The sequence below is a fragment of the Leptinotarsa decemlineata genome, unplaced genomic scaffold (assembly GCF_025532065.1).
Source record: "Leptinotarsa decemlineata unplaced genomic scaffold, Ldec_3_MD MMD2_P_RNA_scaffold_6, whole genome shotgun sequence".
Lineage (NCBI taxonomy): Eukaryota > Metazoa > Arthropoda > Insecta > Coleoptera > Chrysomelidae > Leptinotarsa > Leptinotarsa decemlineata.
The window spans coordinates 372,998-445,086 of NW_027412533.1; the positions used below are offsets into that span (position 1 = coordinate 372,998).

The 72,089-nt window shown below is 36.2% G+C and overlaps 1 protein-coding gene across 1 annotated transcript; it reads right to left on the bottom strand.

The window, feature by feature from the left end:
* Nucleotides 1–15,332: 15,332 nt before the first annotated feature.
* LOC141480191 (uncharacterized) lies at nt 15,333–41,040 on the bottom strand. Its single transcript, XM_074170080.1, has 4 exons — nt 40,682–41,040; nt 39,589–40,618; nt 15,526–15,738; nt 15,333–15,353 (listed from the first exon to the last, which is right to left on the bottom strand). Exons 2-4 carry the CDS (start codon nt 40,612–40,614, stop codon nt 15,333–15,335), a joined length of 1,260 nt encoding a protein of 419 aa, XP_074026181.1. The 5' UTR covers nt 40,615–40,618; nt 40,682–41,040.
* Nucleotides 41,041–72,089: the final 31,049 nt, after the last annotated feature.

A 72,089-nucleotide genomic window follows, 5' to 3' on the forward strand; every position in this document is an offset into this window, starting at 1 on the left:
TCACAACTAGAAACAAAGGATTGGAGGAAACAGCACTTATCAGCGCGTTGTAGGCAACACCTGGTTGCCGAAAAATGGATAAACGGCACATTCAGTGAAGACACGCCTGGAGAAGCTATTTTAAAGCGAAACACGTGTTGCGTTTCAGTAGAACTGTTCAGTGAAAATCTCACAATAAAGTATTTCTTGAACATGTTATAGATTTTCATCAAATATCGGCCGATTCCAACACATATCTTGAGATATAGATGGAAGCGTCTTACCGAGTGACTAACTGTACCATCAGAGTAATGATGACACTTCAAAATATTTTTGTTCAGAAAGAAACTGGGAAATAATTATTTTTTTCGGTGACGGAAAAAAAAATTTCACATTTTATCTCCAATGACAGGTAACGGAATGTCAGTTTTTAGGAAATTACTTTTTTCACGGATATATATATATATATATATATATATATATATATATATATATATATATATATATATATATATCACAAGGTATTCCAATATTTCGATGAAATTTATTATCATCTTCAGGGAAAAGTGTTAGTGAGGTTGGGCGTGTCGAAAAGAATGTTACATTTACAAGACATTTTAAAGACATGGCTTTTACCGGTAATCCATAATTTTTAAAACAAATAACGATTTTTAGTAAATTTCAATTCAATATTCTTCTTTGTATACATAAGTAAAGGTAGTAATTTAATTTTAGAATATTTTCTTTTACAAAAGTTTGACATTTTATTTCTGATGACAGGTAACAAATGTCACTTTTTATGAAATTACTTTTTTCCCCGTGAAAAAAGTGAGTATTTTTTTCACGGGGACTCATAAGTAAAGGTAGAAATTTAATTTTTCAATATTGAATCGTCGTTTTTCCCGTCACAGAAAAAAATTGTGTATTTTACACGGGAAAAATATTAGATTTTAGCTATCGGTTTTTTGTCTCCCTTCGCTTCACGTCGGGAGACAACACAACCTCGAGCTAAAATATAATACTTTTTCCCTTGTATAATAAATAACTATTCATGACAGGGTTTTCATGAGAAAAGCAATCATTGTACAAGAAAATCAAACTTGCGAAATGTCATTGACAAATTGGAGGTTATACAGGCAGCTATAGCTGCAACCAAAAACCAGAAACACGTGTCTTTGGTTCACCCTTTTCTGAATGTTATGTCTAATAAAATTATGTCTTGGATTCAGACTGGGACAATCACTATTCACCATATCTGTATGCTTTCCTTCATTTTAGTGGTATTCAGTAAACACAAAATCTAATAACCGAAACTACAAATGTGCTGGCTTTTGCCTATGGCTCCGGGCATTTGAACCTCTTTTGACAACTATGAGTTGTTCATCCCTGCACTTGATTGCAACATACCTACTGATTATGGGTCAAAAAGCTAAAAACGCGTCTAAGAAGAAGAAGAAGATCAAACTGATCTTCCTCTTGAAAATAATCACTTGGTGATCGAAACACGTGTCGTGGTGATGAAATGACGATTTGGTGTTGAGAAAGTTTTCCAGCAATATTCATTACTACATCAAAGGTTCCAAACAATGCATCACAAGTGACATAAGATCCTCTGAATGTAATAAAATCTTTGGGACAAATAATTCAGAAGAAAAAATCGGAATCCTATGAATGACATCTGACTCAATTCCATCACGAATGTTTGTAATACAAACTGAATAAAGAAAAGAGTTTTTTGGATAATTCAGTGTCCATATGTCAGTAGTTGTTCCGAAAATATTTTTCTTTCGTATAATTCAATGTTTATATAAAAGTGACTGTTTCAGGAGGCTTTTTTCTTCCAGTTTGTGTCTGAAAGTTACCTCTTTGCATGATCTACACATATTTGTATAGAGTTACCTACTTCTTTTGAAATTGATTGCTTTCTTCCTTTCTTTGAAAGATTTTCAAATTTTTTGTATCAAGGTGGAGTAGTATAAAGCTAAAAACTTCCTTTACCAAAAAAGTAAACATAATGAATCATCCAATAATCTCCGTTTTACATATCTATGCTCTGTATCGAATAGAAATTTTCACAAAAGTACCACAACCCTGGTCAAACGACAATATGGAGTACCTGCTGAAACTTCGAAATAAAACTTTGAGTAAGTATTCATTTTGAAAAGGGTTCACTGGAATAAGTCATCCATCAATCTGTCATTACAACGTATTAAGAATGAAAAAAAAAGTTTCAATGGAGTATGAGTTGCAAAACGCAAATGTAAAATAAAAATGTTGGGCTGGACAGGATACATCATAAAGATACCTTCGACTTCATGTTGAAAATGTTCCAAAATTAGATACAGCACTGAAAGAACTCTCAAACAGTGTTTCTGTCGACTGTCATTCCAGTTTGAAATCTTTGATATGTGGGTTGTTATGAAAAAGGGGTGACTGAAAAGAGCTTCATTTTCACGTAAGAATGTGTCTCTGAAAAGTGAAGCTATTATAACTGGTAGGTAATGACCATCTGAAATATTTCGTAGTAGATGGAGATAACCCGTTATTTCTGAAGTTGAAATTATATGGATCTGTACATGATGCTTTTTTTCTATCTTGTTCTATCATCTATTTTCAACCTATATCCATCGTGTCCATTGAGTAATGATCTGACAGTTTTGAGACTGGGACATTTTTCGATTTCAGAGCTTTAGTTCATTGCTAGATCGAGATTCAACACATTTGAATTCAGAATATTGTGAAATTTTCACCACTATTTTAAAAAAAGATGGTGTGGCAAGGGTTGCCAACGGTCGTATAAACAATGGTTTGTTGAAGGGAACTTTGATGAAGTTTTGTCACCTACCATTGCCAGTAAAATTGAAATTATTTTATGATTTACTGGGGGAGAATGTTCAGTTTTTGTTTGATTCAGTTCGGACGCAGTTTTGGAACAAGAGATTCTCAAGTTTCCTTTGTCATGTACTTTTTCAAAATTTTCGATACCGCTATCGCTAATCGCTAGTGCTCAACGTTCATACAGTTCACAACTGCTCAACGCTTTCGCTTTGCCAGTTGGATTTGCAGTACATTTTCAACTCGGTTTCGCTACTTATATTCATACAAACTACTATATCTATACCTATAACTTGAACTGAGACATAAATTTAGAGCTTTTCAAATATTTTCATTACAAATTTCGTTAAAATATAACCAGAAAATGATTTTTGTTTATCGCATGAACTGATTCCTCCAAATTCCATGAAAAAAGCGGACTAGACCACAAATCTTCACGAAACAGAAACCCCCATACTTCACTTCATAACCACATAAAACAAGAGGTGAAAGTTTTCATAAACGTTTTGTTGAAAACTCTGCATTCACAAATTGCTTCAATGTCGAAATATACCAGCCGTGGAATGGGATAGTAATGGGACAGCTGATATCAATTAATTCCTAATGAGGCTATCAAGAATACAAAGAGATATTTGCATCAGTGCCTACGGACCGATTATTTCTAACCCATTAACATTTTAGGTTAACTTTTCAAACATCGAAGACGCGTTCTAATTAGATTGGAAAATTTCAAAGCGATTTTGATATTGAAGTGAAACAAATCTATCTACCGGAATGTTGCAGAAAATTACTCGGTGATTTCGACGGAATATTCGAGGCGAAATAAATTTGGTGTTTGTCAGTATAATCTCAATAAACTATGATAATGATCTTACGATTGCAAAAATTATACTATCAGAACGTATGGAAATATTGAAGTGTGAAGTATTTCACAAGGAGTTATATGCCTTATGACATTCCCAATTTAGAAGTTTCGAATATGGACCTGTATCAATTCATCACATATTCAAATTGCTAGGTGATGACATCAAATGAATGTGAACATTTTCTGATTGTGCTGAATCATCTCCAAATATTTTGAAAATTCCAAAATCATATGTTTTGAAGCATTTGTCATCATGATTATATGAATTCCTTGGATTTTGGTCATTCAGTATGTAGGTGAATGTTAATTTCGAGTGTAGAAAATGTTTCTTAGTCTGTTCATCTAAACCCCACAGGCCACAGCGATATTTTCATCACATTTATCTTCTTAATAGTATTCAAAAGCGATGAGTTGAAGTAATTATTCTATAGCTATTGAAGAAAGCGTCAACTTTTGTTGTTGAGTGAGTAGACATACCTTTGAACCAATCATTGGTGACTAGATTCATATCTCATTAGCTTCGAGACCAATCAAAGATGAGCAAATTCATAACTTTACAATTGAATTCCAGTCGGCTTTATCACTTCTAAATATGTCCTCAAAGGTGAATCTGTATCATTGAAGTGAATCGTACATATGGAATATTCTGAAGTGGAGATCTTTTGTCATTAATGAATTGATTAGCTATTTCTTCCTTATTATTATTTGTTTCAATCATTCCCATATTATGTATATTCTCATCATTATGAGTTGACTTGAACTACATTTTTACAACCACCTCAATTTTTTTTATACATCCAGACTCACCATCACCCAACCACTTTATCTTGATTGGATTAATTCCTAGAATATTTTGATGTTTCCATTTGATGAAAGGAATAGCTCAGATTATAATAAAGGGCTCGATCATATGCATCTTTCTGTGAAACTCTCACAAATTTCCAAATACTCGTGAGAAATTTGAAATGAAAATCATGGGATGGCAGATAAAAATATCCCTAGCTTTTGAAGTATTTCCGTACGACATATATCAAAAATATGTGTTCGATTGTTTGACTCAAAGGAAATTCTGGGCAACAATACATTTCATAACAGAAACGTTGAAATAGAATTCCAAACAACCCACTAATGAAACAGCAAATCATGCTTTCAACTAACCTTTGAATTAATTCAATTAATTTTAATTGCGTCCATAAATATGGGTTTCACGAAAAAAGCCGCATACTATATTTATTCTTCGTTGTTTCTCAACATGAACATAATATGTGGGTCATTTTGCCACACGAGAAATAAGGAAATCACGCAAAGTTTAAAGATTTATTTTTCCATAAGGCGAATTAAATAAAGAAAAGGTTATTTTTACTGACCTCGTTAATCACGTTTCAACACCTGCTCGATATTGTTTTTGTTGACCCTAGGAAATTCATTGGAAAATAATATCTATATTTTTCACATCTGAAAAATACAAGAATTTGTTGGAGTAGAAAAGGCAAAGTAACGAGTCTTTTACAGAAATGTAGTAACGTTGCATTATATTTATAGGAATTTAATAACATCAGAAAATAGTTTTCATGTACTACTTTGGAACAGTCATCCATTTTTGGAAAACACTTCAGGTTTTTTCATCTAGGAATTGTTTGACAACTGTGATCCCGTGCGTCATTCTCCGTCTCTTCATGGCAGTGCCTGAGGTCTCTATTATACAGGCCTATTTTGTTCAGGTGTACTTTTGAAGGAGAGTGTCCAATGGGTGTCCAATGGTTGAGAATTAGTGGCTGGCACACTCGCCAGCTTTCTCGTTGCCCATGATACCTTCGAATCTTTGCACCCTGCTTAGTTTGTTGATAGAAGTAGTTTGTTTCATATTCAGTCACCACCCCATATATGCATATGTCGTCATGGGTTTGTTCTCTATGGTATAAAGCCAATACTTCATGGCTGGTTTCAGCCCCTTTGTCTTTCCTTAGGTGAGTCTGACTAGCAACAGTGCTATCTTCGTCTTCCTTTCTACTCTTTGTAGATGTTGGTTCCAAGTCATTATGCCTTCTAGGTATTTGATCGACCGCTGTACCCCATCAATTTGAAATTTGAAAGTTCCTAGGCCCTCTGGGAACCAAGAGAGGACCAAGTTCCTCTGTCTTGATCCTCTTGATGAATGGTAATAGCGTCAATGGTTTATTTATATTCTGTTTTTCGTCTGCCGATCTTATTATAAAATTCAGGGTCTGCTGCATGAGTCCTCTCACTCCATTATTGTATATGTTTTTCTTGAACTGGTATAACCAAATTATCTGCATAACCCAGTTTTTTGTATCCATTATGGTACAAAAAAACGTAGTGAGTCGTTCATCAGTGAAGACGAAACTTCTCTCTGAGGACAGCCCCTTGCCACATGTGCCACTACTGTTTCTCCCATATTGGTTGTGTATCTTTCTCTGACCATACAATCACTCCACCTGCAGTAGATCCCTCTTCTCCTCGATGCTTAGATGATTGATTTCAGGTACGTATTATTGAATTCGCCCTCAAAATCCAATAAAACAGCTTAAAGTACTGTCTCGTTCAAGTACGCATATCCTGTCCTGTATACTTATTCCAATGTGGTTCCGTACCGAATTTTATTTCGAGGAAAAAACATTTTGCTTATATTTTTAATCTTATTTCTTGTCACTTCAACCCTCAAATCATGAACGGTTATGAGCGTCAAGTGGTACTCTGTTGAACCGTTATCGATTTTTTCCACTCCTTCATATTCAATACAGCAGGTATCGAGGAAAAACATTATCAAGAAAATCTGGTGTATATTTTACTTTTCTGAACTTATTATCTCACAATACTTCAACTGTAATTTTCATATGCTTCGTGGACATATTGTGAGATCTTTTCGTCTGGTTCCAAAATAGGATCGAAAACAAGAATTTGTGCAATCAAGCTTGTCACTCACTTGTCCGGCACATCACAGCACGGCGCTGTCCGTCGGATGATGGTGACGGGTAGTAGCATCGCCCACTTGTATAGCTATAATCAGCATACTGAATGTGCTGTTTGTTCGATTTCAACGGATTTTCCAGGTTTTTTGCTACGGGAGATACCTTCCGGACAATTGTATTTAACTACCAACTTGGAGAAACATCAATTCGTAATATCGTGTATGGAACCTGTGAGGCTATATGGCAAAAATTGGGATCATTGGTAATGCCTACTCCTTTAGAAGAAACTTGGCTGAAAAATGAACAGGTTTTCCAAAGAATTTGAAATTTTTCAAACTGCGTTGTTGTCATTGATGGGAAGCACGTTGTTACTGAGAAACCTCCAAATAGTGGATTATTTTCAACTACAAGAAAACGTTTAGTATCGTTTTAATTGCATTTGTAGATGAATATTACTGGAGTTTTTTCCCAGCACCAAATCGTTATTTTCACACCTCGACACGTGTTTTGATCACGAAGTGATCATCTTCAAGAGGAAGATGTTTTATCAGTTACGAAAGGGTGGACAGATGGTTTGAGAATGTGTATGCCTAACAAGCCTGCAACTGAAGGATCGCGACTAATCATTGTGCATTGCGGAAGAAGTAGAGGATGGAATCCGAATTCTTTGAAATTATATGGAAAAAAACTTGAGGTCTGCAATGTTGACTATCATAAGAAATGGAAGCTAATATTTTCTAGGAATGGTTTGAAAACACATTGATCCCAAATTTGAATGCGATGACATGTGACTCATGTTTCTGATTACGATCGTCAAATTTATCATAGAACAATGCGTCACTGTGATTGGTATCATCATGTGAATGTGGATCCACCCCGGTTCTACCCCGCTTCCTTCCAGAAATCTACCTGAAAAAATAGCTTGTGGCAACACTGGTCACAGCACGTACCGGTATTTTCCGGACAGGATCGGAGAGCTGGAATCCTTTCCGGCGGGGGACGCTCTTGGCTGTGCCGTGCTGGACTAGTGGGCGGTTGTCCATTCATTTTCATTTTTTTCAATCCATATTTTGACGGGACGGGCCGTGCTGTGCTGTGCTGGACAAGTGGGCGACAAGCTTTAGTAATCTTATCTGCTCATATTCATAGAAAATATAGTGATTAACAACCTCACATCAATTGAAAGTTGATAAAATCAGAGCATTACAAACAAGTAACTCGGACGTAAGGCTCAAGCGGGCTCATTGGGGTATCATATTTTACTAAACAGATTTTCCACTTGATTAACAATAGACAGAATAATATCGTTGGTTTTCATGTATACATGTGTTTTCCAAATGTAATCACTGAACACTTGATACTGTCAACATTAAGGCTATTTTTCGAGGGTCCCGTAACGAATTCATCCAATTTTTAATAATCGTCATGTGTTAAACAGGATGAAAAGTGAATAAATGAAAAAATTAATGATTTTTCACAAAAATTCCAGTTGAAAGTTGATGGGGATCACTTCTCACGATATTGAAATATTTCTTACGCATAACGTTTTTGCTCGATATCTACTGAATCGAATTAAAAAAAGTTGAAGACGCTGAAAAAAAGAAATCGTGTCGTACTGCTCAATCTTTAAACCCAATCATGATTTCAGGGTTGGTCCAGAGACCAAAAAGGTGATTTAAAAATATATTTCAGTAACGAAAATACATGCAGACATAGCTTGAATTGATAAATTGGTGAACGAGATTGAAAAATCACTAATATTAATATAAATATAAGACTATATCTTATGGGTTAGGATTGAAATTAACCAATGTGTTTCTGAAATGAAAGTTTTATTTTGTTAGTTACTCATCAATGAAAACATTTTATTTATTCATACTTTTGTGAAAACCTCACCTGAAATGAAAGAAACGACATACAAAGTCTATTTCTCCTTTCCAATTTGTATAGTCACAAAATGAATGTCAATATGAAACTTCAAAGCCTTTTTCTCAACGTCACATTCCAATAAATCTAACATCTAACAAAAAACTACAGAATAAAAAGTTTGACATTTATATGCCAGCACGCGAAGCGCGCCAAATTCAAAATTGAAGAAATCTAATTTCTTTACATAAATATAAAAATAATGTAATAGACCTACAACCCGAAATTATTATTTTCAATTTGAAGTGAAACAAAAATTCCCATGATACCTTCCGTTTGGATATGAAACGCTTTCGGAAACATTTCAGTAGCTAACTGAAATTTAAATTGATCCGAGGACATTCATTATATAATTGAAAGCATTCTCGTCAAATCCGTTGTAATTTTTATTGAATTATCTGTCAACAGCCGGTTACACTGAATGTTGAAATTGCTGAGCGGGTTGTTGCAAACGTGTCCCGAATTCACGATATTAATTTGAACAAGCGTTTAACCCGACTACACAGTTAAAATAGTGCATTTACAAATGGCGTCGTGTGACTCATACAAATTATGTTCGAACAAGCAGTCTTTGAATCGGAAAGTTAACCGCAAATTGAATAATTATTTCGCATTTTGATAGCATTATAATATTATGATGCATGAATAATGATTTTGGTGTATTTTCAAATTCCACAAATATTCCTCTAAAGAAATTCCCAGTACTGCGATTAATTTTGAAAAATATTTTGATTAATTTTTCGGATTCAGAAATCAAGAAAGCAATTTTGCCTAATGGACCTTGAAACAAATACTTTTTTGATTATAAAAATAGAAATCGGCATTGTTCATTGAAATCTTCCGGATTATTTCACAATAACGAAGAATGGGAAACTCTAGCATTGAATTGAATCTGAAGAACACACTTTTCTCACACGAGAACAAAAACAAATCTCTTTTTCACGACACGCATTTCGTTTACCAAATTAGCATCATTAGTAGTTGATGAAATATCTTCAAAAAGTTCATCAGTTTAGTCATCTTCATAATTTCCTGAAGATGTCAACTTGATTAGAGGAAAGCAGTCAGACACAGTGTTTATGTTCTGGTATGGAAAAAGTTTCCTTTAGACAACTGGTAATTTTCAGTTTGATATACATGTTTTTGATCAAGTTTCATGAACGGTGTAGTTTATCATCACATTTGTATTCACTAGGCCGATAGTGATTACACGGTTATTTATGCGTATCCTCGAAACTTGAATTAAAGGTGTGTTCGCTAAATGGGCTCTGGAGCAGTAAGTATCTGACCCTAATTTTCATCATAAAATAATTTTCAGTGATGAGGCTCATTTCAGGGTGTGAACAAACAAAATTGTCGAATTTGGGGCGATACCAATCTACATGAGACCAAAGAGCGTTAAATACATCCCGAAAAAGTCACTGTTTCGTGTGGATTTTGGGCTGGCGGCTTCATCGGTCTATATTTCCTCAAGAACGACTTAGGACAGGCCATTACTCTCAACTGCGAGCACTATAGGTCGATGAATACCAACTTCTTCTAGCCTGAATTGGATAATCTGGACACCAATGATATGTGTTTCCAACAAGATGTCGCTATGGGCCACACAGTACATGCCACATTGAATATTCTGTCCGAGCAATTTGATGACATGATTATATCACGCGGAGGTGATGTGAACTGGCCAATAAGATCGTGCGATTTGCGATTGAATAATGTCTCCACGGAGTCACTTATAGACGCACTGGGAAAGAGAGGAGTACCAGCTGTCGTGTGTCGATGGATAAAAGCCAGCCTAGAAAGAAGGATGATATATACCACTCTAGGAGAGGCTACCATACAGGTAAGAGCAGAGAAGGGATGCCCACAAGGAGGCGTACTATCGCCATTGCTATGGGCAACCCAAGTAGACGATCTCCTCAGAAAGCTATCTGAAGAAGGCATATATTGCCTTGGATATGCTGACGATCTGGCGATAGTCACAAAAGGGAAATTTGCAGGTGTCATCTAGGAGCGCATGCAAAGAGTTTGGAAGATCGTCGATAGATGAGAACCTCTCAGTGTATGCCCAAAAAAAAACACTGTTGTCGTGTTCACAAGGAAAAGAGTGATGAGAGAACTGAAACCACCAATACTCAATGAAGTGGAGATCCCTTTCGCCACTGAAGTCAAATACTAAGGTGTAATTTTCGATCACAGGCTCACGTGGAACCTTCACATCCAAAATACAGCACACAAGGTAAGGATGGCCCTGGGAATCTGCAGAAGAATATGCGGTAAAAACTGGGGGCTCAACCCAAAAATTTCACTCTGGTTATACAAAAGACTCATGATAACATATGGTGTAGTGACTTGGTGGACAAGAAAGAGGCAGTCGAGTACGGCTAGGTTATTGGCGGCATACAAAGGCTGGCGTGCCTAAGTGTCGCAGAAGCAATGAGAACGACTCCAGTTGCAGCACTTGAGGTCCTACTCGGACACATCTACATACAAAGAGAAGCTCGACTGGTGAAACACAGGCTGATGCAGGGGCAAACCCCAATCAGCCAGTCACACGGTGCATAATACTTGAAACTGTACAATGAACTGAAGGCAGATCCAACACTAGGAATGCCCGTGGATAACACAGTTCCGCAATACAACTATCAAAAATAATTTCAAAATCATCATACCAAGTAGACAGGACTGGCAAAACGGCCCACCGCCACCGGTGGGAAGAGTGGGAGCCGGTAGCAGAGCAAAGACGATAATTGCACTCAGCCTGGATCACATCAATAGGTCTTTCAAACGAATAAAAAATGTCGATATTTCAGACACACTTTGTTTTATTTGAATTCAAATATAGAAAGTGCTTTATGGAAGACCCGTAGCTAGATTGGTGAATATGTTTGAGACTGTGTGGAAACAACAAATATAGTTGGCGGTTGGAATCTTTGCCGGTGTTCAAATTGGCAATCCCTACCAACATGGGTGCTATCAGTTGAATCCATGAAGTATTGTTTTCGGAAATCCTCAACAACTGCTTCGATTTCCATACATTTTTTAAATTATTTTGTTTTTTACATTATTCGAAATCAGAGACTTTTTTGATGAGAACATTATTATTTATAGTTTTTGATCAATAACTACCATATTCACATGAAGAATTCAAATTTGCCTGTTTTTTTTTCAAAAAAATCATTTGTTTATCAATTATTGAATAGTCTATTTCCCCAAGCAGCGAAAAGATGAATCATTTTCAAAATGCTATTCCATAGACGTGCATGAATGAGTCGGTTGAAAAATTTAACATTTATTTTATACATTCAATGCTGCTGTATTGTTTGATATAATAAATATCAAAATACTCAAAATTGTTTTCAGTTTCGAATTTTGAATGAAAGTTTTTGTAATTTTCATGAAAATCACCATACTTAGTGTGTGAACTGAAATGGCTACTTCAGTTTTCTCTCTTCTTCTCTTTCTGTTTTTTTTCTGTTAATGAAAACAATATTATTCCCAATGTATATGACACTCTTATACTCCAAAATTATTCGTGAACCGTTGATAATCTGGTGGAAATATGTTCGCAAATGAGTTTCAAAATCATCGACATATGAATTCAATAATGATAGAAAACATGAAGTTTTTAAATCAACAAAACTATCTTCAGAAAAAAAACTGTAGATGCAAACTATAAACTCATATACAAGATATTCGACAAAGATCGAAGTTACTTATATTCAGAGTATTTGCAAACGAAGGTGCATTATAGTCACCTAAAAATGCGCAGGAATTTTCAGTTATCAACTTCAATACCAGTTGGAAAAAATAACTGCTTCTTTTATTGTTCAGATTTGAATTGTCTTTTCAACAATCTAAGGAAAGACTATTGAACTCAGTTCATTATATTAGAAAAGTTTACTCGCAAATTTTAGCAACAGGAAAATAATTCTGTATCACCTCCTAGAAAACAAAGGTGGGCAGAAAAATAACAACTTCAAACCAATGGAAATGAAGCAACCTGCAGCTATTTTAGACAAATGTTCCTTTGGGAGCGTGTCTTTTCCTAATAAATAATGGATTGAATTTAAATTAATAATATCTACGATGTCTCTCAGACTCTTCAGTTCCATCATTATTATATACACTAAAAATCACTTTACCGTTACTGTTATATTCATTGTGTGAATATCTGATTGATGTAGTGCTGTTATATTGATTTATTGATATATGGGGATAATTTTACAAATGAAACCAAGCGAAACTGTATTTTTCATATATCAGGTGAATTGTTTGAACAATATAAATAATTATGTAACAGCTTCAAAAGTTTCATGATTAACAACAATATAAAAAACCAAAATTGAAAAAAAAAACATCAAAATTGGAGCTGTTTCTGAAGACTTCTGAGGATTGTTTTTTCACTTTCTTTGACACAACTATGTAGACAAAGAAAACGTGACCCAGTAAGATAAAATCAGAAACTGTGAGATACACAAATTCGAATAAATTAAAGAATGTATAACTCATTTTAGTGATTTGTTAGACTTCCATCCATTGATTATCACATCAATGAAATTGTCGTGAAAAAAGCTAAGTTATAAGGGGTTATTCTTTTTTCGGTGAATATGAAAAAGTAAACTAAGTGATGGTTTTTCGGAGACAGGATGTCGAATTGAAAACCTTTTCTTTTGAAACTCAAAAAGTGGAAAAGAAAAAGTGCTTTTTGTTTTTCCCATTATTTTCAAATATCTTCAGAAATAATTACAATTTTTTGAATTCCAGGAATTCTGTGGATGAGCAACTTTTCCATGAATTATCCGACTCTTGCAGTTTCCGATTTCCTGGCCTTTTTTGTCTTAGACATATAGTATATACAATCAGAAACTGTATGAAAATTTGTTCTGGACTCTATAGTTTTCAGACAGACAGATAGACAGACAGGACGGAGAATTGTTGCATATTGAATTTTCTCGGACACTTCACCGACGTTGATTCCTCTCTTCACAGTAAACTAAAATAGACACGAAAGAAATGTATCTGCAACAACTTTTTTCAGACATAAACTGTGAAATTCACCAGCTGGAATGGCGATTGATGTTTGCAAAGTAAATACACTAATCTATATCTCTCATAGGACGATTAATTCAGCCAGGTTTATTGCCAAAACAAACACCGGATTTCCTGTTGATTACTCTGGAATGTAAAGAGAGGCTGACGGCTCATTAGTCATAGAATGAAGAGGGATCAAGGTCATCATTCCGCGTTTTCAACCTCTGACCGGTTCTTTTCTATGCTCGATTCAATACTTCTCGAACACTTACAATTTGAGACATTATTATAAATTCATTGAAAATCAACCAGAAACCAAAACAAATTTGTTTTCTATTGCATTGTGTGGTTACAAAAATTAAAGATTTCCTTGAAACACTGGTATCAAATTAAATGAACTGTTCAATATGGTGGATGGAACCAGAATGTAAAGCAAAGCGTTCACAATTCAATATTTTTCTTGACCTGGTTTATGACTCACCCGTTGTGAACCGCAAAAATATTGTTAAATTCGACTTCCCCCAAAAGGACAAATTCGAGTTAGAACAGGCAATGATATTCTCCTTTACAAAGACGCTACCTTTGGCATTGATATTGATATTGATATTGATATATTGATATATTGAAGTACAATTTATATATTTACATGTAACATATCGTGTTTTTCAAAAGTCTCAGATCCAGTAACTTGACCTAGATATGTTTATCTGTTCTGCCATGTACTAGATCTATAGACTTTCTAAAAAAGTGTACATTTTATGATTATAACTAAGCAGTGAGTAGAGAAAAATATCAGTAGAAAAATTAACATGCTAGATTCAATAAATTTTTTTCTTTTTTAAAAAAATAACAAATAATTATATAATATAAGTTGCAAATGGTGAGGATTCCAAACCGTTTCAAGCAGGGTCAGTTACAGAGAAGAACAGATAGTTTTTAAAGGTAAGGTTCATCTTAAATTATTATTCATTATATTATAAAATTTGTTTGAAAATTGTAGAATATGTTTCTTTGTTTCTTTTTTGAATTGTTCTAGTTTTCGAATAGATTTCAATTCAATCGGAATGCAGTTGAAGAATTTAGGGCCGAAGAAAAAAGAAAGATGTTTGCGTTAAAGATTTTCTGAAAAGTTGTATACTGAGATTCAAATTACTAGTGGATCTGGTTATTCCAGTTTTTCTCTGGTTAGATGTTTCGTGTCTGATGTACATTCTTTTTAAACACTGGTGAGTAAAAAACAGTTTTATATTCAAGACCTGTGATTCTTGGTATAGCATGTCAGTGGCATAGCGTTTATTTTTTTTCAGAATAATTCTTAGAAGAATATTTTGTGTTTTTTGTAGAGAATCAAGTGTAGTATTGAAGGCCCCACCCCATGCTGTAATACAGTAGGTCATTACAGATTCAGCCAGGGAATTGTAAAGTAAAAGGAGATTTCTTCTGGTAAGTACGTCTTTCAAGATATAAAAATTATGCATCAAGACTCTTAAACGGTTATTAACATTTGTGATGTGATCTGACCAGCGCGTGCATTGATCTAAGACTACTCCTAAATATTTGATTTTTTCTACTTTTTTTTACTATGGAACATGTGCAATCGATCTTATGACAGTTTGTGATGTGTAATTGTATCAGAATATTTTTTGGTTGGGTAGTGACTGTTGGCGTAAATGTGAGAAATTTTGTTTTTTCAATATTCAGGGTGAGTTTGTTTAAGTTTAGCCAGTCGTGTATTTTTTGCAAGTCAGTCTCAGTAGTTTTTTTTACTTCCTCCCAAGTTTCTCCTGTGAAGATCAGAGCTGTATCATCTGCATAACAAAAATAGTGTCCTTTAAATCCATTAATTCTTGTAATATCATTCATGTACACAAGGAACACTATCGGTCCTAATACTGTCTCCTGTGATACACCGATTTTTACTTTTGAAACGTTACTTATTTCTTGTCCAATTTTTACCTGTTGTACTCTACTTGTTAGGTAATCAGTCATAAGGTCAGCCGACAGACCACGTACACCGTAATGGTGCAGCTTATTGAGTAAAATTTCGTGAGAAACTGTGTCGAAGGCCTTGGCAAGGTCGAGGAATACTGCAACACATTTCATCGATTTGTCCAAGGCCCCGACTGTCTCCTCCAGGAAATCCACTACAGCATTCTCAGTGTTTGAGTTCTGCACAAAACCATATTGCCTATCAGTGATGACATTATGTTTGTGAAAAAAATCCAACAGTCCTTTTTTACCACCTCTTCAAATATTTTTGCTAAGTTGTTTATAACAGATATTGGTCTATAATTACTATAATTACGATAGTAAACTCAAGAACTGCTCATTCAAGGGCTCCTATCAGGCTTTGACATCAACCCATGCACGGAAAATACCTATTGTCAGCTTCGTTTTTCATTGATATTCTCGGTATCTGCCGTGGAATCTGTCGATGTCATACAATGTATTCAACAAACACTTTATTGTGAGATTTTTACCAAGCAGTTTTACAAAAACGCAACACGTGTTTCGCCATACAATGTCTTCTTCGGGCGTGTCTTTACTAAGTTTATTATACATATTCAATACTCAATATACCTAATTTTACAATTTGGAGTACCTACATTTCAAGTACCCACCTGAGTTTTACCTGAGTTTGTAATGAATTAAATTACCTATGAAGTAACGGTTTCCATATTTGAAAAAGTATTTAGTAATAATAGTAATAGTAATAACTCCCCGTAATTAAAGTTATTCAATTCTAATTGATAATCCAGTAAATTATCCAAATTCTTGAATCTATTGATTTCTAAACATTCTAGAAGACTGAGTTGTTTCAAACTTTTCTCTTCTGAATGTAACACGTCTTATTGATGATTGCACTCATGTACTCCTGCTAAGAGATGGTTTACAAATGTGGAATCGGTCTTTCTATTCACAGAACTACTTCTATGCTCTTTAGTTCTTTGGGGAAATGTTCTCCCTGTTTGGCCAATAAATATACAGTTTTAGGCAAGAGCCACAAGTCAGCTCATATAGAAGGTGTTTCGTAGAGGAATATATACATGCTAATTTATATTCAGACTCATCCTTAAAGTACAGATTAGTCCAATATGTTTGAGCCTAGCACCTCTGATGGGACCTAACGTAGGTCAAAATAAAGCTGTCTGGTATCGGAAGATTTTTTTTGTTTTTGGTGTCTGATTCCAGACAGTTGTCTTGTAGTGAAAGCTGCAGAAAAACACAGGAGATGAATCCCTTTTGGCGGTTTGAATATAGGCTCCACTTTGTTATAGTATTCCATTGGAAGCATGGTTTATTTATGGTTTGAAATTTCCATATATCCACTGGTGTGGTTCGCACAAGGGCATATGTCCATGCAAACTGATAGTATATAGATGATTGAAGAGTTTTTTGTGAATATGTCATGAAATTTTGTGGCGATTATGTAACAACTCACATTTCGATTGAAAATACCTTTCATTTCTAGTTAGAACTAGCATAAGGGGATCATCCAATTCGGTTCAAGTTTTTTTACTGAGAATCTAGCAATAATGAATTTTCAAGATTCCAACCTACTTAAAATTGCAAGTTCAACTGAAACCATATACAGCAAAGCAATCTAGTGATTACTAACCATTAAAAAATCAGGTAGTATCTAATTCGAATTTTCATCGGGTAACTGATGATGACTAGAAGAGATGATGATGAGAAGAGGAAAGACGATATGCTATTTCTAATTGTCAATAATGATTGGATAAAATTTGGGAAAAAAAATGACCAAAATAAAGCAATTATTTTTGTGAAATATAAAAGGAAACACTCTTTTGAGCAGTCATAACTGACAGCTGATACGATACTAATGACTTCTCAAAATAAAATTAGTAATTTCACGAATCTATATCTTCAACATTATACTCATTATCGTCAAAATATTTTCAGAAAGATGAGATATCTCAAATGATCACAGTAAGAACGATGAACAAAAATGATGAATAATATACAAAACAAAAGAAATTCTGCTCATATCAGTATAATATTGAACTGGAATACCAGAAGCATTTTTCGAACCCGTTTCATGTTTTTTCTGTCATCGCATGGCTGCAGCTTGTTATTAGTAGATAAAAATGACTTCATCGAATACGAATGCGATCCTCAACTATTAAATTGGTTCATTACAAAAAAAAAACAATGCACTTGCAACATTTTCATAACGCATGTGGCACCAGTTCGTGCGACCACTTGGATTCATCTTGTCGCACGACATTTTTTATTTTGCGATCACCCCTGAGATATTGAGTCGAATTTCAAGGTGTGTAGATCAATTATATTGTGCATAAAAGGTATGACTTAACTAACGTTTTCATCTAATATCGTATATTCCTATTACCATTTTATATAAGGTCAATTTTTAACACTGGATCAGTTCGTCTTTTGGTGAAAACAATGAAACAATAGTTTCTCAATTCATTGCGTTCGGACAGACAGATAAACAGACGTGTGGATGAGAATTCCCCACTCTTTTCGCAAAGTTGGTGGAAGATACCTGATGACTGTTTTCAAGAGTATCTAATCAAAAGCTTGATATATCTTTATTTCACCATGAAACTGTATACCTAGGTCTTTCACTTTAGTTAGCAGTGAATTTTTCACCATTGATAGTATGAAGCCGATATTTTACTAGGATTTCAATTCAAGATAGATTTGATAGAAACGTTGCTTATTGTACTGAGGTTTACAATTCAGTTTGGCTAGCGACTCATAGATGCTGTTTGGTGATCAGGCTACTTGCGTAAGAGGGTTGACTATATGCTTGGAACAGAATGGGCCAAAAACGCTACCCTGTGGTACTACAGCTACAGTGGTATACCTCTCAACTATCTTTAACACATCTATTTGAGAGTTGCACATGTTTCATCTGCAATTGATAATGTTTCAGTTTAACAATCAGCATAGATACTAATACTGACATATCTCAACAAATATCACCATCTGTAGGTTACTCATTCATTGGCTGACACTGTACCTTATGAGAATGTATATTAATTCCATCAAGGAACATGACAGACTATCACTTATCGAGAATTGAATAAAGTAAGGTATATCAACTTACCGATTCAATTGATAGTGAGTGAAGCTTTGTCGGTTGTTGATACTGAATGAATATTTAATGGAGCCAACATTGTACTAGAAATTGCAGAAATTGGAAATATGGTGCACTCGAATCGAGGGTTCATGAAATTTTTATTACTCTCGAGAATTGGATTTCGAAGAGAATGAATAAACGAGAAAAGGGTAAGAAACAGACAACTGTGTCAATGTTTGATAAAGATAGTGGTTTTTTCGAATTGATATTCAATAAAATCAGAGCCATAGTTTTGACTCACTATTTCTTGAAAAAATACGAAATTTAGTGTTATTCAGTATGAAGTATTTCCACTTCATAAGCCATTGAAGATAAGCAAGGATGGAATAAAAATGAAAATGGGTGTGGCATATGAAATGTTCAAACTACTCTTATATTAGGTAAGGTTAGGTTAGGTCCCAGTGAGTGGATCTATTCGACCCTCCACCACAACCCGCAAGGTTTTATTGTGGCTCACACCTATTCACACTCGACCAAATAAACCCAGCTTCTTAACAAAGCCGATTAGTTTGTATGGTGAGTGGTCTTTCAGGTCAGATGGTAAGAGTACGGCTCTGCATGCCGAACTCTAAAAACCAGATTCGGTCCTCAGCGAGGCAGGCACAAAGTATGTGCTCTGCTGTTTCATCATTTTCCAAACAGAGGCGACACACACTGTCTTCCGACAGTCAAAGTCTCTGCATATGATTCAGATAACAGTGACCCGAAAGAAGGTCTGGTGGACATCGTTGTTCGTCCCTACTGTTGCCCAACAATTGTTTGGTATCAAGCTTCGAAAGACGAATAAATGCCTTGGAGTGAGCAATCCTGAAAAATTCTGCCAGAAGTACATAATTCTTCTTGCCATCCAGGTGTTCAATCTTTGTTTGGCAAGGCCTAAAGCGATGCCATAGACAGGTCCAATGAAGTGACTTGAAGCACCCTCCTTTGCAAGGGAGTCAGCAGCCTCATTGCCTTTCAGGACAGTATGACCAGGAATCCTCCTATCGAGGCGAGTCGTTTTTGTCAATTTGATACCAATTCAAACGTTGTTCGGTAGGAGCCAAGAGCTTCCAACGCGGCTTGACTATCCGAGAATATCTCTATTGACTTGTGTATGAGGTTGGATTCTTTCAATCTCTCCTCACACAATTCAATAGCGTTAATTTCCGCTTGTAATACAGTCGCAAAGGTTCCTAGGTAGGTTGATATCTCTACGACTGAAAACACCTGCAGCAGAACCGGAAGGTGTTTTTGATCCATCTGTGAACCAACAACTATCTGCCCTTGATTTTTCACGATGATTTTGTCAAACTACTGTTACGTACAATAATTTCAAAAATACGTGCTACAAATGCTATCTCGATTTTATTGAGAATGACATTTCTAGTATAGTCAATTTCTTTTGAGACCGTTATCAATTTGAGAAAGAATTACTCAACTCCTGAATATTACTGAAGTTTCTTTCAACACCAAACCGTTACTTCAACACCTTGACACGTGTTTTGATCACCAAGTGATCATCTTCAAGAGGAAGTTTGATCTTCCAAACCTTCATTTAAACACCTGTTCCGATCACGAAGTGATGGTCACTTGGTGATCGAAACACGTGTCGAGGTGTTAAAATAATGGTTAGTTGTGAACACAGTAAACTCCAGTTATATTAATTACCACAACGAAGGTTCCAAACAGTGCATCACAAGTACTCAACTCCTAGTTGTAAGGGAGTCATTAATATTTTCTCTACCAGTAAACAAGATATAGTTAATTTCTTTGCCACCTTATGAATTATTCAATAATGAATGAATAACTGTTGAATCAGTTTATGGGAAACAGCCCAGTGAGTTATTCTGAGGGTATTGGCTACCGGTGGGAAGGTACTCGGTTGGGTTGGAGTGGTTTGTTCCACTCATTCAGTCGCCCTTCGGGTGAAATAGTAGTTCACGTTGCGATAGATTCTCACTGGCTATCGACCCCAACACGTGCAGGGAATCACACGTTGAAAGGTGAAACCCCGTTAATCCTCAGCTGGTACAAATTTCCACTTTTGAGGATTGTCGTTCATAAGGAGGCAACAGCTGGTTAACGAAAACACAGATTTTTGAATTCTTTCATTTTTGGTGATTAAGCTGTCTATAATACTTTGAAGAAAACTGGGGATTCACTCAACTTCAATGGTCATCCAAATTTAGCTCTACTACAATGTTTTATAGATTATGAAATTCCGGTAAACAGTTATCATTAATGTCATGCAAGTATCGCATTATTTTTTATTTATTCTTTTTGAAATATGCGTATAGTGTGGTCACATTACTATCAGTGCAACATACAAAACTCTCATAAAAAAATCAGGTTCTATTTTTATGCTATGTGTAGAGTCGACTATCACTCTACAATGGATATCTTTTCTGGAGCCCATTCTGATTCGTTGTCAGTTTTGGGATGGATTGAATATTATGTTAGTCATTAAAAGATCAAATATATTGTCCAGGTTCTGTATTTGCTTTCAAAATTCACAACACTACAAAGTTTGTTTCCTACTGTAACATTGATTTAGAATGAAAATACTGCTGTTAGGATACTAGTCTCTTTGGGATCTGATAACATTTTGTGTTCACACCTTGTTTGTTTCTTCTAAACGATCTTATTTTTTCCATCCAGTTGAGTCATATCCTCAAGATAGTACACCAAAAACAACATCGATAGAAATTTTCATCCAGATTGTTGATAACGGTGAGTAGTGATATTCTGGTGAATTTTATCACCTGTGATATAAATTAATCTTTTTAGTTGAAACCAGTTTATTATACGTAATGTTTGTAGGTATCTCGGAAATGGAAAAACGAATTTTGTCGTTGTCAATGTATTGTTTGTTACGTAAATGATATAGCAAATGTGAAAATATAGCAAAAATGAGTGTAGACTCCTAAATAGTTATTGTTAATAATCTAAAATTATAGTACTACAGTCCTTTTGTGAAAAATGAGTTCATGAAAACGAAACCGAATGTTTTTCAACTGAATTTTCGCAGTTCAAATTTACATTTTTTCAATTTAGGAAATTTTGAATGAAATGATCAAGAACAAGAGCTTGAAAAGTGAAAAATGTTATGTAAAAAATAGAGTCACTAACATAATTATCGACATCCGAGAATTTTTTTAGATATATTTCTGATGTGTAGAATGGTGTAATCAGTGATTTTAATAAGTATGTGGTATTTCATCCACAAACTGCTGAATCATAACTTAATATTACAAACTCCAACAGCTATATTAAAATTTTGGAGATTCGTGTATTCAAATCTGTTTGTATCGTATGTTTCCCCATTTTCTCCATAAATCAAAATGCATCACAAAATTAAACCAAATAAACGTCGATACTATCGATGAGCCGGGTTTTTCAATATCGCCTTATTTGCTCATCCTATTCCTATATGTTTTCATTCGTTTTCTATTCCCAGCGAGACGTGTCAATATCATTACCAATAGCGTGCAATAAAATGAATTCAAACTGATTGATGACAATTTGATGCAATAGTAAAGAAGTGTAAAGAGAACGGATACGATGTTTTTGGTAGTTCCGTCAAAGAAAAACAGGCAATATTCGAAATATTTTTTTCATACAGTTTGAAATCAGTAAGTTTGCATAGCAGATATAGAATCATTGATATTATTATAACAATATGTATATAATATATGATACACAACGAATAATTACACATGCGTCATCAATAAAAAACGTACGCGAAAAAAAAAACTTTTGTAGACAAATTTCTTCATACAGTTTGAAATCAGTTACCTTTCAAACTGGGGACAGAATTATTCATATTTTTATAACAAAATGTATATAATATATACACAACGAGTCATTACACAAGCATCATCAATTAAAAACATACTTTCGTAATTTTTTCCTTCTTACAGTTCAAAATCAGTGATTTTTCAAAACGGAGACAGAATCATTCATATGGTTATAAAAATATGTAGATAATATATACAAAACGAGTCATTACACGAGCATCATCAATAAGAAACGTACGCGAAAAAACATACTTTGAAATCAGTAACCTGTCAAAGCAGGGACAGAACCATTCATTTTGTTTCAACAATATGTATAAAATATATACGCAACGAGTCAATATACATGCGTCATCAAAAAAAAAACGTACGCGAAAATAAACATACTTTTATGTAGCATCCTATTTTTATCTTGTTTGGATGATAGACAACCGAAGAGATCAATCAAATTTAGCAATTGCTGACGTATTACCATAGTTTGACAGTTCTTTCGTTTATATGGTTTGAAGTCTTCAATATTACAGCTGTGGTTTTTAACAATTCATAAAATTGAAGATCATCCAAGGACATGAGATGTAATTCAGATCGATTCCTATTCCATTGGAGTAACTCATTTCGCGATTTCTCATCGAATTTTAACGAAAGTTACACAGTTGACGCATTTTGTTCATGAAGAAGGCAGTCATTTCTGAAGACATATGAAGTTATAGAAGAGTTCTGAACTTTCGATAGCACTTCAAAGCATTCCAGAACATCCCGAATTATTCTGGATTGGTCTAGAATATTTGGAAACATATCATAGTGTGGTAGTCCACTTATCCGTCATTCAAAACTAGGTTTACGTTTTTTAGAATCTTCTATAATAGTGGACAAGGGGTTATTCTGAATGATAAAATCTCTACAGTGAAACAAAATAGTTGTGGAGTCCCACAGGGGTCTATTCTGGGACCAATCCATTATACAATATATACTGTCTTCTTTAGCAGGCTTATACTCCATGGGCACTTGCAAATGTATGCAGATGATACCCAGTTAATTTATTCCTTTCACCCCACTGATATTAGAAATGACTGCCGGAAAATTAATGAGAATCTCAATAGAATCCACAAAGTTTCCAAAGATCATTGTCTTTTGCTGAACCCTACTAAATGTAAAGCAATGGTTTTCGGTAGGAAAAACGATAGACTTTTCTTTCAGGAAAGTAAAATTACCATCAAAATTAATGATATTCCTATCGAATATTGCGATGTTGTGAAGAATTTAGGTCTCTGGATGGACTACTCACTGCGATTCGATAAACATATCTCAGAATGCATTAGGAAAAGCATCTGGAAGCTCAAAATACTATACGGGAATCATGCCTCGCTGAACAAAAATATCAAAAAAATGCTCTGCGAATCTCTCGTGCTTTCAACGTTCTCGCATTGCGATACTGTATATGGTCCTTGTCTCACTGCAGCTAATGCACAGAGGATACAGAGGATACAAAAATACTGCCTTCGATTCATTTATGGTGTTCGTAGGCGTCTGCCTATCACCCATAGATTAAAAGAAGTTGGATGGTCGAGTATGTTGCATTTTATATCATAAAATTATTCAGACCAAGGCACCATCTTACTTGTATAGGAAAATCGTATTTCGTACTGATGTTCATAATTTGAACATCCGTTCCAAGGGAACTATAACTCCACCCGTCCATAAAACTTCTATATTTGAGCGTAGCTTTTCTTATAATATTTCAAAAGTATATAATGTAATACCGAAGGAACTGAAAAATATGAAGATTATGACATTTCGAAAACATATTAGAGAAGCCTTAAAATCCCCTACTGGTTGAAACCCCTGTCTCTCTGTCTCTCTCCCACTGGATTGAAATGTATGATTTTTTTTATAATATCTTTTTTTTCTGTTATTTTGAACATGCATGGTTTTTGTTCTAGATAATACTTACGGTTAATGATTAGAATATGGAACTCTTGTAAATGGTTGAGACTTTTTAGTGCTCTAGTTATATATGTGTATATGGGTGTATATGTGTGTATATATATGTGAGTATTTTTTTGTTTTTGATTTTTTTTTAAAATATTTTAAAAATATTTCTTTTCCTACATTGTTTAGAATACCTACAGGTTAAGTGGAAGACCATCTGTGAGCATATCTATGCTCACGATGAACTTCGCCTTTTCAGCGCGCATCTCATATGTATATATATATATATATATATATATATATATATATATATATATATATATATATATATATATATATATATATATATATGATGTGTTGTTCTTCCGGGTGTTCATCCGTTGGGTACTATTCGATAGTCGACGTTTCGCCATCATCTCAGATGGCATTATCAAGACGAGTTACTGCTTCGCTTCGAGAGGTGTAACTCGAACTCGTATTTATATATGTATATATTTTTTTATATTTCTTTTTTTGTTCTCTCTTTTCACTGATATATCTGCTGCTGAATAAAGATTATTATTATTATTATTACATGAACCGTTATTTTCTCAAATCACTTCCTCTACTAGAAGAAACTGTATAACAATCATTTCGGTAGTTTTTGAGTTCATCGCGTTCAAAAATACATACAGTCAGACATAAACGTCAGGGGAAAACTGATGGATGTAGCCGTTACTACGTGGTAGGAAATCATAATGAAGAAAAGAGAATTGAAACTTACTGTGTTTTTCACCACCTTTATATTATAACTAACGTTACTGCAGTTTCGTCCTATAAGCACATTTTCAAACTTATACATCAAATGTTCAATGTAAAAGTTTCAAAATATCCTTTTCAGAGGAAACTGCAGTGACGTTAGTTACAAATAAAAGAAATAAATCAAAAGTTCAATGTATAACGTATTCTAAAAACACTTTATTGTGTGATTTTCACTAGATACTTTTACAAAAACGCAACACGTGTTTCGCCATACAATGACTTCCTTGGGCGTGTCTTAATCTTAAAATTAATTAAGACACGCGTGTCTTAATCTTAAAATTAATTAAGACACGCCCGAGGAAGCCATTGTATGGCGAAACACGTGTTGCGTTTTTGTAAAACTATCTAGTGAAAATCACACAATAAAGTGTTTTTAGAATAGGTACGTTAGTTTTGGATTTTCATCAAGTATCGGCCGATTCCATCATACATTATTTAATGTGTAAGTTTGAAAATGCCCTTATAGGACAAAACTGCAGTAACGTTAGTTACAAATGAAAGTGGTGAAAACAAAAATTTCTTTATTACAAACAATTGAGTTTTTCACATCAGTAGGGTGCTAATGCCGACTGAACGCCTCCCCCCACCCCTTTTGACCTTGAGACGTCACACGACCTTGAATGACGTCACCTAACCTTGAACGTCGTACACGTAGTATGAGCTTGAATGCGGTGTTTGACCTTGAGTGTGGGGTTTGACCTTGACGTTCGACACTTCGACTACCTTGAGCTTGCTCCATGGCATTGAATGTTGACCTTGAATGAAATCGTGACGTGTACAGAATATAACCTTGAACAGTGGGCGTTCGGCGTTGTCCACTCCCTTGTTGGTAATTCCTATATAAGTTCAGAATATCGTATGACGTCACCTAACCTTGAACGTCGTACACATAGTATGAGATTGAATGCGGTGTTTTACCTTGAGTGTGGGGTTTGACCTTGACGTTCGACACTTCGACTACCTTGAGCTTGCTCTGTGGCATTGCATGTTGACCTTGAATGAAATCGTGACGTGCACAGAATATAACCTTGAACAGTGGGGTTCGGCGTTGCCCCCTCCCTTGTTGGTAATTCCTATATAAGTTCAGAATATCATGCTTCCACATTCAGTTTAGACACTCTAAAATACCCAAATAGGTAAACAGAAGTACTTGTCGAATTCCAAAGTGAAGACAACGAGTATCAACCCATCCGAGAGGGCGTTTTCGTCAGTGAGGTGAATATATATTTTATTTTAATTAACCGTAATTTCACTATATTTATGAATATGGATAATTTGAAATTTGACATTGAAAAAATTAATTTTTCTATAATTCAACAAAGTGAAGCTTTAGAGCAGAAACCTATAAACGCTCTGGTTATTGATAAAGAATATAAAATTGAAAAAATGTCAATGTATTCCACACGATATGGTAAATCAATTCAAGTAGTTTTATTGGATGAGGAAAGTGATACTCCTTTTAAAGCATGGCTTCCAAAACGTGTCACAGAGCAATTACCAGAAGACTTCATTCGTGAAGTGAATTCATCCAAAGCCAAATTCACACTTACTTATATGGGTCAAAGTTCGCAGGATTATCCTGGTGCTAAAACCCGATCATTGATGAAATTCAATGTTTTAGATTGAACATTTTGAAATTATGATTTTTTTTTGTAAATAGTGAAAATATGGTAGATTAATATAAAATATGTATCAACTTGGTCACTTCATAGACATAGTCAGATTTCAAGTGAATATTTTTTTTTATATTATTTGCAAACTAATGAATGCCATTTATGAATTTCCAGAACTCACCATTCTATAAATATGTGGATGCAATATTCAGCCCAAGAGTGGCCGGAAGCAGTGGATTTGGATTCCGCCATAAGAAAAATGGCTTGGGAGATGGCTGATCTGAGTTTTGATGCTCTACATTCATCAAATTATGATTTGAGTGTATGTTACGATGCTGAAGAGGTGCGAAAACTTTTGGAGCTTAGTGAGAAGTATGAACTCGGTGTGGCATTGTGTCATAAATATTCATATGGGAGTAGAAATTTGGATGAGTTCTGTGAGTTAATAATTGAAGCAGACTTGAAACATTTTCTTCAAGACATATGCACCTACCTACCGCAAAATATCATAGAGAAATATCAATTGGAACCACAGAGTCCCAACCCGCAACTGGAAGAAGCGATAAATGATGGTGTTGTAAATATTTGAAATCTGTTGTATATGTTTGTGAATAAAATAATGTTTCAATCCATATTTGTTTGTATCTAATTGTTTGGTGAATAAAAGATATAACATAATTATTGAGTGTTTTATTATTCATCAATATCGAATATTTCATAGCATATTACATGTCAATCTTATTACAATCCAGTTTGAACAGAGCCATTAAGAGCATTATATGATAGAACAGCATCGTGGAGGATGAGTGCATATACTTTGGTGTTTGCTGGAAACTTCACCTTGCGTGTTTCGAATTCTATTTTGATGTCGACAGTGGATGACTTCATAGCTTCGGGTTGATGGGAGCAGTCGATAATGAATAGTGGGTTGTTGCGAAAGCTACCAATATCCATCATCGGTTCACTCATAGTTTTATAATAGTAGCTACGTTGGAAGTTTTCATATGCATAGTAAGCTGATGAGTCTAACTTCTTGTCGAAATCCAGATTCCAACGCTCATATGGGTATACTTCAGAGTTCAGAGATAGTCGAATATTATTAATATTCACATGTGTGAATTTCGTTACATCTTTTGACATATTTTCGGATTGGTCGGTGTTTTGAAAGCCGATGATGATATATCGTGGTCTTTCGAGGCTGCTGGTTGTCTTCACCGCCCATATATCCGAGGATGTATCACGAAGTGTGGGTAATTCATAAAGGTCCCACATACGATAAGCCACCTTCACTTTAGCATTATTACCATTTTTATTTATGCGATTCAATAGTTTCAGTTTCTGTCGATCTTCCGGCACAATGTGCCTGATTCTCCATTCTATTTTATTGATTTCCAAATCTGCATCGACTTCCCCAATGAATGAATTTTTGAATGAGCGAGCTATAATCAAAATGAGCTCCTGCTTCACATTCATTATCCCCTTATTGTAATCTTCAGCAAAACCCATGAGATACTTCAAGGGTAATTTACCACTAAATACATTGCTAACGGGATCGAATATATCTTGTTTATTCACATCGAGTCCCCATCCTATCGGTAGTAGCGAATTTGCATGCGTTTTTCCGAATGATATCATCGTTTTCATTGTGGTAGTTATGCCGGGTTTTCGAACAACAACCACTTGCTCACCACCCATTTCATAGCGAATTTCGTCGAAGAGAAAGGCGAGAGCATTATTGGATAGGTAGCACCGCTTTGTGGCATCAGATGGTGTGAACTTCCCCTCGATATAAATGTAACTATCTGCAATATCGAGTATGAGATCTTGATAATTGATTGGAATTCGTATTTCATCTGAATTTTTGTAATATGGTGAACCATACGGCTTATATGTATGCTCATGAAGGCTGATGAGGGAATGGTCGAACATGGGCTCCTCGAACACTTCCAATTTATCACTTGTGGTGATTGTCGCCATGTTATTACTATTTTTTATATCGCACCTTCAAGCCAATAGATTTGAGAAAGTTCAGGCTACTAGCACTTATTCTATATCTTGACCGTTTGGCAGATATACGTGGAATGAATCGACTGCTGGATTTTCGCTTCTTTAAATGCACATGATCATAGCCTCCACCAAATACATTATGCTGACTCAACTGCTGCCGCTGCGGCAATCGCTGACTATTGAAGCACAACCCCATTTTTAGAAACGATAATCGCAGAATTTATAGTTCCATCAATGAATATCACCTGCTCAGCGTTAGGAAGTAACAAATACTGAGTAACAATTTGATCAACTTCAGCTTTATATTGACTTTTTTCACAGATGATCATCGCTCACCATCGTTTTTGCTCGATCGTTTGAATGCTTATCGAGAGTTGTTTTTTCAAATCAGATTGCAGCGATTTGATATCCTTATCCATATGCTCATACTTTTTTACAAATTCTACTAATTTCAGTCCAAGCGTAATGAGATCTTCCCTCACTGATACGGAATATTTTTCTACTCCATCTAATTTCAAATTAATTTTGTCAATATCAGTATCTAATTCTCCTCTCATCTTTGAGATGTAAAAACCGACATATCCTCGATTAACACAATCCGTACTCTCTTCAGGCTCTGCTATATTTTTCAAACGTTTATTTTCCATATCAAAGTTTCCATCGGTTGTTAATTTGAAACCAACTCCAGGCTGCCCACGCAAAACAGTATTTGAAACTGCCTTACTTCTGCGACCAAACTTATCGATGCTTCCTTTACTCATTTTCTTTATGATACACTAATGACAGTCATCGATGTTCTGAATCAACGTATGAGGAACGATGATTGTTACTAATGACTGTTGTCGATGTTGTGAATAAATATATGAGAAATGATGATTATTATAGCTTTATCAATTCCAATTTGACTATTATTTTTTCACCATTGAAATTGATCAGATTACCATTATCATCCAATATGCGAAGAGTGATATTGTCGAGGTACTGACGACCACCAGGTCGGATTGGCATATAAATAATATTTTGTGGCTCCTTGGTGAGTTTGTAACCGGGCTCTACATCAATATCAAATTCAAAGATGCTATGGATTTCATCGCCATTCGAATATGCTCCAGCTGTGACATTACAATCCACACGAATAATCCTCACCTTATTGATATTCACGGGCAATGTTGATTCATGTATTTCACCACAATTGAAAACATTGTCATCGAACCCTAGAAGTTCAGCAATGCTGTTTTCATGTTTGAGATGAATGTAATATTTCGATCGCATTTCACATTTCAGAGTGTTGTTGTTTGCACGTAGGAGAAATACTTCGTCGATATTTTCTTCAATTCCATTTTCTAGTTGCACTTCTTTGGATTTCATGAATCTTTGAATCACCTTATTAATTTCATCAATTTCATATGCCCCAGGTGGAATTTTTATAATAGTGGGGGGTGAGATAATTGTCTTCGAATAGCCGATAACATTATTCTTAGCATCTACATTGAATATGGAATTGTAGGAGTAGAAACCATGTAATCCCAGACCATAATTACTATTGGTATCCAATTCGATGGGTGGGTAGAAGTTGGCACTCAACTCGCTAGAGAATCCCGACAATGAAAACGTGCGTGACATGACTGACGAATTTTCGATGATTCATGTCTTTTTATTGCTGACAGCAGAAATTGTGGACCAATCGTCGCTTTTTCGGTGGTCTATCCATATCATTATGTGTGACTACATTCACATCATTCACTTTACAATAACAACAAAAAATTTTTCTTGTAGGTGGACCATCATTCATATCGGAATTACTACTGCTACCGCTGGAATCATTGTAATGCTCTTGACAGTACTGATACTTCAAGACATCAATATCATTTTGTAGGTTTTGTGGTAACTTATCCCATACAGATGCAATTTCATGTGATGCACACCCAATCAACACCTCTTTCGGCATATCAGCGAGTTGTTCTTTACTCATTTTTTGTAAAGTGCGTACTCTGGAATATGCGATCAATGAATGACTCATCCTCTTGATACTCTCCCTATCCTGTACTGGTGTTAACTCCATGTCTTGTTCTGAAGAAACTTCAAACACAAATGGCCACACCATACTGTGTTGAATCGTTGTTCACGCTTATAGTTATATGTGATAGTATTGATAGGATTCGAACCCATATAAAAATAGTGAATCAGTTCTTTGGGAGGGGGTAAATCGCCAAAACTATCAAAATATTTTATCGAAGTTCCCCTTTTTCTATATGCTACCCAATGTGTCCCTTGACCATGTCGACTATCCAAATTTACTATGGCAGATTCATATCGGAGTGGTCCTGATTTTGGTAAATCGTCACGCATATATACCCCCCGAAAATATGGAATCGTCATTTTCTTAGCGTAATAGTTGAGGTCGATATTGGAGAGAGCTCTTTTAGGTAGCAAATTTATGAGTTTTTTGAATTTTGAGGTTTCAAATAGACTCCTAATCCTTTGCGGTAAGGCTTCAAGTAGATACCACTTCCTTGTTTACCTATAGCAATTGCCTCCATGTGTTTATTATGGCGATTTGTCTCACTCAACTGCTCCCTACTCGCTTTTGCTGCTTGAACTGCTTTCGTTATACCAGCAGTAGCACCGGCTAAACTACCTAGTGCTGATAAACCAGCAAAAATTGGAATGAGTGGTAGTATTCCACCAATTTTAGGAATCGGTATGATTCGCGGTGTGCGAATTTTCTTTTTCCCACCTGCAGCCCTCATATATTTGCGTGCTGCTTTGAGTGCAATTTCAGCTGCTCTTTTAGAATTTTTGACAACAAATTCACTTCCACCCGCTTTGTGTAGAACATCACGCACTTTCTGAACGATCCCAGAACCAAAAGCTATCACCTTAGAAGCTTTCAATATTTTTTTAACTTTTTTTTTCTTAATAGAACGCTTTTTCTTCGGAATGTGTGACTGCTTGGGAGATGAGTCACAACCCATACCAAATCGGCGTTTCCCTTTCATTATATTCGTAACTAGCCAAGCAGCTCCTTTTTCTCCAATAGTAGCGTCTTTTGCTTTGACACGATTCCAAGCACTTTCTGCAAGCTCCTTATCCGCTATGTGTCTAGCTGCAAGATTATCAGGGTTCTGTGAATATGCAATATCGTGTTTTTTGCATGCAAAATCCAGCTGATTGACACCCGAATCACCTCTCAACAATCTTTTCTGCAATTTGGTGCCCGGACCGCAATACTGATAGCCAGGTAAGTGTAATTCAAATGGTAGATTATTGATGAGGGAATTGATCAATCCTCTACCAGTTTTATTTGAATGCAATTCAGTAGATCTGCATCGACTCATAACCCCTATTTAAATAAAGGAATCGATGTGGAACCCTGCTTATATAGTCTCCAACTGTCATACAATGCGCATATTGAAGCAGAAGCAGCAATTTTCCATCGATAATTTCGATGAAAAAGTGGGTGGTGGATCGGGAAGCGGTGTCAAACAACGTCACGGATCTTTACTTCCACTTTCTATTCGCGGCCTGATTATTGGACCTTCTAACTGTGGCAAGACAAATGTTATGATTTCTTTGCTAACGCATCCTCTAGGATTACGATTCGCAAATGTTTATCTTTATTCAAAGTCTCTTTATCAACCTAAATACGAGTATTTACGTGAAGTATTATCTCCAATCGAAGGGTTGGGTTTTTACACTTTTGCCAATAATGCAGGTGAAATAGTAGAGCCTTCAGACGCCAAACCTGATTCGATATTCATTTTTGATGATGTTATGTGCGAGAAACAGGATGTTATACGATCATATTTCAGTATGGGTCGTCATAAAAATGTGGATTGTTTCTATTTAGCCCAAACATATTCACGAGTTCCGAAACAATTGATACGAGATAATGCAAATTTTATCGTAATGTTCAAACAAGATGATATGAATCTCAATCATATTTTTTCCGACCATGTATCACCAGATGTAACATATAAGCAATTTCAAGATATGTGTGCGAGATGTTGGGAAGATAAATATGGATTTTTAGTAATTGATAAGGATCGAGAAGTGGTAAATGGACGTTATCGAAAAGGATTCGACGCTTTCATATATCCTTGACGTTCTTGAAGAATTGAATCACTTGAGTGCTAGATAGTGGAGATAACACTTCATTATACAAATTCTTGGAGTGAATTATGGAGGGAAAAAATGATGATGAAATATGTTTAAAAAGAAAGTTAATTGAAGCAACGGATGCCGTTCGGAAGAAATTCAATTATATCAAAAGTAGTCGTCTAGGTGATCAATCAGCACTCGAGAGGATCTATGAGCCAATAATAACACCTTTGAAAGTAATATCTGCCAATACTGAAGGAGCATCTCAAATGAATCAAGTGATGCAGAAAACAAAGCCTGCTACACCATTAACAGCCAAAACTATAATTGAAAGTGAGTGGAAACCGAAATTTGAAGGGGCTTCCTCGAAGGATCTTCAAACCTCTCAATTGACAACTTTAGATTCACAATCACCTAATGTATTCGATGATGGTGATGAAGTACAAAAGCATATAAAAAAGTTACTATCAGGAAATCCCTCTTACGATACAGTCTTTGGAGTACACATGAACACTGAAACGGGAAATTTACAAATGGGAGTAGCTGATGTGGAATTTATCGATGAGAAAATTGTGTTTATGAAAAATGGTAAAACTATTGGCTCTTATCAGGGCACTCCAAAACTATATAACTTGATATTCATGAAAGTACCATCGAGAAATATCCCCTCTTCCGATATGACCACATATGGTGATATACTCAAATTAACAAAGGCTGCATATAAATACAATGAGAGAAAACAAGGTCTTCTATCGAATAATTGGAAGAAATATAGAGAAATAATCCTACCATTATTATCCAATGGAAACCCTAGTAGAGAAGGTGCTGGCATGATCAAAATACCCACCCAGAAAAAATATATCAGAAATAAGCATACAGATTATGTTTATTGGAATGAACTCGAAGAATTGATTGATCGCCTTCGACTACTTTGGAGTTCACGACTGGCTGGACATACCGGACATGATAATGAAATATTAGCCATAATTGAGGAATTACGTGAAGAAGGATTAGTCTATTGATCGCAATATCATGAATATGATGTGTGAAACTGGCTCAGTCGATCACAAACGATCTAACTATGCATACCACAATTGATAAATTTGGTCGTAGAAGAGGTGGTGTTAGTAAACCAATAGTTGGAAGATCTGGTGTTGGATTCATTCTCACACCAAATGGTGATTATGATATTCAGAATAAGCGGTTTCAAAATGTTGGTGAACCTGTAGACAGTAAAGATTCTGTTACTAAAGGATATGTTGACGATCACATTAGAAAAGTCAATGAGACAACTCTGAAGTATTTCCAAGAATTCATTGCATCAACGCTACGTAACATCGGAAAACATATTGATTCAAAACATAATGAGGTGCAAATAATCATTGACAAAAATGCACTCATCACTTCTGCATTAGCTGATCAATTGAGTAATGTGGAAAAGCGAACTGACGTAATAGCTAAGTTGGTTGATACTTTTACTGAGCGAGTCATTGAAGTTTAATAGTCAATCGTTACACTTGCACCTGAACAGTAGAAAAGTGATTCCTCAATTTTATCATCTTGAAGAAGTCTTAGAGCAGTAATATGAGTAATGCAAAATGGCAGGTTGTGAAAGAAATACACAAGCCGGCGCGTCGAAATTTCCCCCGTCGGAAGACAATAATAAAGGGTTTTTCTGACTTGTGGCAGATGGATTTGATGGAAATGCAACCATATTCTAAAGAAAATGAGGGATGTAGGTACATCCTTATAGTTATCAACTGTTATTCAAAGTTTGTATGGTCAAGGCCGTTGAAGAATAAAACTGGTGATTCAGTTACTGCAGCTATGGCAAGCGTGTTGAAAGATGCTAAATATACTCCAAAAAATTTACAATCTGATCATGGTACTGAGTTCTATAATTCGAAATTCTCATCGTTAATGAAGAAACACAGCATCAATCATTACTCAACATTCAGCACAAAAAAAGCTGCAATTGCAGAACGAGTAATCAGAACATTGAAGAGTTGGCTTTATAAGGAGTTTTCACTTCAAGGTCATTACAAGTGGTTGAACATTCTTCCTAGAATTACTCGTCAGTATAACAACAAAGTTCATCGTACGATTGGTATGAAACCTGCAGATGTGAAACAGTCTACTAAATTGTCAATGTATGCCGAATCTAAGAGTCCACATGTGAAACGTAAAAAAAATACGTTTAAAATTGGGGATAGTGTTCGAATCAGCAAATATAAAAATGCATTCGATAAAGGTTATACAGCAAATTTTACAGCTGAAATATTCAAAGTTGTGAAAGTTAATAATACAGAACCTATAACTTATGCATTAGAAGATGTGAATGGGCAACCAATCAAAGGCTGTTTTTATGGGCTGGAGTTGAATAAAACGAAAGATCCCAATACGTATTTGGTGGAGCGAGTTTTAAAAAGAAAAGGACATCGCCTCTATGTAAAGTGGCTGGGGTTCTCTGAAGATCACAACTCATGGATCGATGAAAATTCTTTAGTGTAATGACATTATCATGATTGTACTCAATATTAGATAAAAAATAAAAAAATAGTGTATTAAAATTGTTTTATTTATTAAAAACTAAATAGAATAATAACCTTAGAAATGATGCAAGTAATATGTAAACTATTGGTTTTATTTTTCATAAATTCAACATATTGAAATCACTTCAAGATGTGTATGTTAGCATAAGATTTCCATGAATCCTCCGTCTCTCTATCCGCTCTTCATGGGTTAGACACCAGCACTCTCGAAAGTGGACATCTCTGTTGGGGTGAAATTGGCCGACATTCTCACACAATTGCCAATCATTTCTACAAGCACTGCATAAATTGTTCCAACAATCCACACTATATTCACCACATTGTAGACATCGCTGGACTAATGTATCGCAAGTCGCTACACAATTTATGCATATATTCCTTGAAATGCCCATATTATTACACATAATCTCTTTCGAACATTCTCTGCACTGCTGGCGGTAGTCACTTACTTCTAGAGTTGAACCATTTATCCTCTTCCGAAGTGGGTCTGGATTCCTTGCCACAACACATCTACGACACAGGCCGGTACATGGGTTGATATATGTTTCAGGCCAATACCCATGGCAGTTGTAACACACTATATGTTTGCCAATTTTGATTGGAAAGCCGCGTATTGTCGGTTTTGTATCCCACTCTTTAGGGAAAGACATATTCACTGATAGATGTACAAATATTCAATCGATGAATTTAACTACACTCTCACGCTCCCATGTTTCCCTCTTATAAACAGGTACCGTGAAGAGTGGGGTAGAGTGGAGGGAGCTACCACCACCACTGTCAAAAATCATATAAAAATCGGTGAGTGATTGTAAACTTCAGTCAGTATTCAAGTATCACCACAAGAATACATTAATATGTCTGCCCAGAGAGCTGCTGTGTTAGCATTATTATCTCAGAGAGATATTAATAACCATGAGCTGGTGGAAGAGTTTGAAGACGTTGGACAGATAGTGGGTGTTGACGAAGAAAATGATGGTGGAGATATGCAGTATGAGGTGAATGAGCAAGGTGCAGAAGGTGGCTTAAATATCGAAGACGATGAGGCAATTGAGCAAGGTGTTGGGGATTTAGACATTGATGATGATGAAGAAGGTCTTGTTGAAGAAGAAGATGAAGGTATCGCAACAGATTCGACTCACGAGACTGACGACAGCGGAGTAGTTATTGGCAATGTTGAGTGGTTGAATATCACTGAGACATTGGATGATCCGTTAGATTTGTATTGTGTAACGGATAGCCATGTCAGGATCAAAACGATTGACGGTGAAATAGAGAAGTTGTGTTGGTGTTGCTTCCGCTTTTATTCTGTGCGGAATAACAATGGAGGGTATTATGAGCACGTCGACATTCATTACACCGCCCGCTTCATGGAGATGGGGCAAACATGGTGTAAAGCATGTGATAGGCCTTTGACCAACTTTAGGAGAATAGCCGTCTGTATCATATGTAACAACACCCCACCTCTGGAGATGTAACCGTGGACCTTCGGGTCAACAAAAAAAAAACAGCCCTTTTCAGGGCTACATTATTTAAACAAAGAGTAGATATCTCATAATGAGATTGCAACAACACCCCATCTGCGGAGCAGTTACCGTGGACTTTCGGGTCAACAAAAATACAGCTCTTTTCAGAGCTACAAACAAAGTGTAGATATCTAATAATAAGATTGATCACTCAGTCAAAGAAATAGAATATTTTGAGTGTCACATAATCATACGAAGAGTAGTTTGTAATATATGGATATACCTCTAAAATGTACATCCATATACATATGAGGTATGCACAAATGTGTTATAGAATATGTAAGTTCTCTGAATATCTTATCTTTGTAAAATAAATCACATTGAAAAATGATTGTTTAAGCGTCCGAGTGGATTTGAATCTGTTTGATAACATACTAGCTCTCTCTTATCTGAACAATTGCAGAATTCATGTCAAGATTTGGAAATATAATTTTCATAAGACAATATTTCAAATTCGAGGGGTGTTTATTCAGAGTAGTCAATAAGAGTAATTGGTATTGTAATTCAGAATATTTATTTCAAAGGTGGAAAGGAGAGAGGGAGGTAGACACTGCCCCAACCACGCAGTGTCTCGTGTACACCAACCAAACAAAATGTGTACTCCGAGGAAGGATAAAGGATGGGTGAAATAGGGAAAAAAATAGGGAAAAAAAAGGGAAGGATTACAAGTCGTCGTCGTCGTCGCTGTCATCGGGTCGGGGGAAGTACTGCCACATCACCGAACCCTCAGAAAACGCCATTTCCTCCGCAAATGCGTCGTCGTCCCAGAGATCGTCATCATCATCATCCGAGCTGCAAGAGTCTTCGGAGTGGTCTTCGGTACTGGTCACATGCAGTACCTGGACCGAAGATGTGGAAGGGTGATGAGGCGTGGTGGTTGAATCGGCCTCCATATCTGGATTCTCCATATCGGAATCCTCCAACTGAAGATCCGGGAGTGGCGCTGTAGGTTCTTCCGCCTGGGGTCCGGTCGTGGAATCGGCTTCCTGGTATGTTGACATGCTGACGATAGCTACTCAACTGAAGATTACATTGAGGAACTCCTACATTTATACTCTTGCACAGGAGGGGGTATAGTGGGAGGCGGAGTGGGGGGGAGGTGGGGGTCGCAAAAAACGCGCCCCGGATGCAAGTGGTGGATGTTGAGCGCCCCAGGCCGCGAAGCGGCCTGCTGAGCGATCGCTTCACGATCGCGAAGCGATCGCTTCGCGATCGCCTATACAACCTTTCCCTTCGTTACTTATCCGAATATACATTGCTTGAAATTTCTTTATGATACGAATTTTTATCAACATTATTGAAATAATGTTCCAAAGATATTCAAAGATAATGATTAACTGTTTCCATTTTCTAATTAGTTCATTTTATAGCGAAACAACTAACGTTTCACCGCAAGGGTGTACCGATATAGCCCTATTTTTTTCACTACTACCAAATAGAGTGGTTAGGTTGAATGCTGCCCCACCCACGCAGCATTCCGTGTGCACCAACCAGGTACTATGTGCACTCCGAGGAAAACCTAACCTAACCTACCTGATCATCATCATCATCATCTATAATGATGATGTCAGGTTCGGGAGAATCAACCACCACGATGATATTTGGTGGAGCGATTTGATGATCTTCAAGCCACAGTTGATCCACAAGTTCTGGGCTGGCAAATTCATCATGTTCAAACTCATCTTCGTCTGAGGTTACATCTTGTTCTTCATTCAGCTCTATTGTTGTATCTGAATACCCATCGAATTCATCATCGGGAGATGTTGAATCAACTACAGCAACTTGAATGTCACCATAGGACCAATTCTCTGGTGGGGCAAAATGAGGTTCACTGGTGGAATCAGCTTCCCGAATAATTGGTGTTGCTTGATTCATGATGAACGAACAAGTTGAAGAATATTGAGAATACAATCTTATTTATATGATTTGAAGAAAGTGGGGTAGAGTAAGGGAAGGGGAATATGTGAAAAATAAAGACCCACTAGGTTATTTATTCAAGTATTGATGTGAGAATTGGGGAATAAATCCAATATAATATTCATTAGATTCATGATTTCATTTTTACACATTCACATAAATGAAATTTGTTTGAATAATGTTGAGAGAAGTAATGATGAGAGAAGTGTCAAAAGGTTTTGGAATTATACTCAGAGCATTACTAGAATCACCTTTATTTATTCTCTAGAAAAAATAACTATTTTACAATTCGCACACTTTCAAATGATGGAAATTCTATACAATTATTCTATTTAACTAATTTTATTCTATATACTACATGTGACTAGAAAATGACTAGAATGAAGGAATAAATACTGCCCCAACCACGCAGTATTTTGTGTGCAACAACCAAAATAGATATGCACTCCAATATTCCTTATTTTATTTTTTCATTCATAACATTCATAACCTTAAAATTAACATGCAAGTTTTTATTATATTCCTAAAATTACAATTTTTTTATTCTAAACATACATCTAACTTAAACTAAACAAAAATATATTTACAAAAGGGGTTAGGTATTAAGGAACCCCTGGCACATGGCATCCCATTCCTGAACAAGAGGTCCATATTTTTGGATGTAAGCCAAACTCTTTCCTTGTTGCGAATCTTCTTCTTGAAGTTTCGCTTCTCTAATTCCAGTTTCTGGGCCTCGATGGTGGAAATATCCGCCATCAAGGCCCTTTTTCTGGAATCAGAACCATCCACAACCTTCTTTTCCCTCAAATATCTCTTTTTCACAGACTGTGCATAGGTAATAGACTCTTTGAGTTTATTACCCTCTACCACAGTCTGTGAAAGGACATTTTCCGGGCCAACCTCTTGTTCGGAATGCTCAACACGTACCTGGGGGGTGACTGGAGGGGGTGACGCATTCCGATGGACCTGGGGGGTGGCTGGAGGGGGTGACGCATCCCGATGGACCTGGGCGACGACTTCCACCAAGTTCTGCACCTCCATCACTGGAAGGGGTGCTGTAGGCCAACCACCGTAAGGTGAGTTCTTTTCACACTTTTTGCGAAAAGCACTCAACTTACCACCCCTCCCACCTTTGGCTTTGGATGCCTTCACAGGTGCGGACTTCTTCACAGGTGCGGACTTCTTCACAGGTGCGGACTTCTTCATCTTCTTGGCCCTCTTCACCGGTTTCTCGAACTCATCCCCTGAATCGATGGGGGATAATGGTTCGATGGGCGATAAGAAGCTTTGAAGATGCGATAAATCCGCCAGAGACTCGTCCAGGTCCGGGTTGTAGACATTCAGTAAATCTTCAATTTGGGGTGCTGACGAAGAAGTTGGTCCACTGAATGTCGACAAAGTTGGTGGGGGGTCAATCTCCTCCTCCTCGGGGGTTGGTTTGAAGTCCTCGAAAAAGAACTTCAAGTCAGGAGCCGCCACTTCCTGGGTGGAAGTCATCCCCGGTGGTGGAATGGGAGCCGCCACTTCCTGGGTGGAAGTCATCCCCGGTGGTGGAATGGGAGCTGCAGCTGGTGTTGCAGCTGGTGGTTGTACCATGATGTCCTGTAGGACAACCACCCTCCTCCGCTCTACATCCTCCAACTGTCTCTCACTGAGAGTGGTAATCGGGGTCATCAGAGCATTCCTCAGAAAAGACATGATTCTAGAAAGAGAAAATGAAAATATTAGACAATATAATATAAATAGTATGGAAGTGTGTACTTACATCAAGCTGCTTGGAATTTTCAACTAAGTTGGCTGGCAGGTATCTCAGGTTGGCTGCTTCTTTCGAAGGAAGACTGCAATCGAATGATGAACTGTGGCCTCCTCCTCATGTTTTATAGCCGTATGCTCCCTACCACTTCGGGTGGGAATGGGAGTGGGGGTGGAAGTGGGGTAGGATAATTCGTTTGAAATATTCGACAAGTATGAATTTTACAATTTGTTGAACAAACCAGGTAATGAGTGAAAAAATTCAATTACTCGATTGCTCTTCCAATAAGGCAATGAGTAAATTTAATTTCTTGTCACTTATACTGTTTTCATCTTTCAGTACATTCAAAAGAATTCTTAAATTTTGTTCGGAACTTGTCTGATAGAATTCAATATCGTTGTGGCCCCAAGGTAATGTCTTGGTGGTATTAGGAATGATGAATCGCTTATCATCATTATGTGATAGCGCGACTTTATTGCACATCAACGTGTAAATATCATGTAAATCACTCCTGAATACATTCATCTTTCTAAATATTATACCGCCTGTTTCAACAATCCTAATGTAATCTTCAATTGAAATTTGATTTTTTATAACGGATTTTTTAATACCTTTTGCTTTCTTTATTTCATCAGACACACTTTGTACATGATATGCTTTCGCACCGGTGCCATGGAAACTGATGATGGGATCACTCGGAAGTTCATCCTTCATATTTCCAATCACCGATTTGCTAACTGGCACATTGAATTTATTACCCAACCTATAGTTAGAAGTGTCAAATTTGTCAACATTTGCAATCATAAAATTATAAAAATTATCCGTCATTATTTTCAGTATCAAAGAATCCGTATCGGTATAGAGAAGAGAAGCTTGTGGTCCGTAATGTTTTTTGATGACATCATAGAAAAAATCATAAATGACTGTTTTCGACATATCCAATATACTGAACCCCAAATACAATGGTTTATTATAACAAACCTTAACTTTATCCATATGTATGACGACAAAGTCTTCCGAAAATATGGATAATGTTTTGAAATTGGGACGAGCTATCAAAGCATTGGCACCCATACCTCTTCTTATGGATTCCCAATGTGTGACAATTCGAATGTCTCTTCTATTGTTTACATTTTCCATCGTTTTGCCAAATATGGAATTTATATTCAATTTGAAGTAACCCTTCTCAAACTTATTGGTAGCCTTATTTCTCAAATTTGTATTTAAATCGATATATTTTTTCAGCCACGGTGACTGATTGAATCTGAGAATTCTATGAGTTTTCATCACCATCAAACCATTACGGACCGCTTGTTTCAAATTCCTATAATGAACGATATATTTCTTTTTATCATTCAAATTAGGAATAAGTTTGGGTATTTTGGACTTTGAACCAGGTGGTATAATACTTTCAACCAAAAATGGTAAATCCGAATGTAGATCGTGTAACTCGACAGGATAATGCACATCTACTTCAAGTATGTATCCTTGGGGGCTATCATCTGGAATACTATTGATATCCAACTGACATATTTCACTGGCGGTCAACCAAGTGAACCCACCAAAAGGTAATGATTGAGACATGCTATGACCATACAGATTTGTTGCATCCAAATACATTATGAAAGATGAAGGTTCTTCGGGATTATAATTTGGAAGAAACTGATTGTTTGCAATATGCTTTCTCTCCGAACACTGGCTTACACCACCACGTATACCGTTTTGGAGAAAATGCACCATATCGATATCAGTTAATAATTCCAAGTTGACACCCGTATACTTCAACATAGCATCCCAAGAAAGACCTGGAGAAGTGAAATAGTGAGCAGGATCCAATTTATATGTATCTAAACTCATATTTCTAAAATTTTCAAAAATATCGCACAACAGTAGAACATCAGATTTTAGGTATATGTCAGAATATTCACCCAAATCTTGACAATTGAATGTGTTCCATACCTGCTTTACTCTATCATAATCCTCATCAGAAACATGTTTTTCATTTAATTTATCATAAAAGTCCACCTTTGATGGTATACTAGAATAATTTAATTTATCTAAAGAATCGATAAAACTGTACGGAAAAACACCTTTCTGCCTCATAAGTTTGAATTTATCCTGTTCCGGAAAATATTTTCTTGTTTCCACAAAATGTTTTTCATCTAAATTGTCACCTAACTCTTGAAGGGAAGCAGCCATAAATTTAAAACTATCGATGAACCTTAATTTCAAAAACTTATTTTTCGTCACTCCATTGTGATCTACTATTCTCTCCATAATTATATGTTTCGTGAAGGAAACATACTTTTCTTTAGTTTGAGCAATGACATCAACTTTTGTTTTGTTTGTGCATAACTCTTTTATGAACAAATGACAGTCATACCCACTGAGATTATGAAAAATTATGGGTATAAAGTTGGGCAATTTGAAATTGAGGTTACAAATACTATGTGCAGCTCCATTTCTTTTTTTCCCCGTTAGATGGCAGTGGTCACGCACCTTAATATCACCATCACCAAATGGTTCTCCACATATACCACATGTGGCGGCAATATTGAAATCATGCTCTTCCTCATCAGTCAATGGACTCATTGGAATGACTTTCTTCAAATATTTGTGATAAATATTGGTGACATCAGCCTCCAAGTTTGACACAAACACTTTAGCTGCATCAGCACCTCTATATAGTACAAATTTAGATATAGAATCATCAAAAGAGCACTTTATGAGGTAAGAAAAAGCATATGGTTCATGAAGATATGTTCGATTTGTATAAGAGTTAGCAGGATTTGGCTCATTAGTATGCACTGGTTTCAGAATAGATTCGAAATCAGCATATACAACGAATGGAACCCTCAACTGTTTCTCGATATTTTCAAATTTCAAAATATTCTCAGGTACCCTTTTACCAAATTTATCAACCCTGAAATTTGTGGATGGTGTCGTTGTCGATATGTGATTACAATCATTCAACTGATGTCGCAATAAAGTTCGTTCATTATCAAAGTACAATAAACAACCATCACAAAAATACTTTTTATGACCACGGGCAGATATTTGTGATGATACTAGTCTCGATAAATCCTTAATCCAACAATAATGACTATTACCAGAATCATCTGTAATAATCAACAGATTAACATGACTATTTAATCTACGTTTAGAATAGTGTAACGGACCCACAACTTCATATTCAATTCTACCATTTTTAAAAACATTTTCCAACCCATAAACATTGATAGAGCAATCGTTCATAACCTCAAACTTAGGAATATCTTTCAACTTAACTGGAAATTCCATACCTGCTACATTCAAGACGGTTGAGAAGTGGGGATATGATGAAATTTCATTAAGTTTCTGACTGGCAGGGTATAAAGCTGAAGTCACAGCCCACGCAAAGCAGCACTGATCTTGATTAAGAACATTCACCACACTTTTCTTCAATTCGATGAACCTTGGCAATTTGATGTATGAAGACCCTCCGAAGGGGCTATACTTGTTGATATTCACCTCCAAGTACAAAATTTTCTCAATGGTCCAACCTGAAAATATGGGTTTTCTCTATAAGTCCATCATCATCAACATTTTGACTAGATCACATACCTGAATCCCGGTCTTGAAATTCCGCTGCTTTAACAGTTAAACTATCTGCAAAACTGCTATAAACCACATCCAAATCATTCGATTGATCAATTACTTCATTGGGACTATTAAATGATTTGATGTCTGAAAGATCCTTAGTTTGCAGACTGTACCGCCCAAACACTTCCATGTTCACTTTCATGCATTTATGGATATCCAACACTTCTTCGAGTAGTTTCACTACTTTCTGCTTAATTTCATTGAAGAATGTTGGGTAATCCATGTGGTGGTTTTCACTGTCCACTCGGTAGCTCACAATTCGACACTTGAAAGCTGTATTGACAATTTTCACACCTTCCCCATATTGAACACATGCATTTGTTCTGTGCTGCAACGTCCTCCGATGTACATTCATCTGATCGCTTGCAATAGTCAAATTGCAGCAAACGCATGTTTGCAGTGTTGGAAGTGCTGGGGGTGTCAACCGTTGCCTCTTCGATGTTGGAGGTCCATCACCATTTGCGGGTGTGCAGGAATCCCGCTGATGACGACGTAGGTTGTCACTACGAGTGAAACTTTTTTTACAATCAACGCACGAATACATCTTGTATATAGAAATATATACCGTACGATAAGGAGAATTTGAAATGAGTGAAACGTTCACACCACACTCCTTATAAAAGCCCAACTCCTCCCCCCCACCATAACCCAAATGAGAGCTACAAGGTCAACATTCAATGCCACAGAGCAAGCTCAAGGTAGTCGAAGTGACGAACGTCAATGTCAAACCCCACACTCAAGGTCAAACACCGCAACGCCTAATCCCACTGTATATTCTGTACACGTCACGATTTCATTCAAGGTCAACATTCAATGCCATGGAGCAAGCTCAAGGTAGTCGAAGTGTCGAACGTCAAGGTCAAACCCCACACTCAAGGTCAAACACCGCATTCAATCTCATACTATGTGTACGACGTTCAAGGTTAGGTGACGTCATACGATATTCTGAACTTATATAGGAATTACCAACAAGGGAGTGGACAACGCCGAACGCCCACTGTTCAAGGTTATATTCTGTACACGTCACGATTTCATTCAAGGTCAACATTCAATGCCATGGAGCAAGCTCAAGGTAGTCGAAGTGTCGAACGTCAAGGTCAAACCCCACACTCAAGGTCAAACACCGCATTCAAGCTCATACTACGTGTACGACGTTCAAGGTTAGGTGACGTCATTCAAGGTCGTGTGACGTCTCAAGGTCAAAAGGGGTGGGGGGAGGCGTTCAGTCGGCATTAGCACCCTACTCACATCAATATCACAAATATTGTTTGAAAAATATCAATACTATTGTCCTCACTTAAAAAGTTTTCTGATTTTGAATAATATAAGACATAATGAGTTTGAAAAAAATTTATCAAAATCAGAGCTATTGAAAATTTCATCGATGACACTCTCGGCAATATCTGGAATATAAGAATGAGTCGCCACGAAGCGAGGAATAGAAATATTTCGGAAACTATTCCCTCGGAACGGATGGATACGTTGAATGCACGGGAAAGACAACGCACTCTAGATAATGGAGCTTTTATAATGACTTGCCAAATTAATATCAATGAAGGGAGTTATTAATCACAGCGCCATTCTCGATAGTTGCTTTCATCTTCCGGACAATTGCTGCCGGAGCGTGGAGAATGAATCGGAGGAGGGATTGTGAAAGTGTTTTCGAAAATGAACATAGAGTTTTTGCGAGAAAACAAACATGATTCGATAAAACTTGACGCTTGGTTTTCATCGACGAAACAGATGAATCTCACCAAAACTGAACGCTATGTTTAGCCTGAAGATACAGTATTTTCCTAATAACACCAGGATAAGCAGAATTATTTTAGAGATGCCGATTTCGTATTCTCTCATTTATAGAGAATAAGGTCATACGTGAAGTGTCAAAAAATATTGAATGTGAATGTTCAAATTTCGCGGGTTACGTACATTCTTTTAGCAATTTTTTTAATTTCTCATGTTGGTACACTCATCTCAAACATTTGTTCACTGTTTCAGCTGTTCGCCATGTTCGGTTCATTGGTGACAGACATAAAAGCTTGTGTTTTGCGTGTTCGGTGATTTTGTGCTATCGAAAGAAATAAAACAAAGTCCATCAAATTTTGTGTAAAAATGATATTTAGTTCTCAGAAACACTTGAAATGTTGACAGTGACATACGATGACTATACTCTTTGTAAAGAAATTGTTTATAAGTTTTTTAGATTGGTCTAGATCTAGAAGATATGAATGACGACGCTCGTCCTGAGCATCGCTCAGAAATTGTTGTATGACGTCAACGGCGATCCATAAATCATTATTATCATAAATCAACTCATGACGAACAATGCCTTAGAGAGTTCTAGTAGCTGAACCCAATAACAAATCAATTTTCTCTACGATAATATATTATTCCAGCCTGAAACTCTGATTTCTCCAATAAAGTTCGATATCACTTCGTCATTCATCAATTGACACCAAAAAAAGAATATTCAGAATAACAGGTATTATTTTTTGGGAAAGACATTTTTTGGCTTTCTACTACTCCATCTGATACAAAAAAATGGATGAGAGAATCTTCCAAAGAAAGGAAGGATTAATCAATTTGAAAATAAGTAACTCTATACATGGATGTGTAGATCATGCAAAGAAGTAACTTTCAGACACAAACTGAAAGAAAGTCCTCCTGAAACAGCTACTTTCATATAAACATTAAATTACACGAAAGAAAAAAATTCTTTCGAAACAAATACTTCTATATGAACACTGAATTATACAGAAGATACTTTTCTCTATTCAATTTGTATATCGATCATTTGTGGAGGAATGAGAATCAGATATCATTCACATGAGTTCCCAAAAAATTAATCACTCCTAAAAATATAACCCTTTCAAATCAAACAGGTATTATGTCTCAAAATGATTCAGTTCGTGACACCCCTCAGAATATTGTTAACTCATTTTCTCTTCTTTTCCAGTATTTCATTGAGTATCAGGAATATAAACTTTCGAAAGTAAATGAGCTATGTGAGCTATCATTGAAGATGAAATCAACTACAAAACCAACAACCCTCTAAGTAGATTGATATCTCTAATCATTTCAATAAGCATAGGGAGTTGAATTACACGTCATTGAAAGAAAACATAGATTCTTTGCTCAGCTTTTGCAAAATGATCCTCCCGCTAAGAGAATACTGAACGTTTTTAAAAAAATACAAATATCAAACAAGTGACTATCGTTAATATTGTTCGCTCAGTACCAAATAATAATATTGGTTTTCCAAACCACTGAATAACAATTGGAGCAATTGCGGTAACACTTCATAATATACATTGATGATTCGTCCTCACAGTCTTTCAATGGGTGGGAAGAGTGTGATATATTCTGTTAAAAATCTAAAGACCCAAGTCGGGTAACCGAAGAGGCCACAGAAATGCATCTTTCTGTCCTACACTGTTTAAATAATTTTGCTCATTCTGTAGATGATTTGGAGAGACACCGTCTAGTTCCATTTATTCCTTTCCAAAGTAATAAGAATAACTTCATCGATAAATCAGTGAGAGCTGGGTCGCTAGCATTCTGGAAAAAGTATAGGTACATATCTTCTGTTAAATTTCTGGGACAAAATAGGATCAAGAAGAAAATTTCCAGAAATTGCAGCCTTTTTGATTCAATCATAAAGATTGGTGAGTGAGTTTCGATATTCTCCAAAGAAATCTGCCGAAATTCAAATGATAGTACTTTTTATAAATCAATCAAGTTTTGATTCCTCTAATCCTTCACTTCGGATGTCGTGAAAAGAGAAGTCTTCCCTTGTATACTGAAATGTGAAATCACTCCAGCAAGAACATGAAATTCATACAAAAACGTAAAGATCAATTTAAGATGAAGCCTACATGAGCCTGCTAGCAGCACTGCTATGGCTTTTTTCTGACACGATCGATTTTATTGGTGAACAGACGATCAGTTCTATTTCAAAATCAAAGCGGTACAATCCCAATCATTGAGTCTTCCCAAACAGTCCTAGAGTTTGAGGTTCGTAGTTTTTTTTTCACGTTATTCTTGATTATCGAGATAAACCTTCCCAAACTAATCCCGCATTTCTCTTCAGAATTTTCATCAACACAATGGGTTTCTTCTTCATTCTCTTTACATAACACAATTGGCCCCAAACGAAGTAAATATGAATCAAATCTGAAAGTGAAATATCGTCCACATACCCTCTTAATGTAATTGCATTCATTGGGTGTGTTTTTCAATGACTCTAGTTCAGAGACACATCGAAAGCCACCACCATTCCAGGGTATACTGTGATTTATCGATCAGATTCCGATATCCATTGGAATTTAATATGGATGACAAAATTGAATTATTATAAGTGACGTTGAATAAACTGGTTATACATTTTTCTAGTTTATCAAAATGTGAAATGTAATACAACATCGATATTTTAGGAATTCCTTATAAGTTATGTGAAATTAAATACGCTCCTTATAGAGAATTTTAAAACTCCAAACAAGTTTTATAACACACAAGTTGATAAACTACGGTATGTTATTCGCTATTTGACATTCAATAGATGTTTCCAAAGTTCTGAATAGAAACGATTCTTCTAATTCACCTGTTCACCTTTTCTTATTCAACTTTTCTATTCAACTATGAAGGTACGTAAGTTTTCCGTCGTCTTTTTTTTTGTTTTTCTATTACATATATTTGAGTGTTTTGTGACTCTCGATAAAGCTGCTAATGTGAAAATACTGTTACAATTTTCAAAGAATCTTCACCTCTTCGACAACGTTTAACATTTTCAAGAAGTGATTTAATACAGCCGTCGGCTAATTCAATCAATTACATTCTATATCGAGAAAAATATTTCTATTTATGTTCATCAAGAATGCAAACTGAATAAAGGAAAGCGTTTTATGAACAACTCACTGTTGTTCAAAAAATACTTTCGAAACAAATACTATAAAAGTATTTCATTCGAAAGTATTTTTCTTTCGTATAATTCCATGTTTAAATGGAAGGAGTTGTTTCGAGAAGGCTTTTTTTTCCAGTTTGTGTCTGAAAGTTACTTCTTCGCATGTTCTACACACCTTTGTATAGCATTATTTTTTGAAATTCCTTCCTTCCTTTTTAGGAAGACTTCCATATTTTTTTTTATCAAAATGGGGAAGTAGAGAGCCCAAAAAATGAAACTCTCCTAAAAATATACCTCTTGTGATTAAAAAAAAAGCTACAACTATTTAGTTTAGACACATTTCATTTCGTTTCAAGTAGGTACTCATTGTTAACGCTTTTATGATTAGAGATAGAACTCGGACACCGTGTTAGGAATCACACGTTAAAAGGTAAGACCTCGTTAATCCTTAGTTCGCACAAGTTCCTCAACTTCTGAGAGTTGTCGTTCGTATGGGGGCGACAGCTGATTAACGGAAAAACAGATTTTTTTTTAAACATGTGGCTGACCCTTTTGACTGTGTTTATAGTCCGGACCAGTGGTGATTTTTCAAGAGTTACTGGGAACACATGGTATTTAGCCGATGCAAGCATTCATTCTGTTCTGAGATTTCGGCCGAGAACTATTTCTTATTCGAGTTTTTTCGCCGAAAACTAAACCCACTCTACAGTATCCTTGCTGATCTAGAGAGGACTTAGCGTTAGTTCCTCGAGGTTACCCTGTATTTTTTTTTGTGTTATGTTTGTCATTGTGTTTTGTGTTGATGAATTCTGTCGTTAAGTACGCTGAAAAATAATTCACCTATCACCAGACCCGACAAGCTCATGTAGTTACTACGAAATCAAATCGATCTGGATGATTAACCACTGTCGAAAAAAGCGTCAATTATGTGTTTGTTACTGATTGAGTAAGTAGCTAAGCCGAGATTTTCACTGTCATTATTTTTCGGATTTGAAGGCCGTCGATTTCTGGAATTTCTGGCATTTCGCTGTCTTGAGTGGCTAGCTTCTTCGGAGTTTTAAGCTTGTCGCCCACTTGTCCGGCACAGCACAGTACGGCGCCTGATGGCGACGGGTAGTAGCATCGCCCGCTTGTCCAGCCACAACCGGCATACTGAAGGTGCTGTTTGTTCAATTTTGAGGAAATTACAGTTGACATCGAGCGGTGACAGAAGCATGTCTATCACTAGCAGTTCTGACGAAGAAGTCGTCAGAACTGCTGGTGAATTTAGAAGAAAATAGTCACGAAAAGTCCATCCCATTAATCAAAAAAGGGCAAATCTGGGAGAGTTTCATCATTTTTTCAACGACCTGAAAGAAGACGAGAAGACATTTTTTCAGTATTTCTGAATACACTTCAGGCAAATTTACAGAACTTCTAGATATTTCAGAGCCTGCCTCAACAAGCAGAGGTTACCATTTTCATAGGTACCCTCTGACACTGTGCTGATGTCAACTGATGGAATAGCAAAACAGAGAAACAGAAACTTTCCAGGAACGTTTGGACAAGTTGATGCTGGCAAGCGCTGGCCGACGACGCGCTCACTTGGCCAGTCCGTCTCAGAACATACCGTTACTTGCCGGACAGGATCGGAGAGCTGGAATCCTTTCCGGCGGCTCTTGGCTATGTCATGTCGGGCTAGTGGATATCACGACTGCGTAAAGCGTATTTATGTTGATTCAGGTAGTTTGGTGTGCTAATAACTGTATCTGTATTATATAAATTGTCCATAACATTCGTTGATCCTTTTCTACCTCCCGTCATAATGTTTGTTATTCTTAAACTTTTTAGAATGAGATTCCATATTCGGTTGAGGTTCACAGCTTTTTTTTTTCTGTTAAAATGATCCGTGTGTTTGTGGATCTCTATTCCCTCACATACAAGTCGGCTATGTTTTTCCTGGTTGCGGACAATGAGTTTCGTGTTTTCAAACAAAACCCTGTGGTTTCCTGCACTGAGTGCGTGTTCTGTCACAGCGGACTTGTCCGTTTGGCCTGATCTGCGGTTTCTTTCATGCTCCTTTAGCGATGTTTCTATAGATCTTTTGGTGGTTCTGATATTTACCTTTCCAAGAGTGTATGGTATGCAATGTGCCCCTGCTGCTGATAGAGGGTCTCTTTTGTCTTTAGCCGACCTAAGGCTCTGTTGTATCTCCTTGGTGGGTTTGCAAACCGTTTTAATATTGTGTTTACCCAAGAGTTTTCCAATGCTGTCTGTGACCCTAGGAATATATGGTAGATACTCACGTGTAACCATATGAGCCTCCTCCCTGTTTGGAACCGTGAAACTCTTCAGATACATGCCTTTACTGATTTCGTGTGCAGTATATCCATTCGATCTCAAGGTCACTTGAAGATATTCGAATTTTCCAGTAACTATTCCCACCCTCATTATTCTAAATCTACCTGTTCCACCGAATCCAATAATTCATCTGATTATTGTTACATAAATGACTGTTATATGAATATTACACAGGGCGTTCCAACGAAAACTTCATCATTTGAAAGGTCTTTTGTCCCTCTATTACTTCTGTAATTTTTTTTGTGATTTGTTCATTCGTTATTCAGAAATTAAATGTTGAACGCTGTCGCTCATTTTATTGAGGAAATCAACAAAAGTAATATCAATGTCAACACAATCAACGGATAAAATTTTCAAAATGAACTACAATAAATCAGTCTACTTTCGAAAGCGTTCCTTACATAATTGAAGATGTCCGGAGTCAGAAATCGGCATTACCGAACAATTCTCTGTCGCAGGTTTTCTAAATTTGTAGAATTCATTCAATTAGTGATAAACATTTCGAAACGGACGATAGGGTTAGTTTTTTTTGTCACTGTCACTTCTTAACGAATTATTTTTCAGTCAATCTTGTTCACTGTGTTTCAACATGGTTTATTCTACTGAAGAGAGAAAAGAAATTATTGCAACCTATTATCGAAATAATGAATGTGATGAAGCTGCTGCAAGAATTTATAATACGAATCATACAGACCACAACGTGAGCCATCAATACGTTAAACAGTTATTGGATAAGTTTCGAACTTCAGGTTTTCTTCACAACAGAAAACATGAAGTATCCTGTCCTGTCAGAAATGACGAAGTTGAAGTTGCAGTTTTAGGACATGTACAACTGGATAATCGACAATCTATTAGAAAAGTAGCTAGAGCATCTGGTGTATCATATACTAGTGTTTTTCGGATTTTGAAAGCCTAAAAAATCCATTCTTTTCAAAATATGGCTAATTCAGGAATAACCCAAACCTATTATACAATACATAGTATTTCAGACGAAAGTTTTTTCATATTGAATGGTGAAGTTATTAGACATAATTGTCGTTACTGGAGCTGGGGATGGAGACACATTCACAAACTTCACAAATATTGAATCTCTGGGCCGACATTCTTGGTAATCATATTGTTGGACTATTCGTCATTGAAGGTAATCTCAATGGAGACACATACTTAAATGTATCACAAGACTGTGTAGATCTTATGATTACACAAATTTTAGAAAATGATGGCAATTTAGTAGAAAATGAAATAACATTCCAGCAGGATGATGCACCCCATCCTGTTTTTTCTTAAATAAAACGTCTAACATTCAATTTCTCAATAACGAATGAACCAATTTGGAAAAAATCAGAGATATAACAGAGGGACAAAAGACCTTTCAAATGATGTATCACTTGACTCCCCCATGCCGTTAAAAAAAATGGGGAGTAGTGGCTGACCGCAGAAGAGTGAAGTTTCAGGTTTGATTTTCGTATCAGAATTAGTTCCCCTAGAAATAAAAATTGACGTGTTCTCTTAAATTTTCGATTACATGTCCGTTCCTGACTTACAGGGGAGGTCAAGTTTTCGCCCTGTAAAATAATTTGATGTATCAGTAACCGATGAAGCTACCCTGTAGCAAATAGCGTTTCAAATAAACTTCATTGTGAAAATTCATAGTTTTCAAAAATATAATAGTACACAGTACAGTAGCCACGTAGTTTTATATTCATCACTTTGTTACTTATTTGGGATGCACAAATCAATGACGCATGTGTGGAGATCTATTGACCGTACTCTATATCTCTGTTCTGAAATTTAGTTCCGAACAATACTTCCTGATACGTCTTTCATTAATATTTCACAGAATAGCCTATATTCCCTACAAACTCTAGATTGTACGTTATACTCCTTCCTTTCGGTTGTGTGATTCGTGCCGGACAAAATCGATGGCAGTTCATTTCAGACGGGAAACATTTGGCTTCGTGCCAAAGCTCACCAACAGCATCAAATTTACTGTTAGAGTTTTTCTATTCAGGAAACGTTTCATTTCATGGTGAAATTCAGGTATCTCATCACACCTGACGTTGAGAACAACTCATTTCTTTGACATTTTCTTCGCGTTATCCAAGTTGTACGAGAAAATCGAGATAGACAATTTGTTCCAAACTAGTTACAAACTTTACGGTGGTATTGAATGATGAAAAAATAACTGTAGTTCATTTAACAAAAAAGATGTGCGGAAAAAATAAAATTGGAGATTCTTCATCTATTTGAACATTGACAATGGAACTTTCAATCAGAATATGTTCCGTGGGTTTATACACGATTATACGAATTATATACGAATATCTCATGATCGGTCTTGCTCATCCAATTTAATTATCGGAAAAAACCTCTTGGCCGAAGACTCTCTTCACAGAGATGTATAGATAATGTATACAGTGCATTTCTTTAATGTCCCCCTTTTATTTTTTGAACGGGTCAACTCAAAAAATTTAAATTTGTGATAATAAATGTAATGCATGAATACTTCATTTTGAAGTAAAATTGACAAATGAAACTTTCAAGATGGCAACTGGGCACCATCTGGGAAAAAAATAAATAGAAAGGAAGGTCTTGTGACAAATAATTTTGAAGCTTTTGACGAATACTTCACAACCCTAGAATATGGAGTCAATATCTTCACCTACTACAAAATGGCGGAACATTTAATAATTGCCTGAAAACATTGTCATTTAACTACATACTATGAGGTTAGTTCAGAAGATGCTCGAAATGGTAGCCTTGAACTTCTTGACATATGAACAGTCTATCCAATATTTCACGCCGAACGTTTTCGAATACAGTAACGTCAATATCTCTACAAATATTTATTATTTTCTGCCATATATCAAATATTGAAGCATGTTCAGTTTCGTACACCTTTTGCGTCAAATAGCCCAATAAAAAAAAGTCCAAAGGTGTCAAGTCTGGCGAGCGGGCTGGCCATTATGTAGGACCACGACGACCAATCCTTACTTATCTGGAGTAATGTGGTGGTACTCCATCTTGTTGGAATACAGTATCCATATCGAATTCATTAGGATTCGCTTCGACGATTTCAGTGATGAGAAGGTCAACAGTAGTTTCCTGCATATTCCAATACAGTTCCACTGTTGAATTTTGATCAATAAATAGAGGTCCTATAATATGGTTTCCCAATATTCATGGCCCAAAGTTCATTTTTTCTGGATATTGGAAAAACCGAAAACTAAATGAGATTATTCTAATTGAACAATAATGTTCATTGTCGTACTGACATTTTTGTCGTTTTAATAAACAAAAAATAACTTAACAAACCTTATCGAGTTGTTGGAAATATTGGTATTAATGTGTTTGTCTTTAGGAAATTATTAAATGTGAAGTATTCATCAGGAGCTTCAATATCCCCCTTTCCATTTCATTTTTTTCCCAAATGGCGCCCAGTTGCCATCTTGAAGGTTTCATCTATCAATTCCACTTCAAAATAAAGTATTAATGCAAAAATTTCATTACCTCAAATTTCAATTTTTTGAGTTGACCCGTCCAAAAAATGTGGAAGAGAAAGCCTTTCAAGAACATGGGTGTATTTTTTTCCAGTTTATTTCTGAAATAAACTGTCATTCGTGAATTTCACATTATGTTTTGAAATGTAATTGCTGCCTCCATTTTTTCGGAAGTATTTTACGTTTTTCGTATGAAAATGGGGAAGTGTAAAACCAAACAACTTCTTTCCCAAACATTAATATTTCCTGACGAATATTTCCCTATAAATTTGAGTTTTATTTTTCCTGATATTTCTAAGTGTTTTGGAAATCTGATGAATTAACTTTTTTATTACAGCTTTGATAATCGCCGAAGAGAAATCGATTCTCACGTATTGGTTTGAAAAATATTGAGCTGCTACAGCTCAAGATGTCAAGATGAAATAAAACATTAGATTAGAAAGTGAAAGCACCTAAAGGCTGATTTTCGACCGAAGGTGGTCAGATGTCAATCTTGCTGAAGTGCCCATCAGTAAGTTGAGGACCGCTCCGGTGGAGCGGGAGTGGATGGACGAGATGTGATGTTCTGCACACAGTAACCGTATGTGGGGAAGATTTCATCTCAGGGCCCTCTCCCGGCCCCCCCTCTCAGGGCCCCCTTCCGGGGCATGGGGAGTAATTTAATTAGTTTTGAAAATGGTGTGATGACCGAAACTAGTCAACAAATATAAAACTATAGTAGAAAATAGACAAAAGTGTGTTTTATAGTGTATCCTCAGTGAACATGAATTTTCACAAAAAAACAAATCGTCAATCGAAGAAGTGTTGAAAGTTCTTGCCACATGGTATCACAGTCAACAGGAAATATCATCTTGAAGTTATGTACCGCTTGCGAGAAGCGATACGGAGAAAACATCCAGCATTGTAAAAAAAAATTTCATGGCTTTTGTATCACGTTAATGCACCTGCTCAATCGTTATTGCATGTATCTAATTTTTTGGCCAAACAACGCAGTAATCATGCTTCAGCCACTATATTTACCAGATTTGGCTCCCTAGGAATTTTTTCTGTTCCCAAGATTGAAAAGACCCATGGAAAGACGGCGTTTTGGGACGATCGAGGAGATAAAACTCGAGACGCTAAGAGAGATTAGGGACATACTAAAAAGAACATAACAGAAATGCTTTGAGGATTGAAAAAAACGCTAGCACAAGTATATTATATCTGGAGAGGACCACTTTGAAGGAAACAAAATAGAAATTGATGGCCAAATACATTTTTTGAGAAAATTGATAACTCACCACATTTTTGAACAAACCTCGTCAATTACCTATATTTTGTAGTGGATGCCAGTATTCCCCATTGCATTAACTGAACAAACGGTGTATCAAAATATCGAGAAGATTTGAAAATAATCATAATCATAAAAAATTCAGTGCGTCTTTTGAAATTCATATTTCTTTTAAACCATTAGCCTTCGCTGAATAATCATTTTGTTGAGTACAACTAACGATAATAACACAGCTATTTCGTCACCAAAATTAATGCACCCTCGATTCTCATCCTGAGTAGGGTATTATTCAGAATTAATATTGTAGAAAGAAACCAAATAACGGCAAATTACTAGGAAATTAATTACCCCTTTTATGGTATCATATTTCTAGTGGTTTGGGAATGGGATCCCGACCGAATTTAAAACAACTGAGGAAGCTGGGTGTTGGAAGTTTTCTCTTTTCAGATAATTAAATTCACGAGTGTAGCACGACAGACAGGACAGGACCGTATCCAAAATGGTTGAACTTGATATGAATTGTTACCCATATATCTCTTTAATGAAAAATATATTTTGAAAAAAGGCCAAAAGGTATATCTACCTATCTCACATGTGATAGATAATATATCTTGTAAAAAAAGCAATATCTTCAGAAGAAATCAGAAGAAATCTTGAAAAAAAATAAAGAGTTTTGCGAAAAATATAAAAACAAAAAAATGTATTTCATCTGCAGCTCTATTTGTGAAAAATCTCAAAATCTCATGAAACAAATCAAGATCTCGAGAAAAAAACGAAACATCAAAAATGAGACAAGATGCTTATTTAGTTTTTTCTACTACTTGCTACTTAGTCTACTACATTTACTGCAATATATACAGTTATAAACCTCATCGTATCAAATACGACTTATACTACTATATATCTGTTTGGAGCTGAAATGTGGCTTGTATGGAATTATATTCAATTATCGTTAAAATTGAGATATCGAAATATAAAAGAACTCAAAAACTAAGGAGTGCAGATGAAAACAAATACTTGGTAAATTCACCAGGTAATTAGAAAACGATTTATACAGACTGGTTTCGGAGTATTACTCCTCATCAGTGCATGACAGATCGATATAATCTTAGGTCCTCTGTATATGTAATTTTCGTCTGAGATAGGTCCGGATTTAACTACAGTGAAAAAGTTCCAACATGTGAACACATTCTAGCGAATACCTTAGCAACCATTCTCCGGCTAATACAATGATAGACATTCAGTTTCTGCAAGTTTCCATAGAGAAAATATCCCTGTAGGTGATTTTTGTTCGTATTTAAACCAAGGAACAAGATGCGCAACTGTGATGGTATTAGCCAGATAAGCGGTTTTAGAGCAGGCATTTGGTAAAACCTACTATGTAGAGACGTTGGGAGTAGCGAATATTTCTATTTTCTCAATATTTTGTCTGAAGGTCAGTAGTATTTGTGAACCAGACTGTAGGTATACACACCCGCGTTAATCTCAGAATTCGACAGAGCGCATCTTCCCACAAACAATATCGAGCAACGAACAATATATCCAAATCTGTATTACATACTAATACAGGTCTTGCGGAGATCTACCATAAGACTAGCCAAACACGTTTTAATCTCTGTGATTAGATGAACTGGTCGGTCATTGTTCCCAGCGAACACTCGCAAATGAAGATTTTTAATAATGAGAAAAAAATATAGAAAATTCTGGATACATCCATTGGTTAGCACAACGGTTAAACAGTGCATTGCTGTGAAAATAAGTCATCATGATTAACTCATTTGATACTTGGGATACACTGTTGATGCATTGCAGTGATGAATATTATTGGAGTTTCATCTCAACGCCAAACTGTTATTTCAACACTTCGATATGTGTTTCGATCACCAAGTGATCATCTTCAAGAGAAAGATTAAACAGTTCAATCTTCCTCTTGAAGATGATCACTTTATGATCGAAATACGTGTCGAGGTGTTGAAATAACGATTTGGTGTTAGGATAGAACTTCAGTAATATTCAACTTATTTGATATTTAGGTTGCGAGATAAATCGTAGAACATGTCAACTTCACTATTTAGGGAAACATATTTCTAAGTGAAAATCAACCCCTTATCTCAGAAGACCTTTCAAGATCGTGCCCACTATTTCATTCCGCCATTGAGAGGGATAAACCACTGAAACTGAGCTGATAGTCATTATTTCAGAATTATTTTGACATAAACATTAGCAACTATAATAGTCGGTTTTTTTTATTACTTTCTTAGTATCATTCAGTAACGCTCAGTTCAAACATTTCAAATAGTGAAATTATGTATGTAGGCTTTCACGGCCGGTTTCTAACAAATGTTCCGATCCTTTCGGGTTTATTAGCCATTGTCTACAGGTTGTTGAACCCGATGTTTCGTTCGCTACTGAAGCAGGCATCATCAAAGACGAGGCGACAAAGGTCGAAGTTATCTAACTTGCTGCGATGCCCAAACTGAAAATGGTACTGGAGCTGTTGTACTTATAATGGGACTAGGTGTTGAATGGCCTAACGGCTCTCTCACCTGATTGGTCCGATCCATCTTATTGGTAGATTTTCTATGTTATTTAGTGCTGGCCTCCATTTCATTTGTATGTTTGAGCGCTCTTCCTTACGGTTAAAAATATTCTTATGCAAATGTATTTCTATAGCCTTTCTGAATAGCTTCGGATAGTACCTCTGATTTTATGAAGAACTTACGTGCGTTCGAAGGCAATGTCATGGCTGTCCTCTGAAAGAGAGTGCTCTGCGACTGCCAATTGATTTCTTTGACCATAGCTGCAACTTCTTTGTTGCTCAGTCACTCTATTGTTCTTGTGGGTTTGAAAATGACCCTAACTTCATGTTTTTCGAGAACCTTTCCAATTCGGTCCGTCACACCGCTCATGTAGGGCAGGAAAGTTCTTTCATTGGCCGTTCCCTCCAGTGTCACCGTGGAGTGTTTCTGTATGGGTCGTGAGTCTCAGTTGATTTCGACATCGTTATATACTTTATCCAGAAACATATTCTTCAGATGACACATTGTCTCTTGTAGCCCTTCCGATTCGTAGTTACGTCTTGCCTCTCTACCAGAGCCTCAATAACCATTCTTTTCTGTCCAGGATTGGAGTGCTTATTCAAATATCGGTTCATATAGATTGGTTTCTTGTATACTTCATGCTATAGTCCGTCAGTCTTCGTCTTTTCACTTCCTCTTCTTTCTCCATTGGGAACCGGATTTTCGGATTCCAAGAATTTAAATGTTCCAGAAATTCTGCCAATTCCTCTTCCTCGTGAAATTATGTAATCAAGTTGACTTTATCGTTTGAAGTTGAACAAAAATTCAAATGAGTTGTTAGTTTTTTCAGGTATTACTTACGAGTATTATGAAAATATAACAGAATTCAAAGAATTTACAAATGAAGTATCACCTTACTTAAAATCTCAATAATTAAAATGAATTTTTCAGGGTTGTTCGGTTCAACTGGAGTACACTGTAGATGAGCTATTCCATGAACTGATTGCCAGTTTGAAAAACATCCAATGAAATCCTTTCCGTTTGAGCAAGAAAAGTTGATACTTATTTTTAGATTTATATCTGCATATTCATATCATTAAACGTGGAACGCAATTCAACTACTTCCACAGATACTTCGATATGTGGCTATGTTGTTGCACGATAAAATTTCAACACAAGCAATTTTTCATTCGCCAGTGTACAGAGACAGACAGTGGCAGAATATAACTGATATTTCAGTTATATTCTGCCAGCAAAAGTTGTACATTCAAAAATATCGAATATGTTGAGGTTGTTGTTCCCGCAATTCGACAATCACCTTTGCGCTCTCATAATAAATAATATGTTTTATTTCGGTCATCAAATAGTTGCTTGAATAAAGTCGCCGGTGTGTGGCCGGCCTAAGAGCACAAAAAGGCTTACCGGCGGCCATACACCTTATATCGATGCCTACGGGAGAATTCCATCGCCTCTTCTCTCGCATTGTTCGCGGTGGTCGTCATAAATCTCGGATTCAACAACAAACATCGCTCTTTGGGATTCAGCATCCACGTTTATCACCGCACTTGTTCCGGATCAACCGCCTATCTATCTCGACATTACCCTTGGCTCGTAGGGTGGGCCAGCCCTTAGTGAAAACCGCTAAGAAACGACCGCTCCCTTCTATTTTATTACTCGTCAAGTTGAAGCAGGAGCGGGCTTAAGATAACCGCTGACGTCTCAAACGAATAAAATTTGATGCGTTGGCGTCGTTGTAGAATGAGTGGAGCATGTACCAAATCAGCGGTTCGGTAATCCTTACAAGGAATCAGTTTCTAGGGATTTTGTGTGAAGGGTTATATTCCTTTGATACTAAGGCGATGAGCATGAGTTCTACAATGAACAGTTCAAAATGTTTGTTTTGGTTCTCAGTTCGATACAGATCGACCACGCTAAATAGAACTTTGAGCAGCAAGTAGCTGTTTCATAGGCGTGCATAATTGAGTCGGTGAGAAATTTATTTTAAACATTGAATATTGTTGCATGGTTTGATATAAAAAATCTCAAAAAGCTTTTTATAGTTGTATGAATGCTGTAACAAAAAAATGTCATACTCGCATTAATATTTTATAGATTTTATAACTTTTGATTGAAATTTTCAATATTTTCAAAGGGAAGCACTTTCAAATGTATCACACAACATGTACATACCAGTACATCAGTTTACCTGATCAAATCAGGCATACATGGGATATTTTCAGTTTTTGGTGAAAAAGAGGATGACGTCATGATTTGATTCGATCTAGTGCCTTAATTTAGGTACTTTATTATATAATATTACATATTATATAATGATGAAGATCTCGCAACTCAATTAGTGTTGCTGTTACGAATGAGTAGATGTGCTTCCTCTGTTAACGAATAGATTATTATTCTCAATGTATATGCCAAAATCCTTCGTATATCGTTGATACCATGGTGCAAATGCAAATGACGAAAGTTTCAAAATCATCGATATATCAATTCGAAAATTAAAAGAAATGAAGCTGTAAAATCTCCAATATCATTTTTGGGAAGCAAACTACTAATTTTCTGATTGATTCGGCCGTTACTTGATGAAGATCCATAGTAATTTCAAAAACTACACCTCACGATTTGAGGAGAAAACTACAAACTTTCAATTGAAAGAATAGTACATCCATTGCATTTTGAGGAGCTCTTAATGGAATATTAAATTATTTTCTGAAAAAGGCATTACCTGAAGCAGATAAGTGATTTCCGAAGTTAAAATGGACAGATTCTACCAGATCAAAGTTTTAATGGTTTTGCTGAGGTCAAAGCATCCTCTTTTCATTGTATATCAACGACTTATTGGAAAAAATCAAGAATCCAATATATTGCTTTGGTGACGACAGCACATTTGTCTCGTCATTCCATTAGGATTCCAGGACATCGGTTACGGAGACACATCTTCACCGGCAGCAGGAAGTTGCATATCTCAATGAGGATCTAGAAGTGATTTCGAACTGGTGTGAAAGTAACCAGGTTCAATTCAATTCCACAAAACCCAGGCATCGGTTTTCTCCAAGAAGATGAATATCTCCGAACCGGACATAATAATGTCGGGTCAGACAATTCCGCTTTCTGCTTCTATGAGTTTGTTGGGTGTTAAAATGGACACCAATATGTTTTGGCACAATCATGTCGTTGTAATTGCAAAGGCTGCTTCTCAAATTCTTGGAACACTGTTCCGAAGCAGAAAACTGTACACACTTCAGCAACTTTTGAGGCTTTATAAAGGTCAGATCAGACCTTATTTGAAGTTTTGTTCTCATGTATGGAGCTCTGCCCCCAAACATACCCTGAAGTTGCTGAATTCCATCCAGAAAAGAGCTATCCGCCTGATTGGAGACGCGAACATCACGTGCAACTTTGATACCCTTGAACATCGAAGAAAGGTAGGAGATTTGTCTCTCTACTATAGATACTTTCACGGGAAGTATTCAAATGAGTTGGCACATTTGATTCCACCGAGCAGTACATATCAGAAATACGCGACGGACTATGGCTGCTCATTGTTTTGAGTTTTAACTCAGTACAACTCGAACTTCACTGTTCAAGAACTCTTTCATCTGGAGAACTGCGTTTATGTGGAATACACTTCCTGAGAAAGAAGGAAAAAAGCAGATTACTCCGAAATTAAATCTGTACAAAAATGTACACATGAACCTATTCCTTTTCAGTTTGTACTACTCCACAGTCTGATATTTGAAAAATATCACTTACATGAAAGACTATCATTTCCGAAGTCCGCCATTGAGAATGAGAGTGTTCCATCATAACTTTTTTGTATATCATATTGTGACGTAATATATCATATTGTGACGTAACTCTTTCGTAAATCATATTGTGAAGCACTCCTTTGAACGATATTTGATTCAATTTCTTAAAGAATATTTGTAGAACAAACTGATTGAAAAAGTGATGTTCATATGAGAGTAGTTGTTTCGAAAGTACTATTTCTTCAGTGTAATTCAACGTGCATGTCAAAGTAGTTGTTTCGGAAGGGCTTCTTTTCTAGTTTGTATCTGAAAGAAATTTCTATGCATGATCTACACGTCCTTGTGAACAGTTCATTTTAAAATTGATTGCTTCTTTCTTTTTTCGAAAGTATCCGACGTCTCATTTTTCAAACTAGAAATGAAGAGGTAGAAAGCCAAATACCTTTCATTTCCATGAATTCACCTCTTATATATATCTTTACCAACTATTGAAGATCGTCTAGAACTTGTCACGTGATAATTGAACTGTTTCGAACTATTTTTGCCGGCTCCTCAAAATCTGTTCAATATTGCCATTTTTTATAATGTTTCTATCTTCATATATTTGTCAAAATACCATGAATTTTCCAGATAATCACCCTGTACGGTGGTGAAAATCTTGTAAATTGAAATTTCTGTTCAATTGAGAACATTTACAAATTTGATTCGCAGATCAAGAGATTGGCTGAATTGTAGAAACAATAAAAACCGGAGCTCTTCCTTTAAAGGAAAACGAATGGAAAAAGGAATAAAACACCAAACGAAACTGGAGTCTTCTATCTACAATGTCAACACTCAGACAAATCCGTGGAATCGGAAATGGAAAAATATCGCTACGTAAATATGCATGTTGGATAATGGGGCACTCATAGTTTTTCACAATCCTTCTCGACATACTGAACGCTTCATTTGATTATATTCGTATATGACTCCAGTCGATGACGATTTTTTCTGTTTCTGAATAAACTGTTCGCAGTTTATAATCAAATGAAACTTTCAGTATAAAAATGGATATTCCAACGTGTATTCGATTATATGAAATGTCGAAAATGTGTTACCTGAGTTAAAGGATGAAGTATTTTGTTTTTGTGAAATTCGGTTATTATGTCAATGTTCCACTCGTCATGAAATAAAATTCAAATTATTTTCTCATATTCATATATAACGTAATAGTTTAAAAAAAAGGGTCTTTCAACAGGGACTTCCGAACTTTGACAATTGATAATGCCATCTTGTTGAACCTACATCTGTCAAATTAATTGTCCTTCATTCGGTCTGTTGTGCAAAATCTATGGACGGATATACGAGTAGCATTCAACAATACGTACAAATAATGAAATTGTTTGTTCAGGCAACATACCGTAGGCTTCGCCTATGAATAAATTTGAACCCACTGGTTCAGGTAATGATCGACCACAACCCAAAGACCGACGAAACGCAAGATCTGCCGAAAATATCACCACTGTGTGTGAGAGTGTGCAGGAGAATCCAAGACAGTCGATTTCCCATCACTTGCAAACCACAACTTGGCGAATTTTGCGTCGTAACTTGGGCCTGCACCCGTACAAAATCAACTACTGACCCAGGCACTGAAGGTAAACGACAATAGGCAACGACGTGTGTTTACTGAATGGGCTCTGTGGCAGTTGGCAACTGACTCTAATTTTCATCGAAAAATCATTTTCAGCGATGAGACCCATTTCTGGATGAATGGGTACGTGAACAAACAAAATTGTCGAATATGGAACGATACCAATCCGCATGAGATCCAAAATCATCCAATGCATCTCGAAAAAGTCACTGTTGGGCGCTGGCGGCGTTTAGGTCCATTAGAACGACTGCGGCCAGGCCATCACTGCCAACGGCGAGCACTGTAGGTCGATGATAACCATCTTATTTCGGCCCGAATTGGATGATTTGGACACCAACGACATGGATACTTTCAAACTAATACCAAAATACAATAAATTATCATCGATAACATCAAAAAGTCCATAAAGTAATTTTGAATGACCGCAAAGTGAAGTTAATCGAGATAGCTGAAGCTCTGCATGAATATTTGGGTATACAAAAGCTCTGTTCAAACAACAATAAATTCATAAATTTGAGCAGTGTTTGAATCTGTTCCACTATGTATGCATGTGACAATGGATGAAACATGGCTCTACATACTGGAAACAAAACGATCGTCATCGGAGTGGACTGTACGTGGTGAACCGACTCCAAAGCGTGCAAAGACCCAACAGTCGGCTGGAAAGATTATGGTCTCAGTATTTGGAGATGCGCATAGGATAATATTTCTCAACCACCTTGGGAAGGAAACAATCATCAATGGAGGCAATTGCATGATTTCATACGCGTTTGGAAGACGAAATCGCGAAAAAGAAGAAAAGAAAATGACCAGGCCACGCACCGTCTAACAAAACAATGAAAACGATGGCGAAATTGCATGAATTGGGCTTCGAATTGCTCTCGCATGCACCGTATTCTCCAGATCTGGCCCCAGTGACTCAATCCTGTTCTTAAACTTTGAGAGGATGCTCGTTGGAGAGGAATTCAGCGCCGATGAAGAGGTCATCGGTGAAACTGAGGCCTATTTTAATCGTTGCCTTCGTAGGCAACTGTATTGAATTATGGAATCAAATTTTTTAGAAATGATTTGTTTCTTTCAGCACAACTGTTATCTCAACAAGCAAACACTCCACTTGCGTTCAGAATTCCATCATACCTCTTAGCCCTGTGACATACTTCGCGATTTCCGAGCGGTTTTTTTCCAGTGCGGTTTCCGAGCGAAAATTCCTGGGTGAAATCGCTACAGTGAGTACCTGACAGTGTCCGCGATTTCCAAGCGATTTCCTTGCTGTCCGGGTTTCTGACTCGAGGGTAAATATTCCCTTGTCGTCCTATAGTATCGTTCTCGCCTTCTACGAAGTCTGCTGCTGCTGCTATGATATTTTACCATCAAATGGTGGTATTCCTTTGCATTTTGGAAGCAGAAGGCGCTCTTGCTGGAAGACGCCACTCAAGGAGGTACGACGTGCACCCGTACCACCGAAAGAGGAACCAGGAAGAGAAGTTTTTTGTTTTATACAAAAAAATCAGAGAATAAGCAGACTAGTTTTTTACCTATTACCGGATGTCCATAAAGTCGTTCGATGAACTTGTGGCAATTGTTCGATCTCTGCTACAGAAAAATTGCGACAGAAGAGTACCTATCGGCGTTGAAGAGATGCTAACTGTTACATTGAGGTTTGTTCAAGTTTATGAAACATCGTATTGATCACATATTTCTCCTAGCGGGAGACATGACCAACACATATCTTATGAGAAATTTGAAAATACATAAAATCAAAATATAGGTATATTGATAGTATATACTCCATTTTGTCCCACAAACAAGGGTGATTTTCTACGCTATGAATTAAAGTTTTCACTTCCATACTCGAATCAGATCTGAAAATCCGCTTGGTTACAACACTGGTACATTCGTTTAGCTGGGTTCTCCCTCTACTTGGTCGCCCCTGCCCTCCGATTGTCGCGCGGAATCCAACGACCGACTCTAAAATACCGCCGCTGTTGATAATCGCAAACACTGTCATGTTCCATGTAAATGCAGGTGTTGGCATAAAAATAAAACTGACCAGAAACCGCGCTGGGAAGAACCGCTCGGTAATCGCGAACTATGTCACCGGGCTTAGGGCTAATGGCATATCTAGGTTCAATAAAAATCCACATTGATACTTTTTCCAACGGTTCGTGTTATTCCTTATACAAATCAAAATTCATTTGCATATATCTTTTTAACAAATTGAATAATTTTATCATCATTGTTTATTAGCCATTTGAATTGAGAAGAATATTTCAAATTCACTTTTCTTGAAAAATCCAATAGGTATTCCTTTCTGGATACGTTTTTTAAAATCGTGACCTAAATTGCTCCCATTTCAGTTTATCGTTTTGTTTTTATCGTGTGAAACACATTCGAGATAAAAGATTGTCGAAAGTTCTGCTTTCTGAAAGCTAATAAAAATATTGTTGCTTTTTTATCACATTCTCGTTTCGTTGGATATTACTAAGAACGGAAAAACAAAATATGCAAATCTCGTCATGTATTTCCTCTTTTTGAATTGTCGAAAACATTGACTGAAAAATGAGAAAGAGTTACGAGTAGTAAACAAAATGAAGTGAAAAGGCCACAGGTGTTATTTTAATATAATGACAAAATTCTTTAAAAATACTTCTTTATATCATTTTGACATGTTAACGAAAACAGTTGTACAATTTCCAAACCGCAAGTGTTAATGACTCACGATGTTACGTTCAAAATATATAATTATAAATGCGGTTCGACTTAAGTGTTCCATATAGCCCAATCATTAAAGGTAAAGGCTACATCGTATATTTTTTAAAGAGCACAAAAATTTGGATTCAGGCTTTGCTTATCTATCTACTTCAAAGCTGATTCTGTATGGAGGGTTTTACTTTACTCTGGGGGTTGTTTGTTTCTCCTTCTAGAAGAAGAAAAATGTTTCATTGAACATAAGTGGAATGGATAAATTGCCTGATTCTGAGTAACTTTCGTTTCGAAAGTATTTTTTTTAGAGTCAATAGTTTTCGACTTTTTCGCTTGTTATCTAATCAATTTTCCAACCAGTAAACCCATATTCTCAGACGGTTTTTCGCAGAAAGCTCAAAAGGTTATATATGAATTTATAGATGCAAACGAAATTATAGCTTATTGAAGATTAATTCGTCCGTCAAATTTTCAAATTTTCCTCTCGTGTCAACTATAGTATAATTCCATAATAGTAGGCATTAAATTCGCAAAAATTGAAAATGAAAACATTGTTGTCAGGTTATGATTCTATATATTGTTTTATATATTTTATTTACCTATTCAAAATTATTTTCGTATGCCACTACAAAAGACATATTAAGGCAAAACCGTCAGTCATTTGTGAGAATTTGGTGCTACTATTTGGGAATTATAGCATAGAAGCAACTAAAAAGCTGAAATTTTTCAGGAAACTCATGAAACCTTTCTTGGAGATCCTGAAAACTCATTTATATTTGTCATTGAAGTCTTCAACATCAAAACTGAAGTATTATGAAAATCATGTTGTTCCTTATATTTTCGTCGACGTCAAAATATGAAAATCGTTATCACTTCATAATTCACTTCATAATTCATTTACTTGTAATATGCATTATGACCGATTTGAAGTGGAAAGTTTTGAAAATAATTGAGCTTAAAGTGAAACTTTACATAAAGTTCGCATAAAACTGCCTTTTTTTTCTAAAGAACTCAACATCTATCAGTATTGATGATCACACATTGATGGTTTTTGTGTTATTTTGAAAGACAAGCAACTTTTGCATCATTTCAAAAATGTTTTTTCCATTTAATCTCTATTTATTTCAAAATTACGTACTTTAAACCCTTTTAAACTTTCACAACATATTACAAATGAGTTCATAAATGAAATTCATTGTGAAGTATCAACGATTATTTTCAATTGCAGTAGTAACTAGGCCGAAAAAAATAGGGACCAACCTTAGTTTCGTTATAACTCGCTCAGTTCAGATGCTACGGACTTTTATGAAAAACAAAAATGGTTCCGTGAGTTTCCTTCGGTAAATAAATTGTTTTCTGGTTACTTCACGTTGAGACTTGAAAGTTTTTCGTTTGAAGAACCAACCGTCGACAAGTTATTACTCCCTCTGTCTTAGGTCGTCAGACACCATCAACTAACCGTTTTTTCTGGTTTTTTATCTCCAATAGGAATGATCTTTACGATAAAAAACGTACTTTCTGAGTTATTTTCGAAACCCCGTTCGAAAACGTTGGTTCATTGGTTAAAAAATTGACCATTTCACTCGCAAATGAGTTGAAAACTATTGTTTTCCAGAAGAGAACTTGATGTAACAGAAGTTTCTCAGGATCAGCCAATCTTTTTATTCCCAGACTCATTTTCAATGAAAAATTTTTTGACTTCGACGATGGGTGTCATTAATTTAAATCCAAATGTTTATGATCATCGGTGCCGTTTGGCAAAATTATACGAGAAAAAGTCATTGACTGGACTAATAAACAATATGGGCCACGAGTTCTGATTACTCGAACCAACTTGTAACTTTTAAAATGTATTTTCTACTTTGTGTGCTATTTATATCGGTTTATGAGACAGAGTCATTCTATGTGTTGAATCGCAATGTTTATAAATATTGTGAAGGCTAAATCAATCAAGAGAACGAACAAACGCAAGGCGTGCGTTATAATTTCTTGAATATTTTTCAGTTCTTCGTGCATGACTGAATAATTCATTTGAAAAAGTAATTTCGATCGTATCAAAAGATTTGGACTACTACTGCAGTTCGTAAAATGGTTGAGTTAGGTTAGGTCAAAGGTGAGGGGGCCTAATCGTACCTCTATCGCAACCCGTAAAGATTTATTGTTGCTCACACCTATTCAAATTCGACCAAATAAACCCAGTTTTTTGACGAAGTCAGTTAGATTATATAGTGAGTGATCTTTCAGGTGAGATGGTAGAAGTGTGGTTCTACCAAACTCTGAAAACGTGATTCTGTCCGAAGCGGGGCAGGCACAAAGTATATGCTCTGCTGTTCCATCATTTTCCAAACAGAGGCGACACACACTGTCTGCTGACAGTCCGAGTCTCTGCATATGATGATTCAGACGACAGTGACCTGTAAAGAAGTTTGTTACAATAGGAGAGCCCAAGCGAGGATTTCGGGATTTACTGAAGCGCGGCAGATTAATATACAGGGGGATACCTTGTACCCGGTTGAGTACCTCCACCAAATATGAGCCCCATATATAAAGCCGCCTATGAGGGATAAAGGATCAGATTAGTAAAAAAAAAATAATCATTAGAAATTCTCGAGCGCGTCAGATTAAGGTAGGGTGAGTTAGTAACCTGCTAAAAAGTGTATATTCCAGTAATCTGACAATTTGAGAGTGACGTAAAAAAAAGGGAGGCCAGCAAAGTTGTGAAAAAATAACGTCGATTCGACATCCCCGAGCGAAGCTGATTTTTTTCATTTTGAAGGAAATAATTCGAAGATAACGAAAAATATATAATCTAACGATTTCCGAAAGCCGAAATAACAAAAATTCATCGATAAATTTTAATGCGTGCAGCTGTGTGATACCTATATTTTCCTCTCCGAATTTCTATTCGCCTACTCTCTATTCACTTTTTCTCCATCTATTACTCTTCCACTCCGTCCCCACTCTAAATTCTGTTGCCATGAAGTCATCACAGCTATTCACAGAGACTCGTTTGTGATTTAGATGATGATTAATTAATCGATTATTTTATGGATGTAGCCGTTACTACGTGGTAGGAAATCATAATGAAGAAAAGGGAAATTGAACTTTCTATGTTTCTTACCACTTTTATTTGTAACTAACGTTACTGCAGTTTCGTCCTATGAGGACATTTAAAAACTTACACAGTATATAAGTTTGAAAATGTCCTTATAGGACGAAACTACAGTAACGTTAGTTACAAATAAAAGTGGTAAAAAACATAGAAAGTTTAATTTCTCCTTTCTTCATTGATCGTAGCTTTATCTACGAGAATTATGTTCTTCTGACAATAAAGCATATCTTGATTGATTGATTAATCAATTGATTATAAAAAATTTAATTTTTTTGAGCATTTGTTTAAAGTTATTTTCTTATAAATACAAGCATTCTACTTAAAAAACATACCCTTATCCATTTGCATGCTATTTCCTGAGCTTTCTTATTAATTCAGTTCAATGAATTGAAAAAAAAATTGAAAAAAAATTGTTTTTATCAGATTAAGCGAATCCCTCTAGATAATCGTCAGATTATGAGACAGCACGTCCAAAACATAAAGATGAACCATATATATCTTAATCTGACGCGCTTGAGTATTTCAAAATGGCGAATTTTTTTCACACATCATAATAATGACCGCGAGTTTGCGTCAGAATGAAATCGTCAGATTATTGAATGAAAGCTTTTTTTGTTGCACTTAACACTCCCTTAGAAAATCTGACGCGCTTGACTGAATTTTTTTCTTTTCACTCTTAACCCTTACGTACAACCACACACATCATGCAAACAATCAGATTAACATACCAACATTATTAAAAATACGTAGAACATTGATGCCATCAATATTTGACGCGCGAGTATGTCCATGCAACAGTATTTTTTTATATATTTAAATATCTATAGTCGCTTCTTCCACCCATAAAAAGGTATATATCATATAACATGTTTTTCTTCTTTCATCTAAGCTTTGCAATCTAATATGTCTCTATGTCGCTCGAGTAAATCTCCATTTTTCATCGTGGGTTCCTCTGCTATTAGACATCGTAGTTCATCTCTACTGTGGTCCAACAACTGTTCGGTTTCAAGCTTCGAAGGGTGAATGAACGCCTTTGAGTGAGCCAATCCTGGAAGATTTTGCCGGAAGTCTTTGAATCTTCTTGCCATCCAGGTGTTCAATGTTTGTTTGGCAAAAACCTAAAGCAATGCCAGTGATAGGTTCTGGTCTCATCGATAGCGAATTTTGTACTATTTACCTTAATGCTTTTCATTTTGTCCCAAATTTCATTTCTTGTCACTTTCAAGTTTATTACAATTTGATGTCGAGCGATTTTTGACCAATTTTTCTCTACGAATTCAAATTGAACCAAAGCGCTGCCGAAACAGTCCGAAAAATCAACCAGGCATTTGGCAATGATACTGTAAATGAACGCACTGTTCGACGTTGGTTTGTGAAATTTAGTTTCGGACATTTCAGACTCTAAGATGGACTCCGAAGTGGTCGACCTACAGTAATCCTGGAGGAGCATTTGGGGACCCTGTTGGAGACTGACCCATCGCAAACGATGCGTGGGATAGCGGAAGAACTGGGCGTCAGCTCTCATGCAGTTTTTGATGGTTTGAAACATATTGGAAAGATCAAAATGATGGAAAAGTGGATGCACGACGATTTGAATGATCGACAGAAATTGTAACGTTTCGAGGTCTGTTCTTCTTTGCTTTTGCGCAGCCAAAACGACCCTTATTTGAATCGGATCGTCACGTGTGATGAAAAGTGGAGCTTTTACGTCAACAGGAGACGTCCCGGACAGGGCTCGCACACAAATGAGCCACCCAGGCACTTCCCGAAGGTAAAAACCCACCAAAAAAAGACTATGGTTACTGTATGGCGATCACCGGCTGGTGTGATTCACTATAGTATAACATTTTCTATTTAAGGTAACTCATATACAAATTGAACTGACAGCTAACGGCAACAATGGTAAATGTTAGAGCTGAATTCTTACCGGGGTCATTTTTATTGTCTATGCATCACCATTGTGAATTTTTGAAAAGTAAGATGATTCCATAAAGTTTACCCCCCCCGTAACAAGATAGCTTCGGCATATCGATAGGATGTACA

Coding starts and splice junctions, on each gene's coding strand:
- LOC141480191 (XM_074170080.1), bottom strand. CDS start 40,614: ATGTCTTTTCTGAGGAATGCTCTGATGACCCCGATTACCACTCTCAGT. Junction 15,739..39,588: donor AGATTCGCAACAAGGAAAGA/GTTTGGCTTACA, acceptor GGTTTTGTGCAG/AACTCAAACACTGAGAATGC. Junction 15,354..15,525: donor TAACAAGTAGAGTACAACAG/GTAAAAATTGGA, acceptor TGATCTTCACAG/GAGAAACTTGGGAGGAAGTA.